Below are 72,089 nucleotides of genomic sequence, written 5' to 3'. Positions count from 1 at the left end.
TGTTACATCATTCTCAGACTGTAAATGCGAAATGTGACGGTTTCTAGAACTTCAGAGTCACAGATTTGCAAGTCCACGTGCAAATGCAGCCAAACTTCAAAAAACTAAAAAGAGCGTTCAGCGTCAGCCGCTCCATCTTTCGCTGACTTTCGACGAAGTGCAACCGGCAGATACCATATTTCTAGATTTCCGGAAGGCATTTGAAACGGTGTCCCATTGCTGGCCGTTAACGAAGGTACGAACAGATGGAATAATTTCAAAGATGCGTGAGTGACTCGAATACTTCTTTAGTAATAGAATCCAGTATGCTATCCTCGAGGGGGGCAGTTCATCAGAGACAAGGGTATCGTCAGGAGTGCCACAGGGAAGTGTGATAGGACCGCTGTGGTTACCTACATACGTAAATGATTTGACGGATTTGGCGGGCAACAATATGCGGTTGTTTGATGATGAAGCTGTGGTGTACGGCAAGGTGCCGAAGTTGAGTGACTGTAGGAAGATACCAGATGACTTAGACGAAATTTCCTTTTGGTGTGATGAATAGCAGCTAGCTCCAAATGTGCGAAGATGTATGTTAATGAGGATGTGTCGGAAAAAAAAGGAAACCTATAATGTTTGGATGCAGCATTAGTAGTGTACTACTTGACACACACAGTTATCTTAGCGTAACGTTGCAAAACTATACACGTAGGTTGGAACTTAAATAGTGGTAACACTGCTGTGCATACACTATGTAATGGAAACTACTATTGTCGCTGATAGCACACGTTGTTGACAAACCTACCTTACCTCCTAGCAAATCGAATCACCCGTCCCACGTGGCAGGCGTGCGCACAATCGACGAAAACAGTCACTTGTGAGCGAGCGGTCTAACGTAACGGTGTCACTATGTTTTCGAAACAGGAACAACGGAGTTGGATCAAGATTTAATGTGCCAGAGGTCGTACAGCACGACAGTGTCATCAAGGTCTTCAAGAAGGAGTGCGGGGGAATCGGCATTGCCGTACAGAACTGTGGCACGTTGGGTAAAAGCCTTCAACGAAGGTTGGCAAACTGTGGTAGACATGCATCGGGCAGGTCGTCCTAACGTCTCTGAAGAAGAAGTGCTTGCTCTTGCCGCGTTAGTGGACAGTGATCGACGCCATACGATTCGTGAGCTCGCCCATGAAACCGGACTAGCGCATACGACTGTGCTTCGCATCCTGAAGGAACGCCTGAGCATGCGAAAAATTGCGTCACTATGGATTCCGCATGACTGGACGGAAAGGCAAAAATGGATGCGTTACGACGCTGCTCAAACGCACTTGGAGGGCTATGAGCGTGAAGGAGAGGCTTACTGTATAGTAACACTGGAAGAGACATGGGCCACATCGTACGAGCCAAAACAGGACCGCTAATCCAACGAATGGCGTCATTATGGGTCGCCGCGAAAGTCGAAAGTGCGTCAGAGCCCAGTATGGTGAAAGTTATGGTGATTCTCCTATACGACTGTGACTGTGTTATTCTAACGCATCACGTTCCTCCACGGCAGACCGTCAGTGCACAGTATTACTGTTAGTTTGTGGAGCATCACATGCGACCAGATTTGCGAAAGAAGCGGCTCCACTTTCTGTGCAACGCACCCATCATTTTGCACGACAATGAGCAGGCGTATACAGTGCAAGCTGTGGCTGCTCTGTTCGGTCGATGGGACTGGGAAGTACTGTATCATCCACCATACTCCCCGGACGTAAGTCCTTGTGACTTTTATTTAATTTCGAAGATGAAGGAACACTTCGTGGGATTCGCTTCAGAACTTTTCCAGAGATTCGACAGGTGCGAGACCGCACCATTCGCACCATCAACAGAACAGGCTCTGCTAACAGTATACTACGGCTTCCACATCGCTCTACACAACTCTGGTGACTGCTTTGAAGGACAGTAACAGGTACAAACATGTAACTCTTTTGTATCGGTTATGAATAAATAGTTGCCACTATTTAAGTTCCAATCCTCGTAAAAAAGGACGAGATTTGATGATGTGATAGGAAAGGCTTTCGTTTTATTTGGAGAATTTTGGAAAAGTGTGGTTCACCTGTTAAGGAGACCGCACACAGACGACGGTGCGACCTATTCTTGAATACTGCTGGAGAGTTTGGGATCTGTAGCAGGTCGGATTTAAGGAGGACACCGAAGAAATTCAGAGGCGAGCTGCTAGCTTTGTTAGCGATAGGTTCGAACATCACTTAAGTGTTACTGAAAGTTTCTGGATGGCAATTGAGAATCCATTATCATACGACACCCTTGTACCATTTCTTATAATTAAATGCAGGTTAGTGACGAATCTGTGGCAATGGTCTTTAAGAGATTTCTAGATGAACATCATTGAAGTTGAAAGTGGTATGCGTTCGGAAAACTATTGTGCATCAAGACGTGGCTTATGGAGTTGAAGGAAATAGTTTCAGGTGCTGTTGTGAACATTTTTTTCATCTTAGTATTTTTTTACACGTTCGTGTATTTTATTATGAATGTAACACAAGTACGGTCTGCAGCAAGTTATTCCATGTTACAAAATTGTTAAGGCTTTCGTGGCCACTTGTTGACAAACTGCCTATTGGCTTCTGTCTCGGGTTCTTCGGCCGACGTTTATCTAATGATTTTTCTGACGTTTCGCCAGCACGAGTGGCTGGCATTGTCAAAGCTTCACCCTCCATTGCCGGTGGTGAACTGGAGGCGAGCTCGCGGCCGCAGACTATATGTACCTGGCGCGCCAGGTACATATAGTCTGCGGCCGCGAGCTCGCCTCCAGTTCACCACCGGCAATGGAGGGTGAAGCTTTGACAATGCCAGCCACTCGTGCTGGCGAAACGTCAGAAAAATCATTAGATGAACGTCGGCCGAAGAACCCGAGACAGAAGCCAATAGGCAGTTTGTTATTCCATGTTGTTCACATATAAGAGCATGCTCTCCCAAATATGGGTTTTATCGATTTTGACACTTAGGTCTGATTAAAAAACAAAAGGTGAAAATACTGTGAGTCAAACGATCAGCAATAAATTCTTTTTTCTTGTTTGTCTTAAATATTTGGTCGCTTGTTTCGAATATGTCGCGATTTCCGAGGTTAAACGAGCTTAAACTGATGCGAATTAAACGAACAAATCTGTAATTTTGTATGAAATAATATATATCGCAAAATCACTTGTCACTAATATTTTACTAGTACGGCTCGTATCGATAATATGCTGCCATCATCAAGTGCTATTTGACAGTAATTAATATGAAGTGAGGATAGTTTCCTTTGCTGCGCGTGCCAGTGAGGTTACGTCTTGAAAAAGACGTCTGTTCAGGAAGATAAATATTTCGTAGTACGTACATTAAGTGATCAGCATGATTAGTCACTTGGTCAGTGCATTTACTTTCATTTTTATTGGTAACTTCGTTATCTGGCACACAGAGTACGGCAACAGCTACATCACAACATAACAGTTTCACAATCAGTTGTTTATATCGATGCAAAGTCTTAAAAGCTAAGATAAACTAGTTTCTGTTGCTAAAACAGTAGCATGCAGTGAAGATGAAACATTTATATCAAGCTGAATTCATATCAGGGCAAATTTTTGGTGAGTAGTTGGTAAACACAATTTTTTTCAATAAAATACGTATTCTACATTGGAGAAATTTTTTAAAAAGTTAACATTATTTCTTTCAAGTTCATCATTTAGTAAATTGGCTCCGTGCGCTGTGCCATGAATCAGCATTAACAATTCTTCATATTCGTAGATTTTGTATCCCTTCACCATTTTAAGTAATATACGAAGATCATGTGGGTATCGTGGAATGGGTGGCATATGTTTTTTATGTGGGTGGCTATTGCTGATTTGTTATGGTTGTTAGTGTGGTACGCGTTTATATGTTCGTTGTATCTTTTTCGGAAGTCTCGACCACTTTGTCCTACGTAGAGAGCTTTCGTACTGCATATTGTTTTATAAATGCATGATTGTGTATCTGTGTGTGTTAATATTGTAGCTCAGCTTGTTATATGTTGTGAAGCCAATGTTAAATGTTTAGTGCTCTGAAAAAGTTTGCTGTTTTGTAAGAGAGCTTTCCTGTGAAACATATGAAAGCAGTGAGTTTCTTTTTCATTCTCTGCGTGGATGTTGGTTTAACATAATTTTTTTTCTTTTTGAGTGAGGCTGTCAATTAGTGTGTCATCGTAGTCATTTGCTGTAGCTAACGTTGTTTGATTGTACTGAGCTCAACAAGCTTTGCATATTTATCCACTGGTATACTGCTGGCCCTGTAAACCAATGCTTTGAGGGTGTATGAACTGTTTTCGTTACTGACTTTCAAGTCTAGTAAATTGCTGTCACTATTATTTCCATTTTACAATGTCAAGTATATATTAATATCCTCTTTTTTTGAATTTATCTGTATGTTGTTGACCCCATTTTTTCCACCCTCTACCAGGAACAATATATTATCAACACAACGTTTGTAGTAAATAATTTTATCCTCAAGCTTGATTTTATAGCAAAAATTTTTTGCCCAGGATGACATTTATATTCCTTCCTTGTCACAAATAATTGGTGGTTTATTTTCTAATACGTCGAGATTTACGTGGAACCTGAGAGGACAAATTAAACTGCAGCGAGTGAATTAATTACCTGCTGCTTCTGCGATTTTCGAGGGTCCTCTCACAAACGGGAGAAGCTGGAGTCAGCGTAGCGCTAGGCTTATTCGAGACATGCTGCTGGCACGTGCATGTCGTTTTGATGTCACTTTGAGTGAGCCGGGCGTGTGAATAGCTTCTCCCATAGTATCTCGCGGCATGGTGACGAGGGATGCTGGCTGTTGTCAGCGAAGTCCTCTGTGATGGACCCGGCGCCACGCGTTGCCTGCTCCAGAATATCGACAACAGTGCTGTTGGGTAACAATGCCATTTCCTGTTTAAAACTTCAGTTATAGCAAGAATATAGCTGACTCAGCGCAGGCACTATTATCAATTGCAACCTTAAACGGCCGTTCCCACAAGAAGCTATGTGTCTTTCTGCTAGTTGTGAGGGACTCTCTACATGTACTCTCTATATTTGCTGGTTGCAATAGCCTAGCTGATTATAACCACCAACTACGTCCCACTAACGTAATCCTATGCACGTCGGCCTCCTTCTTCAGTGCAAGGAGCTTAAGTAATGGCCAGCACCATCTTATTGGCCACAACAAATTATGATTTGAAAGATGTTGCCTTAAAATTAAACTGGCCCGAAATTATTCCTAAACACAGGGAATAGTGTTGAGTACTGTCGATGCCTCTCTCGTCGCATCAGAGGGCAAGGTTTTCACTTATTTTATAAATTTTATAAATGTAGCATCACAAACCTATTCGGCAATCGGAGTCTGCCCATACTACATTCCCTCTCGCCCTCCTCCCACATCTGACCCATCCTGGAATTTGTTTTACGCCTTTGTGTGCAATCATTAACGCCAAATCGAACTGTCCTGGACAATCGTACTTCTTTTGTATCCTACATACACTACAGCGTTTGTCACTGATAAATACGGAAACTGAGAAAGAGGTATGAATTTTAAAAGAAGTTGCAGACAACAGTGGTTTTCATGCAAACATTTCATCATTAAATAAAACAACTGAAATATAAGAAATGCAAAGTCATAACACTTATACCACCCGTCTAAAAATTTCCACGTTTTATTCTTGGCGTATAAGCTACGTCAGTGCTTTAGTTGCGTTGGCAGGAAGAACAACCGACTATAAGTAACAGGTGTGCATTTGTCCAGTCAGCGGTGAGCAGCAGTGCAAAGTAGTGAACTTCGTTTTATCACAAACCACAGTGGAGCAACATATCTAAATCTGGCGCTCAAGACAGTCTCTAGAATGTTCTGAAGAAGTGAAAAGTGTGTATAAAGTTTGTCCCGACGCATGGGTGCCTATGGCGACTTCATTGAAATGCCAAACGAGGACAGTTCTTTTCTGGAACAAATCATGATGGGTGACGAGAGTCGTAGTCATGAAAAAGAATCTACCACAAAATGACAAAGTACATAATGAGCACCCGGCTATTCACCAAGACCTTGCTTGACATCGTCCCAAAGAAGAGATATACTGACAGCTTGACATATTTGTATGAGCGCTTTGTACATTGAACTCCAGTGAGCAGGTTCAATGTAGAAAACGTGAAGCATTAAAATCATCACATTTCTTTAGAGATCTTCTATTAATTCAGACCGTAAACTTTTAGAACGGACGGTGTAAAAGTACTAATATAAAGATAAAATAAGCTAGTGGGAAATATAATGGAAATATATCCGATACACCTGAACGAATAGAATTTAAAAAGGGTTAAAATTTATTTTAAAAACAACAGATAGTTTGAAATTTCGCCTCCAACACTATATTTCAAACTGTAGTCTTTATTTTTACACCTTCAGATGCCCGTTTCAGATAGTCAAAACTGGTTGTGTGTAGAGATAAGTATGATTGTGGCGATATATGATAAATTAAAATTATCTTGTAGCGAAATTGAAGTAGGTAGTTCCGGTTAGTTAGTATGGCTAGAGGTCATTCTTGACAACCGACTTCCCAACTCAGATGCTACAGTTGCCGAAAGGTTCAAAGAAAACTTGAGTCTAATTCTAAACACGTACCCGACTCATACAACTATAATTGGTGGTGATTTCAATTTACCATCTACATTTTGGTGAAAGTACAGGTTTAAATACGGATGTACTTACACAGCATCATCTGAAATGTGCTACAGATCCTCTCAAATTTATTTCGAGCAATTAGTTCAAGAGCCCACTCGAATAGTAAACAGTTGTGAAAACACACTTGACCTTTTAGCAACAAATAATCGTGAGTTAATAACGAGTATCAAAACGAATACAGGAATTACCGAACACAGGGTTGTCGTAGCGAGACTGAATACCGTAACTCCGAATCCACCAAAAATAAACGAAAAATATACCTCATCAAAAAAGCAGATAAAAATTCGTTTGACGCCCTCCCGAGAGACAATCTCCACTCCTTCTAAGTTATCACTGTGAGTAAGGATCAGATGTGCCTTGAATTCAAAAAACAGTGCCCAAAGCAACTGAGAGATTTATACCAAATAAATTGTAACAAACTACGGAGCCGATCCACATAATATACAAAAGAGGTCAGAACTTTGTTGCAAAATAACGAAAAACAGCACACGAAATTTAAATGAACGCAAAATCCCCAAGTTTGGAAATCTTTTACGGAAGGTCGAAATTTAGCGCAGACTTCAATGCGAGATGCTTATAATAGTTTTCACAAAGAACCATTACCTCGAAACCTGACAGAAAATCCAAAGATATTCTGGTCATATGTAAAGTATGCTAGTGACAAGATACTATCAATGCCTTCTCTGCACGATAGCAATGGATAGATATGGCAGAGCTGCTAAAGCAGAATTTCAACAAAGAATACGAAGTAAATATTCCAGAATTCGAATCAAGAACAACTGCCACCATGAACAACTCAGAAGTAGATTCCCTCGGGGTTGTGAAGCAACTTAAATCACTTAATAAAGGCAAGTCTTCCGGTCCAGATTGTATACCAATTTGGTTCCTTTCAGAGTATCTGATGAAATAGCTTCATACTTAACAATCATACATATCCACTCGCTCGACGTAAGATCCGTATCCTACTGGCCATTAAAATTGCGTTTACGAGGGTAATACGGAACGCCGTGCTGGATCCCAACGGCCTCGTATCACTAACAGTCGAGATGACAGGCTGTAGCGGATCGTGCAGCAACGTCTAGATCCCTGAGTCAACAGATGGGGACATTTGGAAGACAACCACCATGTGCACGAACAGTTCGACGACGTTTGCAGCAGCATGGACTATCAACTCGGAGACCATGGCCGCAGTTACCCTTGACGTTGCATCACAGACAGAAGCGGAAACCAATTCATAGGTGCTGGCCACTGATGGAATCGTGTACACGATTGGCGTTAATCCCCTCAGCGTCAGTTAAAGCCTGAAGACGATGCACTGAATCAACGAAACTGGTTGCCATATAACAAATAACATCGAAAGGACGGACGTAGGTTTTTCCATTTTATTACATACTTGTAGAGCATTGTTGGAGAAATAATAAATTGTGTAGGAGGTACACGGCTTTTCACGCACAACTCAATTATTGTAACTGGAATCAGGCTCAAGTTTTACAAAGTACGACATTAAAGAATTTCGAAAATAACTACTGAAAATGTTATGCACCAGTCATAAACTGAGTTTTGTGACACCTTTATACACCAGAATGAGATGTTCCAGTAACAGATTTAGTATATGAATGTGTGGTGTCTGTTCTTTTGGACATGTCCTAAAGAATAGACACTACACAATAATACAATTGATTCGCCTCGTGGGCAATGAATCTACCACCTTTCGTTCGGATGCACGATTACGTTCGACCTCCTGCGGGAATCTCAAAGCAGCGAGCGTGGAGGACAGAGATGGTGTAGCAGATACTTTGCCCTAGGTGGGAGTGTGGGTTGGTCGAGAGGCGTGCCGGGGTAGTCCGCAAAATCGCGACGAACAATGTGTGTGGGTGGCGCTGTGGATGATGCAACTGCCTAGCGAGCAGAAAATCCCACGTTCAAATCCCCATCTGGCCCACAGTTTCACTCTCGCCGCTGATACCTTATAAAGTCCCGATGTAGGTGACATCAATAGTTTGTTCCCTTTCCTATCCATTCTCCCACTCCACCTTCAATTTACGCAACAAGAGCTTTGTGTTTTACTTTTGACAGTGCCTGATATCATAGTTATTTTTAGCACATAATAATGTGATAATGTAGTCCCAAAAGATAGATTGGTAAATATATCACACATTTTCGAAAACTGGTGATAACATTCTCAGTAGTAATACACGAGACTGTTACAGATTGCTAAAAAAGCTAAAACGTTTTCATCTGAATGGCTACTCTGCAAATCACACTTACGTTCCTGGCAGACGGTTCATCATATCACCTTCACAATAATTCTCTATTATTCCAACCTCGAACAGTGTGCGGAAAAAACGAAAACCTATAACTCTCCGTCCGAGCTCTGATTTCCCTTATTTCATTACGGTGATCGTTTCTCCCTATGTAGATCGGCGTCAACAAAATACCATCTCGTTCTATGAAAGCCAGACCATTACCTGCTTACAGGCGTTGATAAATGTCAATGGGGACAATTGAAAATGTGTGCCTCGCCCGGGACTCGTACCCGGGATCTCCTGCTTACATGGCAGTCGCTCTCTCCGACGGAGCCAAGGAATGAGAGCATAGAGCGACAACCAGAGGCCGGTTCTAGGCGCTTCAGTCCAGGTTCGAACCCTGCCTCGGGCATGGATGTGTGTGATGTCCTTATGTTAGTTAGGTTTGAGTAGTTCAAAGTCTAGGGGACTGATGACCTCATATGTTAAGTCCCATAGCGCTTAGAGCCATTTGAACCATTCGACTGTAAGAACTTATGCCTGGCACGACATCGTGGGACCCACATTTCCAGCTTACTGTCCGCACACTAAATTTGTTGTGCCCCTGCCCTCTATACTATCTTGTTCGGAGATGAAAGTTAGTGATTGAACTTTCGTGAGAAGGTCCCACTGCAGCGAGAAACGTCTTTATTTTAATGATGTGCACCCCATATCCAGTATCATGTCAGTAAGATTTCTCAATAATACAAAACGTGCTGCCCTTCTTTGAAGTTTCTCGATGTTCTCCAAAAATGAATCCCGTGCCGCACGACAGTACTTCAAAATAGGACGGTCGAACATATTCTAAGCATTGTCTTCAGTATATCTGTTCAATCCTTTGAGTGTCATACCAATAAATCGTTCTCCTTAGTTCACCTTCTCCACATTTTCTTTGTGCTATTCCCACTTTAAGTTGTTCGTCATTCTAATGCCTAGTATTTATTTGAATTTGCGGGCTTTATATTGGATTGATTTACTGTGTAGCGTAAGTTTTAGAACTCGTGTGAATGATCTCACACTTTTCATGATTTAGGGTCATCTGCCAATTTTCGCTTCTTACTGGTACCTTTTCTAAATCGTTTTGCATTCTGTGTTTGATGTTCTGGAGACTTTACTAGACGATAAACGACAGCATCTGGTAGGGTTCCTGCACTTAACTTAGGATCCACTTAGCAACTAATGAATACAGGAAACCCTCCGTTGCTAAATTCACCTTTATTGTAATTTTAATTAACGTGGAAGCCATAAAAACTCCAAACATGGAGGCAAAATGTACGCATCTAAAAGCTACTTACTTTCCACAAGAAGAGAATACAACGTCCCAATTCGGACCTCGATAACACTTACATTTAAAGACATTAAATATAACGAGATAAATAATCATACATGTGATGAGAACAAATGAATAACACTATCAATCTTTAGAGATGAGAATACGAATATATCCACGAAAGTTCGCGCCTTGGCAAGGCAGATACTTAACTTCAACATATAAGGTGATTACAGTAAGCCGTAATTCCACTCGACAAACGTAACAACGATATAAGCTAGACAAATGCGCTGAAGGAGGATAGCCGGATGTGCCGTAGTAAGAAGGGCCCCTATCAACCCCGTCAGGACGCGACCCCTGTGAACACGTCAGTTTTAGCTACCTGCAACATACACAGAGTAATTTGTAGCTGCCGGCCGCGGTGGCCAAGCGGTTCTAAGCGCTTCAGTCCGGAATCGCGCGACTGCTACGGTCGCAGGTTCCAATCCTGCCTCGGGCATGGATGTGTATGATGTCCTTAGGTTAGTTAGGTTTAAGAAGTTCTAAGTTCTAGGGGACTTATAACCTCAGATGTTAAGTCCCATAGTGCTCAGAGCCATTAGAACCAGTTTTTTTGTAGCTTCTTAAAAACAATTAACATAAAAAGGCACAACGCATAACACACTAATAAAATATAAGCGACTCCTTCAGAGAACTAGCTCCTCTTGAGACAAAGCAAACAGCAGAACATTAATAACGTAAAATACTTCTAACCTATAATAAACTAAGGTACCACGTAATAAAATATCGTCTTGAGCTCATAGAATACTCAGTTTGACTTGCCTGATTATAAGTCTTACAACTCAACTGTGTGATCTTAAGCAAAGCCGCGAATACAAAACTCAAAATATGACAGGAATAATGATTGAAGCCACTGACAATGCTAGGCTGCCACACAGAGGAGGCAACAGTAATTTACAGCGGCACACAACCGACCTTACATCTCCAATTTAGTAGAATGAGAATAAACAATTTTGTGTATAATAATTACTTACAGTACCATGACAACCTCTGAATAACACTTATTATCCAAAGTAGGTGCTGGTATGGAAAGGCACCTTTAATAATACAGAGTTCGAGTTTATCCACTTATTTGAAGTGTTTCAACTTTACATCCCTTTCCACATAGCTCTCTGTTTACATACTTCTATAACTTCTGCAACTAAAGAAGGGCATGTTGTTGTTGTTGTTGTGGTCTTCAGTCCTGAGACTTGTTTGATGCAGCTCTCCATGCTGCTCTAACCTGTGCAAGCTTCTTCATCTCCCAGTACCTACTGCAACCCACATCCTTCTGAATCTGCTTCGTGTATTCATCTCTTGGTCTCCCTCTACGATTTTTACCTTCCACGCTGCCCTCCAATGCTAAATTTGTGATCCCTTGATGCCTCAAAACATGTCCTACCAACCGATCCCTTCTTCTAGTCAAGTTGTGCCACAAACTTCTCTTCTTCCCAATCCTATTCAACACCTCCTCATTAGTTACGTGATCTACGCACCTTATCTTCAGCATTCTTCTGTAGCACCACATTTCGAAAGCTTCTATTCTCTTCTTGTCCCAACTAGTTATCGTCCATGTTTCACTTCCATACATGGCTACACTAAAAACAAATACTTTCAGAAACGACTTCCTGACACTTAAATCTATACTCGACGTTAACAAATTTCTCTTCTTCAGAAACGATTTCCTTGCCATTGCCAGTCTACTTTTTATATCCTCTCTACTTCGACCATTGTCACTTATTTTACTCCCTAAATAGCAAAACTCCTTTACTACTTTAAGTGTCTCATTTCCTAATCTAATTCCCTCAGCATCACCCGATTTAATTTAACTAGATTCCATTATCCTCGTTTTGCTTTTCTTGATGTTCATCTTATACCCTCCTTTCAAGACACTGTCCATTCCGTTCAACTGCTCTTCCAAGTCCTTTGCTGTCTCTGACAGGATTACAATGTCATCGACGAACCTCAAAGTTTTTACGTCTTCTCCATGAATTTTAATACCTACTCCGAATTTTTCTTTTGTTTCCTTTACTGTTTGCTCAATATACAGATTGAATAACATCGGTGAGAGGCTACAACCCTGTCTCACTCCTTTCCCAACCACTGCTTCCCTTTCATGCCCCTCGACTCTTATAACTGCCATCTGGTTTCTGTACAAATTGTAAATAGCCTTTCGCTCCCTGTATTTTATCCCTGCCACCTTCAGAATTTGAAAGAGAGTATTCCAGTTAACATTGTCAAAAGCTTTCTCTATGTCTACAAATGCTAGAAACGTAGGTTTGCCTTTTCTTAATCTTTCTTCTAAGATAAGTCGTAAGGTTAGTATTGCCTCACGTGTTCCAATATTTGAAAGGAATCCAAACTGATCTTCCCCGAGGTCCGCTTCCACCAGTTTTTCCATTCGTCTGTAAAGAATTCGCGTTAGTATTTTGCAGCTGTGACTTATTAAACTGATAGTTCGGTAATTTTCACATCTGTCAACACCTGCTTTCTTTGGGATTGGAATTATTATATTCTTCTTGAAGTCTGAGGGTATTTCGCCTGCCTCATACATCTTGCTCACCAGATGGTAGAGTTTTGTCATGACTGGCTCTCCCAAGGCCATCATTAGTTCTAATGGAATGTTGTCTACTCCCGGGGCCTTGTTTCGACTCAGGTCTTTCAGTGCTCTGTCAAACTCTTCACGCAGTATCTTATCTCCCATTTCGTCTTCATCTACATCCTCTTCCATTTCCATAATATTGTCCTCAAGCACATCGCCCTTGTATAAACCCTATATATACTCCTTCCACCTTTCTGCTTTCCCTTCTTTGCTTAAAACTGGGTTTCCATCTGAGCTCTTGGTATTCATACATGTGGTTCTCTTCTCTACAAAGGTCTCTTTAATTTTCCTGTAGGCAGTATCTATCTTACCCCTAGTGAGACAAGCCTCTACATCCTTACATTTGTCCTCTAGCCATCCCTGCTTAGCCATTTTGCACTTCCTGTCGATCTCATTTTTGAGACGTTTGTATTCCTTTTTGCCTGCTTCATTTACTGCATTTTTATATTTTCTCCTTTCATCAATTAAATTCAATATTTCTTATGTTACCCAAGGATTTCTATTAGCCCTCGTCTTTTTACCTACTCGATCCTCTGCTGCCTTCACTAATTCATCCCTCAGAGCTACCCATTCCTCTTCTACTGTATTTCTTTCCCCCATTCCTGTCAATTGTTCCCTTATGCTCTCCCTGAAGCTCTCTACAACCTCTGGTTCTTTCAGTTTATCCAGGTCCCATCTCCTTAAATTCCCACCTTTTTGCAGTTTCTTCAGTTTCAATCTGCAGTTCATAACCAATAGATTGTGGTCAGAATCCACATCTGCCCCTGGAAATGTCTTACAATTTAAAACCTGGTTCCTAAATCTCTGTCTTACCAGTGTATAATCTATCTGATACCTTTTAGTATCTCCAGGATTCTTCCAGGTATACAACCTTCTTTTATTATTCTTGAACCAAGTGTTAGCTATGATTAAGTCATGCTCTGTGCAAAATTCTACAAGGCGGCTTTCTCTTTCATTTCTCCCCCCCCCCCTATCCATATTCACCTACTATACTTCCTTCACTCCCTTTTCCTACTGACGAATTCCAGTCACGCATGACTATTAAATTTTCGTCTCCCTTCACTACCTGAATAATTTCTTTTATCTCGTCATACATTTCACCTATTTCTTCATCATCTGCAGAGCTAGTTGGCATATAAACTTGTACTACTGTAGTAGGCATGGGCTTTGTGTCTATCTTGGCCACAATAATGCGTTCACTATGCTGTTTGTAGTAGCTAACCCGCACTCCTATTTTTTATTCATTATTAAACCTACTCCAGCATTACCCCTATTTGATTTTGTATTTATAACCCTGTAATCACCTGACCAAAAGTCTTGTTCCTCCTGCCACCGAACTTCACTAATTCCCACTATATCTAACTTTAGCCTATCCATTTCCATTTTTAAATTTTCTAACCTACCTGGCCGATTAAGGGATGTGACATTCCACGCTCCGATTCGTAGAACGCCAGTTTTCTTTCTCCTGATAACGACGTCCTCTTGAGTAGACCCCGCCCGGAGATCCGAATGGGGGACTATTTTACCTCCGGAATATTTTACCCAAGAGGACGCCATCATCATTTAATCATACAGTAAAGCTGCATTTCCTCGGGGAAAAGGCCGTTTTGGTTAGTGTTACAAGGCCAGATCAGTCACTCATCCAGACTGATGCCCCTGCAACTACTGAAAAGGCTGCTGCCCCTCTTCAGGAACCACATGTTTGTCTGGCCTCTCAACAGATACCCCTCCGTTGTGGTTGCACCTACGGTACGGCCATCGCTGAGGCACGCAAGCCTCCCCACCAACGGCAAGGTCCATGGTTCATGGGGGGCATATAAATGCACATATAACTGACACAGAATAAAACAGTACCTTAGTATGGCGCAAATGGCTTCATTTGCTTTGCCCGTGTGATATCTTCACAATTCAGTAATTCCGAAATATATTCAAAAAATGGTTCAAATGGCTCTGAGCACTATGGGATTCAACTGCTGAGGTCATTAGTCCCCTAGAACTTAGAACTAGTTAAACCTAACTAACCTAAGGACATCACACACATCCATGCCCGAGGCAGGATTCGAACCTGCGACCGTAGCGGTCTCGCGGTTCCAGACTGCAGCGCCAGAACCGCGCGGCCACTTCGGCAACAACGCGTGATAGCAAGACGTCGCCGTGGTATCAGCTATTTACTTCACATTATTTCCTGCAGAGACACAAGGCAGACGAAGCGTTTTCACATGCAACAGCGGCGAGCATCACACATTTCCTCCGTAACGCCATAGACACATCTCAATTTCAATGGCCAGTAACAAGAACCTATACATGCCCTCGCAGCAGAAACGCCACAAAACACAACAGTGCACCACCGCGATACCAAACCCGAGGTTCCATCAAGTCACTGCTGGGATCTCTTGCTGACCCTGCCCTTAGCGTACAGGCGTCATAAAACCGGCCTCACGGTAAACGTCAACAAGCCACCTCCGACTCTGCGAATATCTACTCCGCTGTCTCTTTCTCTTCCCGTTAACCACCCGACCACCAGCCCGAATCGCGGAAGGCAAAGATGGTGACCCTATAATCGATGGCAGCGATGCCATTCTAAGTGCGAGAACACTGGCGCCAGCCGCGTCACGACTCAGCATCAGCTGCAAACAACCGAAGACGGCTGCTCTAATTGTCACCTAAATTCTTTATACAGACAACGAACAACAGAGGGCCTATAACAATGCCTTGGTCAATCACTTTTGTTTCTCTCGACGACCTTCCATCAATTACTACGAACCGTGGCCTCTCTGATAGGAAATCACAAATCCAGTCGCATAACTGAGACGATATTTCATAAGCACGTAATTTGATGTCCGCCTCCGGTAGCTGTGCGGTCAGCGCGACAGAATCTCAACCCCAAAGGCCCGCGTACGATTCCCGGCTGGGTCGGAGATTTTCTCCGGACAGGGACTAGGTGTTGTGTTGTCCTCACCATCATCGTTTCATCCCCATCGATCCGCAAGTCGCCGAAGTGGCGTCAAATCGAAAGACTTGCACCCGGCGAACGGTCTACCCAGCGGGAGGCGCTAGTCACACGACATTTACATTTTACGTAATTTGATTATGAGCCGCATGTGAGGTACAGTGTCAAAAGGCTTCCGGAAATCCAGAAATGTGAAATCAATTTGAAACCCCTGGTCGACAGCACCCAACACTTCGTGTGGCGAAAGAGCTTATTATGTTTCACATCAACGATGGGATCTAAATCCGTGTTGACTGTGTGTTCAAAAAATGTTCAAATGCGTGTGAAATCTTATGGGACTTAACTGCTAAGGTCATCAGTTCCTAAGCTTACACACTACTTAACCTAAATTATCCTAAGGACAAACACACACACACACACCCATGCCCGAGGGAGGACTCGAACCTCCGCCGGGACCAGCCGCACATTCCATAGCTGCAGCGCCTTAGACCGCTTGGCTAATCCCGCGCGGCGACTGTGTGTCAATAGACCGTTCCCTTCGAGGTAATTTATAATGTTGGAACACAATATACACTCCTGGAAATTGAAATAAGAACACCGTGAATTCATTGTCCCAGGAAGGGGAAACTTTATTGACACATTCCTGGGGTCAGATACATCACATGATCACACTGACAGAACCACAGGCACATAGACACAGGCAACAGAGCATGCACAATGTCGGCACTAGTATAGTGTATATCCACCTTTCGCAGCAATGCAGGCTGCTATTCTCCCATGGAGACGATCGTAGAGATGCTGGATGTAGTCCTGTGGAACGGCTTGCCATGCCATTTCCACCTGGCGCCTCAGTTGGACCAGCGTTCGTGCCGGACGTGCAGACCGCGTGAGACGACGCTTCATCCAGTCCCAAACATGCTCAATGGGGGACAGATCCGGAGATCTTGCTGGCCAGGGTAGTTGACTTACACCTTCTAGGGCACGTTGGGTGGCACGGGATACATGCGGACGTGCATTGTCCTGTTGGAACAGCAAGTTCCCTTGCCGGTCTAGGAATGGTAGAACGATGGGTTCGATGACGGTTTGGATGTACCGTGCACTATTCAGTGTCCCCTCGACGATCACCAGTGGTGTACGGCCAGTGTAGGAGATCGCTCCCCACACCATGATGCCGGGTGTTGGCCCTGTGTGCCTCGGTCGTATGCAGTCCTGATTGTGGCGCTCACCTGCACGGCGCCAAACACGCATACGACCATCATTGGCACCAAGGCAGAAGCGACTCTCATCGCTGAAGACGACACGTCTCCATTCGTCCCTCCATTCACGCCTGTTGCGACACCACTGGAGGCGGGCTGCACGATGTTGGGGCGTGAGCGGAAGACGGCCTAACGGTGTGCGGGACCGTAGCCCAGCTTCATGGAGACGGTTGCGAATGGTCCTCGCCGATACCCCAGGACCAACAGTGTCCCTAATTTGCTGGGAAGTGGCGGTGCGGTCCCCTACGGCACTGCGTAGGATCCTACGGTCTTGGCGTGCATCCGTGCGTCGCTGCGGTCCGGTCCCAGGTCGACGGGCACGTGCACCTTCCGCCGACCACTGGCGACAACATAGATGTACTGTGGAGACCTCACGCCCCACGTGTTGAGCAATTCGGCGGTACGTCCACCCGGCCTCCCGCATGCCCACTACACGCCTCGCTCAAAGTCCGTCAACTGCACATACGGTTCGCGTCCACGCTGTCGCGGCATGCTACCAGTGTTAAAGACTGCGATGGAGCTCCGTATGCCACGGCAAACTGGCTGACACTGACGGCGGCGGTGCACAAATGCTGCGCAGCTAGCGCCATTCGACGGCCAACACCGCGGTTCCTGGTGTGTCCGCTGTGCCATGCGTGTGATCATTGCTTGTACAGCCCTCTCGCAGTGTCCGGAGCAAGTATGGTGGGTCTTACACACCGGTGTCAATGTGTTCTTTTTTCCATTTCCAGGAGTGTATGTTCCAAAATAGTGCTGTATATCGACTTTAATGATATGGCACTATAATATAGTGTATAACTCTCACAGACTTTCTTGAATACTGCTGTGACCTGTGCAAGTTTCCAGTGAACGGCCGAAGTTCCTCAAGGATGAACATGCAACAACGCCTGAACACTTCAGTTATGTGTCTCCGACACCAGTTACCAGCCGAGATTGCAGCCAACACGGCCAACTCATGTCGTTTCGAGACTACCAGATCCAGCAGCCAGCTCGCGGCCCGCCAGGCAGCCAGTTCACCCGCGCGTGCGAGATTTCGCGCCAAGACGCCAGTGGGCCTAAGTCCAGCGGCGAGCGCCAGCAGCGTCCGTGATGAATGGCGGCGCACTGCCGGTTGTTGCTGCGGCCGCGTATCTGATCCTCGCTCATAAATATAAACTTGGCCGCGGAATATGAGGCGCCAAGGACGCGGACTCTCGCCGCTCATATCGGGAGGAGGCGCCGGCGAGATGCAAACTCTGGCGCCGTGAAATATGGCGCGGTCTCTTAAATCACAATATGGGGGAGGCTGCTGCTCGCCCCGCCGTGCCTGGTTTTAATATCCCGCCATCGCGGCTGGTCTTGCCCGGGAACGGCTCGCAGCTTCCCGGGCCTCACCGCAGCAGCCGGCCAGTCAGCGCCGAGCTGATTTACAGCCGAGACGCCGAGCCACCGTAACACTGACGTCGACTCCCGGCAGTGGTCGCCGCTCAGGCGGGGAAACTACACTCCTGGAAATTGAAATAAGAACACCGTGAATTCATTGTCCCAGGAAGGGGAAACTTTATTGACACATTCCTGGGGTGAGATACATCACATGATCACACTGACAGAACCACAGGCACATAGACACAGGCAACAGAGCATGCACAATGTCGGCACTAGTACAGTGTATATCCACCTTTCGCAGCAAAGCAGGCTGCTATTCTCCCATGGAGACGATCGTAGAGATGCTGGATGTAGTCCTGTGGAACGGCTTGCCATGCCATTTCCACCTGGCGCCTCAGTTGGACCAGCGTTCGTGCTGGACGTGCAGACCGCGTGAGACGACGCTTCATCCAGTCCCAAACATGCTCAATGGGGGACAGATCCGGAGATCTTGCTGGCCAGGGTAGTTGACTTACACCTTCTAGAGCACGTTGGGTGGCACGGGATACAAGCGGACGTGCATTGTCCTGTTGGAACAGCAAGTTCCCTTGCCGGTCTAGGAATGGTAGAACGATGGGTTCGATGACGGTTTGGATGTACCGTGCACTATTCAGTGTCCCCTCGACGATCACCAGTGGTGTACGGCCAGTGTAGGAGATCGCTCCCCACACCATGATGCCGGGTGTTGGCCCTGTGTGCCTCGGTCGTATGCAGTCCTGATTGTGGCGCTCACCTGCACGGCGCCAAACACGCATACGACCATCATTGGCACCAAGGCAGAAGCGACTCTCATCGCTGAAGACGCCACGTCTCCATTCGTCCCTCCATTCACGCCTGTCGCGACACCACTGGAGGCGGGCTGCACGATGTTGGGGCGTGAGCGGAAGACGGCCTAACGGTGTGCGGGACCGTAGCCCAGCTTCATGGAGACGGTTGCGAATGGTCCTCGCCGATACCCCAGGACCAACAGTGTCCCTAATTTGCTGGGAAGTGGCGGTGCGGTCCCCTACGGCACTGCGTAGGATCCTACGGTCTTGGCGTGCATCCGTGCGTCGCTGCGGTCCGGTCCCAGGTCGACGGGCACGTGCACCTTCCGCCGACCACTGGCGACAACATCGATGTACTGTGGAGACCTCACGCCCCACGTGTTGAGCAATTCGGCGGTACGTCCACCCGGCCTCCCGCATGCCCACTATACGCCCTCGCTCAAAGTCCGTCAACTGCACATACGGTTCACGTCCACGCTGTCGCGGCATGCTACCAGTGTTAAAGACTGCGATGGAGCTCCGTATGCCACGGCAAACTGGCTGACACTGACGGCGGCTGGTGCACAAATGCTGCGCAGCCAGCGCCATTCGACGGCCAACACCGCGGGTCCTGGTGTGTCCGCTGTGCCGTGCTTGTGATCATTGCTTGTACAGCCCTCTCGCAGTGTCCGGAGCAAGTATGGTGGGTCTGACACACCGGTGTCAATGTGTTCTTTTTTCCATTTCCAGGAGTGTATTACGGCGGCCACTCGCAAGAGCGAGAACACATCGAAGTAAACGGGGGTCGCATTGCGTCCATTGCTGGACACTTCGAGATGTGGTGAATGGAGTGTGGGAATGCAGCCCTTGTGACTGCGGTGTCTCTAGCAGCAGAATTGGAAAACCGATTGATCTGGAGCGTGTCTTGCGAATGGCATCCAATACTACTGCTCTACTTTATGATTTGAGTAATAACTGCTTGGCTGATCTTGTAAATAAATTATCTAACGGCCTGTTTCCTAGCGTCGAAACTACACCATCGGCTTAAATATGGTGAATCATCTCATTAAATTTCCGACATGGACGAGAATAAGCATTTCCTGTCGACGAATAAGTAACGCAATTAGCAAGTGTCAGGCAAGCGGAAAACACGTTTCCAGACTTCCTGAAGCGTGTCACGAATCCTAACAGTCGATAGTAGGACGAACATAAACGGTTAACCATTAGAGGCAAAATCCACCCAGAGTGCCATAAGTAAAGCAGACCGCGATGCATGGACATGCAGGCTGTCCACTTAGTGTTGTTCAACGATAGCTATGGATTCAGCATGATAGCATACCGCCACACTTTGGAATGAAGCAAGAACGAAACTGGTATACTCGTGCGTTTTCAAATATAGAGATATGTAATGAATGTGTCTAAATGCACTAAACCAAGAAACTGGTATACACAAGGGTACTCAAATAGAGAAATATGTAAACAGACAGAATATCGCGCTGCGGTCGGCAACGCCAATCTACATCATTGTCTCTGGCGCAGTTGCTAGATCGCTTACTAATGCTACAATGGCAGGTTATCAAGAAATAAGTGAGTCTGAGCGTGGTGTTCTAGTCGGCGCACCAGCGATGAAGCACAGCATCTTCCAGGTAGCGATGATGGGGGGATTTTCCGTACGACCATTTCGCGAGTGCACCGTGAATATCAGGAATCCGGTAAAACCTCAAATCTCCGACATCGCTGCGGCCGGAAAAAGATCCTGCAAGAATGGGCCCAACGACGACTGAGGAGAATCGTTTAGCGTGACAGAAGCGCAACCCTGCCGCAGCCTGCTGCAGTTTTCATTGCCGGGCCATCAACAAGTGTCAGCGTACAGACCATTCAACGAAACATCTTCGATATGGGCTTTCGAAGCCGAAGGCCCACCCATGTACCCTTGATGACTGCACTACACAAAGCTTTACTGCTAGCCTGGGCCCATCAATACCGACATTGGTCTATTGATGACTAGAAACGTATTGTCTGGTCGGATGAATCTCATTTCAAATTGTATCGAGCGGATGGACACGTACGGGTATGGAGACAACCTCATGAATCCATGACCCTGCTTGTCGGCAGGGGACTGCTCAAGCTCGTGGAGGCTCTGTAATGGTGTGGGGCGTGTGCAGTTGGATTGATATGGGACCCGTGATAGGTGTAGATACGACTCTGACAGGTAATACGTTCGTAAGCATCCTGTCTGATCACCTGCGTCCACTCATGTCCATTGTGCAGCAGGAAAATGCAACACCCCACACACGCAGAATTGCTACAGAGTGGCTCCAGGAACTCTCTTGTAAGCTTAAACACTTCCGCTGGTCACCACACTCCCCAGACAGTAACATTATTGAGCACATATAGGATGTCTCACAACGTGCTGTTCAGAAGGGTACTCTTACGGAATTATTGACAGCCCTGCAGGATTCATGATGTCCCTTCCCTGCAGCACTACTTTAGACATTAGTGTAACCTGTGCCACGTCACGTTGCGGCACTTCTGCGTGCTCGCGGGGGCCTTACATGATATTTGGCAGGTGTACCACGTTCTACATCTACATCTACATTCATACTCCGCAAGCCACCAACGGTGTGTGGCGGAGGGCACTTTACGTGCCACTGTCGTTAACTCCCTTTTCTGTTCCAGTCGCATATGGTTCGCGGGAAGAACGACTGTCTGAAAGCCTCCGTGCGCGCTCGAATCTCTCTAATTTTACATTCGTGATCTCCTCGGGAGGTATAAGTAGGGGGAAGCAATATATTCGATACCTCATCCAGAAACGCACCCTCTCGAAACCTGGCGAGCAGGCTACACTGCGATGCAGAGCGCCTCTCTTGCAGAGTCTGCCACATGAATTTGCTAAACATCTTCGTAACGCTATCACGGTTCCCAAATAACCCTGTGACGAAACGCGCCGCTCTTCTTTGGATCTTCTCTATCTCCTCCGTCAACCCCAACTGGTACGGATCCTACACTGATGAGCAATACTCAAGTATAGGTCGAACGAGTGTTTTGTAAGCCACCTCCTTTGTTGATGGACTACATTTTCTAAGGACTCTCCCAATGAATCTCATCCTGGTACCCACTTTACCAACAATTAATTTTATATTATCATTCCACTTCAAATCGTTCCGTATGCATTTTCCCAGATATTTTACAGAAGTAACTGCTACCAGTGTTCCGCTATCATATAATCATACAATAAAGGATCCTTCTTTCTATGTATTCGCAATACATTACATTTGTCTATGTTAAGGGTCAGTTGCCACTCCCTACACAAAGTGCATATCCACTGCAGATCTTCCTGCATTTCGCTACAATTTTCTAATGCTGCAACTTCTCTGTATACTATACCATCATCCGCGAAAAGCCGCATGGAACTTCCGACACTATCTACTAGGTCATTTATATATATTGTGAAAAGCAATGGTCCCATAACACTCCCCTGTGGCACGCCAGAGGTTACTTTAACGTCTGTAGACGTCTCTCCATTGTTAACAACATGCTGTATTCTGTTTGCTAAAAACTCTTCAATCCAGCCACACAGCTGGTCTGATATTCCGTAGGCTCTTACTTTGTTTATCAGGCGACAGTGCGGAACTGTATCGAACGCCTTCCGGAAGTCAAGGAAAATAGCATCTACCTGGGAGCCTGTATCTAATATTTTCTGGGTCTCATGAACAAATAAAGCGAGTTAGGTCTCACAGGATCGCTGTTTCCGGAATCCATGTTGATTCCTACAGAGTAGATTCTGGGTTTCCAAAAACGACATGATACGCGAGCAAAAAACATGTTCTAAAATTCTACAACAGATCGACGTCAGAGATATAAGTCTATAGTTTTGCGCATCTGCTCGACGACCCTTCTTGAAGACTGGGACTACCTGTGCTCTTTTACAATCATTTGGAACCTTCAGTTCCTCTAGAGACTTGCGGTACACGGCTGTTAGGAGGGGGGCAAGTTCTTTCGCGTACTCTGTGTGTAATCGAATTGGTATCCCGTCAGGTCCAGTGGACTTTCCTCTGTTGAGTGATTCCAGTTGCTTTTCTATTCCTTGGACACTTATTTCGATATCAGCCATTTTTTCGTTTGTGCGAGGATTTAGAGAAGGAACTGCAGTGCGGTCTTCCTCTGTGAAACAGCTTTGGAAAAAGGTGTTTAGTATTTCAGCTTTACGCGTGTCATCCTCTGTTTCAATGCCATCATCATCCCGGAGTGTCTGGATATGCTGTTTCGAGCCACTTACTGATTTAACGTAAGACCAGAACTTCCTAGGATTTTCTGTCAAGTCGGTACATAGAATTTTACTTTCGAATTCACTGAACGCTTCACGCATAGCCCTCCTTACGCTAACTTTGACATCGTTTAGCTTCTGTTTGTCTGAGAGGTTTTTGCTGCGTTTACACTTGGAGTGAAGCTCTCTATGCTTTCGCAGTAGTTTCCTAACTTTGTTGTTGAACCACCAAGTACAGGAGGAAGTAACAATCGATGTAACAGAGGACAGTTTCTCAAAGACGAAGTTTTTCCTCCATTCAGTGTGTGCCAGTACAATATAATAATTGTAAGTGACCTTAACTGAGTTCCATATCCCAAGATCAAGTTCCCAATTTTTATACGTCCATAGAATTAGCATACATAGTGAAAGAGTTGGGTCTATCTGACACGTGTGAGCTCTAACACGGAGATGCGCCTGGACCTACTTTCATTACATATGCTTCAGCAAGCTGTTTAGACGGGATCTAGGTCCCTAGCAACTTGAAGAACAGAGAACAGCAGACCGACGAGTGGGCTAAAAGCTATTCCGACCATGCTGTAAGATGCTGGGTGTCGCGAACATTTTCGCAATACGTGGGAGGAATGTGAGAGTAAGTTTACTTCTTACAGCTTATATCATGGTGTCTGGAATACGCCAAACCGAAACAACGACAGCGTTAACTGATTATTCGTGTGGAAAAAGATTTCAGTATAAGAAAAAGGTTCAGTTTTATTATCAGTGTCTGAGAGAACTCCATAAACTAAATGAATCAGCGATCAGGAACTATGTCCAGATCAACATAATAAAAACAAAATTTTAGCTCTGAAGCTCAACCAATGACATGGACAAAATGTTCGGTCGAAAAGGCAGGACACCGCTTTCCATGAAGAAATATCAGTTTTATATGTTGCACGTGAAAAGAAGGGGGGCAAGGGAATTTTTTGCAGAAGTTAAAATGAATAATGGAACCGTTTTAACCACCCAATAATAATTCGAAGAAGGAATGTATAGATATTTTGTACTACTTACGTCCCACAGTGCTGTTGATACCTTACTGGCCATTAAAATTGCTACTCCACGAAGATGACGTGCGACAGACGCGAAATTTAACCGCAGGAAGAAGATACTGTGATATACAAAAGATTAGCTTTTCAGAATATCCACACAAGGTTGGCGCCGGTGGCGACACCTACAACGTCCTGACATGAGGAAAGTTTCCAGCCGATTTCTCATACACGAACAGCAGTTTACCGGCGTTGCCTGCTAAAAGGTTGTTGTAATGCCTCGTGTAAGGAGGAGAAATGCGTACCATCACGTATACGTCTCTGATAAAGGTCGGATTGTAGCCTATCGCGATTGCGGTTTATAGTATCGCGACATTGCTGCTCGCGTTGGCCAAGATCCAATGACTGTTAGCAGAAAATGGAATCGGTGCTGGATCCCAACGGCCTCGTATCACTAGCAGTTGAGAGGCATCTTATCCGCATGGCTGTAACGGATCGTGGAGCCATGTCTATGCCGGCCGGAGTGGCCGTGCGGTTCTGGCGCTGCAGCCTGGAACCGAGCGACCGCTACAGTCGCAGGTTCGAATTCTGCCTCGGGCATGGCTGTGTGTGATGCCCTTAGGTTAGTTAGGTTTAAGTAGTTCTAAGTTCCAGGGGACTGATGACCTCAGAAGTCCCATAGTGCTCAGAACCATTTGAACCATTAGCAGTCCTTCCAGGCGCAACCGACGCATAAATTATTACAGACACACTGCCGGAATAAAAAACTAGTACACCCTTTTAGAGATTGCCAATTCACTCAAGATTTATTGCTGCAAATGTGCATCAGGAGTATATGAAATTATTATAACTACAGATCAATAGCACAATCGGTTCTGAGGAATCACGTATCCACCCACACTAAAACACCTATACTAGCACGTGATGTAGTCTGTAAAGGGCGGTTACGCATGCGCTGACTCTGACATGTAGTCGATCGTACAGGCGGAAAATGCATTCCTTAGTGACATTAAGACACACGTGCTCGCCCTGTCCACATCGTTTCTGTAAGAGTTGTTGGCTGGCGAGGCGCACGAGTCAATTCTAGTCTCATCATACATCACACCTACTGGACGGGAGTGACGCCTAGAGACAACGCTGGCCAGGGAAGTTGCTGCACGTCTTGCAGAGCATGTTGAGTGTCATGGGCAGTGAGTGTGGACGAGCACTATCCTGTTGGAACAGCACATCACCTTCCAGTTGCAAGAACGGCATTCTGTACGTTCCTTCCAGAAACAGCAAAGGTGAACGAAAGTTGTAGCTTATCACATCCCAGAACATAAGGCCTGTGAGGGGCCAGTGTGTCTTGGTCTAATGCACTCTACGGGACAGCGCTAACCAGGTACACGCAAACAACCGCCACTTGTGTGCAGACAAAATCTGCTTTCATCACTGAAGACCAAGACGCAGAATTCGAAATAATTCGCTGACGGGACCAACCGATCCGTACACATTGATGCTGTGGCATGAGTGGAAGACGGGCTAGAGGTGTGCTAGGCCGTAGTCCCATTGCTAGTAACTGCTTCGAAAAAGTTAGTGATAACATGTTTGGGCTCACAAACCCTCTTATCTGTGCTGTGTCAGCTGTACGATCTGCCGTTGCCGTCCTTACAATACGACTATCCTGGTGGTCACCGGTGCTGCGTTCACGTCGAGAACTACGTCTCCGGGTGTGAGAATTTTCAAGTCACCACTTACACCAGTATTGTCGCACTACCGAAGCAGCTCGTCCATCTTATGTGGCAACTCTCCGAAAGGATCACCTGGCTATTCGGAAGGCCACAATTTCACCCGTTTCAAACTCTCACAGTTGGCTGTAGGAAGTACGAGTAGATTTCCGTTCAATAGTTGTCTGCTTGCTTCTCACATCTGCATCTCCTTCTCGCATCTAGCTTTGAGCATTCCTTATTAAAGGGTAGACGTAGATGGCGCTCTGGTAGCTATATAACTACGCTGTCTGTTGGTGGACGACGGTAAAAGCATATTGGTACATCTGCTATCCCAAACGTAGCATTTGCCGTCATCGGATCAAAATCGACCTTGTCTGTCCTGGTGTACTAACTTTCCCGGCACTGTAGATAATTCGTTCTTAGAGAGAATGATTGCGCTTATTCGGAAATGCCCGCATAGTGTATCTCTGGGAAACATATGACCCATCAGAATGCTTACCAATGACTAATAAATAATGGCCAGCATCCTTGAACAACGACACAGTACCGGAGGCAAGATATCCCTCCACATCGTGAGTGATTACACAGACGTTATAGCTACAATTTCAAAAATGGTTCAAATGGCACTGAGCACTATGGGACTTAACATTTGAGGTCATCAGTCCCCTAGAACTTAGAACTACTTAAACCGAAGTAATCTAAAGATATCACACACATCCAAGCCCCAGGCAGGATTCGAACCTGCGACCGTAGCGATCGCGCGGTTCCGGACTGAAGCGCCTAGAATCGCTCGGCCACAGTGGCCGGCCGTTATAGCTACAACAGACGTTCTTGAACTAAGATGTGCAATAATTTCACTCGAATTTAAAAAGGCTTTTGAGGTGGTGAGGCATCAGTGTCTATTAGAGAAAATGAGCGGAACGGGCTTCCCGCTGCGGGTTCTGAACGTGACACATCGAATACTGAAATGACTGGTTAAATCCGCAGGACAGAACAGGTAGTTGGAATTGTGGAAAGGTGCCAAAAATGAGCGGCTGTCAGTTACACTCGAACACATATAACTTTATTTAGTTGCCTAAACGTTACAGCGCAAATTTCCGACCTTAACTATCGACTGAAAATGTCACAGAATCTTATAGCTTAAGGGCACAACCTCTTTAAATTTTAAAACGGCTGAAGGCCCATGATTCAAAACACAACTACAATAAATTTTTCAAGGCAGAAAGCCCAAGGCTTTATCATTAAATATATATTTTTTAAAATTAGGCTGATAGCCCAAACAATCTAAGATTTAACAAGTAAGGATATTCTATATCTTTGTCTTCAGCTTGCGACGTCGGCATGTATACCTGAACTATCCGTGTCGGCTTTGGTTTGCTGATAATAAAATCCCTACCACTGAACAGTCTGGGCCCTACCTTCCTATCATAACGAATCCTACTCCCGTTATACCATTTCTGCTGCCATTGATATTACCCTTTACTCTTCTGACCAGAAATCATTGTCTTCTTTCCATTTCACTTCACTGACCCCTACTATATCTAAACTGAGCCTTTGCATTTCCCTTTTCGCATTTCCTAGCTTCCCTACTACGTTCAAGATTCTGACATTGCATGCCCCGACTCGTAGAGCGTTATCCTTACGTTGGTCATCCAACGCTTTTGTGATGATCACCTCCGATTTGGAGTTCCCTCCCGGAGATCCGAAGGAGGGACAATGCGGTAACCTTTGCCAATGGAGAGATCTTCATGACACTTTTTAGTAACAGGCCACATGTACTGGGGATACACGTTATGTGTCTGTAACGCAGTGGTTTCCATTGCCTTCTACATCCTCGTGCCGTTGATCATTGCTGATCCTTTCGCCTTTAGCTGCGTTATCTCCCCCCCCCCCCCCTTCCCAACCGCAAGAGAGTGCTCTGAACATCTGTCCGCTGCTCCACCCTCTTCGAGAAGGCCGTTGGCAGAATGAGGGTGATTTCTTATACCGGAAGTCGTCGTCTGCCAATATTCATCAATAAGCAAAATTTAAGCAGGGGCGGGTTTCGACTCCGGGACGGAGGACGTTTTCGTTATTATTGAAAGACGCTGCCCCCTTTTTTTAAAATCTCATTTTTTTTCGTTATTGTTCGTTGTATTGGTTCAGGGCGGATGTCCCATGACACTTGCTCAATTTCATCGTTGATCCATTCACTCAGTTTCATTTATTACAGAGGGCAGCTCTCCCTCTAAACGAAAACGCTGATCTGCTGTGCCGGCTTCCCTTGACCATGCGTGGTATTTGTTCATTACACTTCATTTTAATCGTAAGTCTTTCAAAACTCTTTAAAATTCACAGCTTAATACTGGTTTCGCTAAAGTATAAAGATTACATTAAATACTGATAATTTGTCCAAACATTATTTCTATATCAAGGTTATACATTAACTGCAATAAAATTATGGAATGCAGGAAACTGCCCGTTTTGCACATCAGGCAATATGTTGTCAGGGTAAAGCACAAGACCAGAATCTGAGTATGACAAGAAATATGCAGCACATTGCCTAAATGGACAATCAAAACATTCATTATAAGCGAAGGAAGTGCATTTCACACATGAACTACAATGAATAATATTATAAATGTGCTGCCAGCTACTTTTGAAACGTCCCCTTAGAAAAAATTTAAAACTGACAGTGCTGGAAAACCTCTTACGTTATTTCATTTTCAAACAGCTGAGCAAAACCGAACGTACTCAGACATTTCTATCTTTACTTATTCTGATCATCAATAAACTGACAAACAATATTTTTAGCGCAACGCAATCTGACTTTCAATAATCCCAACAAAAGAATGGCCCTGACTAACAATAACCTATACCTTTCATGAATCACTAACCACACAAAAATATTCGTTACTCGAACTACTGCAATACAGCGAGTGCCAATACTGCCAGCTAAATAAAAGATTCTAACTACTGAAGGCACTAACTACTGATAGGCATAGTTAGCAAATGAAAGATTGTGATAGAGAACAAACAATGTATTTACCTTAATAATGTTCAAAAGTCATCATATATATATGTATATCAATTCATGACATCCATCTTTACAAATTTCCTTTTTACTGGCGGACACACGTCCAGGTCGTCCTCTCATAGTGACCTCTTAAAACTCTGGCATCTCTCTCTCTTCACATCCACCAGTGCTGGCGACTCACCTCCAACTGCCCAACGCTACGTGCTGTTCAGATCCAACTGCACAACACTACACTAGTGAATATTCCAACAATGAGTCCAACCAGCCACAGACTGCACACAGCACAGTCAGTGATTTTCATACAGAGCGCTACGCGGCGTTACCAACATAAAAACCTAAACAGCCTACTTACACTTTCTTAAACAAAATATTAAAAAAATTAAAATCCCGTAAAACTTCAAAAGACAGCTGACGGTCCACCATCTATCTCCTCTGCAGCTCACTCTCGTCGACCCTCCCTCCCTCACCCGTTTTCTACACATAGTTCTCAGCCTATTACGTTGCTGTGGTTTTCGCTCTCATGGTAGACTTCAGTATCCTACTCCACACAACACAACACCCTTTTAGCTAGTTAAATGTCGACTTTCTAGACACGTTCTTTAATTTTCAGACTGTCCACAGTAACCTGACAAAAGTTATGCCCCTCCTATTCCCCATCAGTCTACAATCCTAATATGGTGTTCCCCATCCTTTGCTCAGAACTGTTTACTTGTTTTTAATAGAAATCCGAGGGCATTAATGTTCACTAATCAGCTCTATAAGGAATGTAGGGCATGAGTTTGCGAATACACTTAACTACTTACGAAAGCTAGCAGAACCCCCTGACGTTCACCTGTCTACTAGCCAGGCGTCTACGCGTGCGCGGAACGACTCTTCTGTCACGGCGTTGTCGGCTCGATGCCGGTCGAGCATTTGCGTCCCATCTTGGCCGCTGAATAAAACAGAACCAATTATGAAGTTGGCCGTATGTACTTAGAAACGCGGAGCACTCCTTCGAGTTAACTAACTCCTGCGCAAACACTCTTTATCAGCTGCGAGCCGCGCTTGATCAACGTGGCGACGCGCAGAACAAACATTTGCTCATTGCGTTCGCTCTATTTGCGGCTGGACGGGTTGTTCGCAACTTTTCCGGCAAGATTCGTATCTGCTTAACTTGGCCTTCTCGATGACGAAGAGTGTAACTTTTCGAGCTCTGTGTTTTGTTTTGAAATATTATGGAACATCTATCTTCTTGTGGCATTACTGGCAACTAACACAGAACTTTTCGTACGGTATGGAGTCCATTTTTCATACTGTAAACCGAGACTGAGGTGCAGTGAAGTTTCCAGGAATGGTAATATACTAAAACAGTTCGGTACTCAGACTTCGATCTTCTCACTACAAAAACGCGAAAAAGCGTTATCCTAGATACGGTAACCAACGCGTACGAATCCCGGTCCACCACATATACTTTATCAGCAGGGATGGTTTCAAACATGAAAAAAGATTTTTTTCCGCGTATTTTGAGAAATGTGCGGGTGTTGAAGAGCGTTGCTCCAGAAAGTGAAAGCGGCGAATATGGGTTCCGATTGTTGAAACAGTAGTAATTAAGATGCATATATTCAGTACGAAGCAGGGAATTTGTTTCATGTATTTTAAGACTTGAGCACCTGGATTTTAATGAGGAGATCTGCTGTGTCCTCTTGTTCCACAAACATCAGGGAGTAGCAGTGCATGTTGTCATATATGTAATAAATTAATAGAGACGATTTTGAACGAATTATATTAAACTTTAGATTGATATACGACATTAGGAACATTATCGTCTATCAAAGAGCATACTTGTGCTACTAGAGGTAGAATTCAGCTACACTAATGCGGATTGCCTAAATCCTCAATATACACTCTAAGGCGAAGAAAAAAACCCACCACGAAGGAATTATACGAATGGGACAGTAATGAGAAGATGTGATGTACATGTAAACAAATAAATGAATGCAGTTTCAGTAAATTGGATGACTTATTCAAGAGAAAGAACTTCACCAACTGAGCAAGGCAGTAATGCGTTGGTCCACCTCTGGCCCTTACGCAAGCAGTTACTAGACCAGGCATTGCTTGATACAGCTATTAGACATCCTCCTGAAGGATACGGTGCTAAATTTTGTCCAATTAGTCCGTTAGATCGTCAAAATCCCGAGCTAGCTGGAAGGACCTGCCCATAATGATCCAAACGTTCTCAAATGGGTAGACATCCGAGGACGTTGCTAAGTAAGGTAGCGTTGGCAGGCATGTAGACAAGTAGTAGAATCTCTCGCCCTGTGCGGGAGGAGATTATCTTGGGGAAACGTAAGTCCAGAATGGCTTGCTATGAAGGGCAACGACACTGGGCATAGAATATCTTCGATGTAACGCTGTGCTGTAATGGTGCCGCAGATTACGACCATAGGGTTGCTGCTATGAAAATAAGTTGTACCCCAGACCATCGATCCTGGTTGTTGGGCAGCATTGCGGCGACACGCGGTCGACAAGTCTTCGACCTGGAATCCCACTGACTTCGGGGTGACTTGTGAAGTTGTGTCTTGATACGCCACAGATAATCGTTGGATACCCACCCGACTGTCACCCGTCGTATGGCCCGACAAGCAGGTGCTGTTTCTTTTCGTTGCAAGACCCGTCCTCGGCAATCTTATAGCACAGAGGTACGTCGATGATTTTCTTAGAGCACATCGGTACCTCATCGATCTTATAAGCACCGATTTGTTGCTCTTCATATGTCATCCGGGGCGTTTCAGCGAAATGACTAGCGACGTCTCCTGTTCTCTCGTCAGTTGACAACGTTTGCAGTATTACGGACAGGGTGCTTCAACCAGCTCGGGATTTTCACCATCTATCTCGCCATTGGGACAGAATTTGGCGCGATCTGCTTCAGGAGCACACGCTACAACTCTTCCAGTGAAAACCAAGCCGAATACCTGCGTTATTGACGTGCTGAGTTAGAGAAGCTATTCCTATTGAATAAACCATCCAGTTTTTCTGAAAGTGTAATAATTTGTTTGCACATGTATATCACATCCACCGATTTCCGTCCCTGTAGAATAATTCCTTCGTTGTGCGTCGTTACCTTTCTTTTTCTTCTGTCTTCTACATCTACATAGACACACCGCAAGCCACCGTACGGTGTATGGAGGAGGATATTCTGTACCACTGCTTGTCATTTCCTTTCCTGTTCCACTAGCAACTAGAGCGAAGGAAAAAGGGCTATCAATATGCCTCCGAACGATCCCTAATTTCTCGTATATTATCTTCGTGTCCTTTACGCGAAATGTGTATTGACGACGGTAGAACCGTCCTGCAGTCAGCTTCAGATGCCGGTTCTCCAAATTATCTCAATAATGTTTCACTAAAAGGATGTCGCCTTCCATCCTGGCATGCCCATTTGAGTTTCTGAAGTACCTCCGTAAGACTTATGTGCTGCTCGAACCAACTGGAAACAAATCTAGCAGTCCGTCTCTGAATTGATTCGGTGTCTTCCTTCAGTCTGACCTGGCACGGATCTCAAACACTAGAGCAGTACTCAAGAATAGGTCGCACCAGCGTACTGTATGTCTTCTCCTTTACAGATGAACCACAGTTTTCTAAAATTCTCCCAATAAATCGAAGTCGTCCATTGACCTTCTCTAGCACAGTTCCTACATGGTCGTTCCACCTCACATCGTTTTGCACCGCCCAGATATTTAAACGACTTGACTGCATCAAGCAGGCCACTAGTAATGATGTATCCGAAAATTACGAGGGCTGTCCAGAAAGTAAGTTACGATTCCAGAATGAGATTTTCACTCTGCAGCGGAGTGTGCGCTGATATGAAACTTCCTGGCAGATTAAAACTGTGTGCACCGACCGAGACTCGAACTCGGGACCTTTGCCTTTCGCGGGCAAGTGCTCTACCATCTGAACTACCGAAGCACGACTCACGCCCGGTCCCCACAGCTCTACTTCTGCCAGTACCTCGTCTCCTACCTTCCAAACTTTACAGAAGCTCTCCTGCGAACCATGCAGAACTAGCACTCCTGAAAGAAAGGATATTGTGGAGACATGGCTTAGCACAGCCTGGGGGATGTTTCCAGAATGAGATTTTCACTCTGCAGCGGAGTGTGCGCTGATATGAAACTTCCTGGCAGATTAAAACTCTGTGCACCGACCGAGACTCGAACTCGGGACCTTTGCCTTTCGCGGGCAAGTGCTCTACCATCTGAGCTACCGAAGCACGACTCACGCCCGGTCCCCACAGCTCTACTTCTGCCAGTACCTCGTCTCCTACCTTCCAAACTTTACAGAAGCTCTCCTGCGAACCATGCAGAACTAGCACTCCTGAAAGAAAGGATATTGCGGAGACATGGCTTAGCACATCCTGGGGGATGTTTCCAGAATGAGATTTTCACTCTGCAGCGGAGTGTGCGCTGATATGAAACTTCCTGGCAGATTAAAACTGTGTGCACCGACCGAGACTCGAACTCGGGACCTTTGCCTTTCGCGGGCAAGTGCTCTACCATCTGAGCTACCGAAGGTACTGGCAGAAGTAGAGCTGTGGGGACCGGTCGTGAGTCGTGCTTCGGTAGCTCAGATGGTAGAGCACTTGCCCGCGAAAGGCAAAGGTCCCGAGTTCGAGTCTTGGTCGGTGCACACAGTTTTAATAAGTTACGATTGGTCGCGAAATAAAAATCACAGTGAAAATCAGAAATGTTTCATTTGTAACAGTTAGCTACACCTTTCAGCTACTTCTCTACGTAGTCGCCGTTCTGACTCAGACATTCGTCGTAGAGTTGTACCAACTTTCCAATACCATCATCATAGAAGGCAGCCGCCAGTGCTTTCCGCCAATTCTCTACGCTGGCCTAAAGCTCGTTGTCTGTGCCAAAATGTTGTCTTCATAGCCAGCGGTTCGTTTGAGCAGAGATGAAACTCAGTGGGAGACAATTACGGGCTGTATTGTGGGTAACCAAACATTTCCATTTGAAACGATGCAGGAACATCTTCATTGCCCCTACAGAATGAGGCTGAGAATTGTCTCGAAGAAGAAACCGCACGACAGTTATGTAATGTTGGTTGCATAGCTTCAGGGGAAAATTATCACCAGGCCCTCGTACTTGGCGGGAGACACTATTTTCTATAACATCTTTACGCGCCCACTAAGAGCTCAGGAATGAAAAGAGCGACATAATTCTACCTAGAGTCATACTAGAGGGACTGACCAACACATCTTTGCAAAGCTTTATCGAATTTTCATAGTCGTTTCCATTTCGCGACCGATCGTAACTTACTTTCTGGACAGCCCTCGTACATGTTTGATATTCCTACTCACCCGCTTTAATTTACATTTAGGGGTAGCTGCCATTCATCACACCAACTGGAAACTTTGTCTAAGTCGTCTTCCTGCAGTAACTCATCTTCGACACCTTACCATACAGCATGGCATCATAAGCAAACAGCCGCAGATTGCTTCCCATCCTGTCTATACAGAGAGAGAGAGAGAGAGAGAGAGAGAGAGACAGACAGACAGACAGAGAGAGAGAGAGAGAGACAGACAGACAGACAGAGAACAACAGACTAACATTCTTTCCTGGGGAGTGTATTTTCACATTTACTTATGTAATGAGCACTCATCAGCTTCAGATGCATTGTCACAAAAGTTATCATCATCTGGTGTTAAAACTGTATCAGTACAATGTGTGTATCTACATCCACATGAGTATTCTGCAATTCAAACTTAAGTGCTTGGTAGATGGTTCGTAGAACCACTTACAAACTATTTCTCGATCGTTCCTTTCTCGAATTGTACGTGGGGAAAATCTAAATCTTCCAGCGTGAGCACTTATTTCTCTTATTTCGTCACATTAGTCATTTTTCCCTGAGTAGGTGAGAGTCAAGAAAATGTTCTCAGATTCGGAGGAGAAATGTTGTTTGTGGAAAGATCTCGCCGCCAAGGAAGGCTCCTCTATTTTAACGAGCAACACTTCAATGATTTGTCATATTGGTGGCGTTGTGTCCTATTTCGCAATAATACAAAACGAGCTGCCAGTAATTGAACTTCTTCTGCTCTTACAATGGGTGTGTTGTCACCCGTGTTCTTCATGTTTAAACATTTGGATGGCCCCAAAAATCAAAAATAAAACATCATCTTTGTGTTGTATGTTTGTCGCACTGTCTCAATAAGTCATTAGGGTGTCGCGCAGAACAGAACCAAGCTAGAATTTGTCAACACAAGTGTGGGAACCAACCAGAACCAGTGTTTAGGTGCGACGTGAACCTATCCGACATTTCTCCATCATAGAAGCCACAGCTTTGTGCGGCCAGAATCAGAAGATTCTGTAGGTTTTAAGTGTGTTTTCCAAGGTGCGGGATCTTTACAGCTATTGCGTATGTCTTCCAAGACTGTAATTTCTGTGCGTTCGGTGTCTTCCGCCATGTTCTTTGCAATTTAATTTCATCCTATGTTTTCGCTGATGACGTTTCGCTACAACTAGGATATTTCCCATAGATCATTGGTGCCTGTGCGTCGTGGAGTTACGTCCAGCGTTCTGTGTAACTGAGCCAACTCGACCGCTGTAACTTTGCTCAAGAAATCTGAAAAGAATAAAAGTATTTTCACAGTAATCTGAACGAAACGTAGAGAAATTTCCGAGCACATGTCATTTCGGGTCTTATACTTCCACCATTAACTGTGGTCCTTTTCTCTGCTTTTGTTCTTGGTTTTCATTCCAGTTGAATAGCAATATGCTGTGGATGTATAGGAGGTAGTGATACTAATTGGCAGTGAACATGTTGACGACATTGTGACAGCATCAAAATAAATAACAATTAACAGGTGCGTGAGGAATACTCAGTATGTGATGACAACTATCCAGACATGTAATGCATAACTGAGCAGTTCATGTCACCATAGGCGGGAAGTACTATGTTACATTTTTAGTGTGCGGTGCCCCAAAGCTGTTATATAGTCGAAAAATTACATATTACCACGTTGAACTCTGTGAAATACCTTATTTACACAACCGGTTTCAGTCGTCTGACTATCATCAGGTTCATAAAAGTATTCACAGCTTCATGTTAGGCGGAAATATAAAATCATTATCGTCAGGTGATAAAACCATGAATTACACACTGTTAACATATCGTAACATAAATTACGTTGTCAGTTTATAAAAACTCACTACTGTTAACGCCGCTGACAGTTTTAACATGAATGAGTAAACTACATAGCACAGTGTTTATAGACTGACGATATGATCAGACGACTGCAGTTGGTTGTGTACGTGAAGTACGTTAACAATCAGACAACTAAAACTGCTTTGTAAGTTAAGTACTTGAACCAGCAGTTCAAGGTGGTAATATGCCGTTTCCGAATATATAAGGGCTCTGGGGCACCACTCACTGAAAATGTAACATAGTAGTCCGCCTGTGGTGACATATCATGTAACTATTGTGTTGTCAGTAGACAGGCGGTAAGAGACAGAAGAAGGAGTCGGTCATGAGAGTCCAGTGATGTCGGACGTAGACTTGTACACTCATCTTCGGAAAAAAAACAGAACACCTCGAACGACTATAGATAGGGCATTCATATTCACAGGAGATGTACGTTAGCATTTGAACCATGTCGGCCCATAGGTGTCAAGGTGAACACATCGCGGCGCAACACAACCTACCAGTAAAAAGTGCCTATGGCTTTCGTTGCCACTTTAAACAGAAGGCAATGGATCAGTGTGACTTCAGCAGACATGCAGGACGCCTCGCAGATGTATGAGTGAACAGTTCCGTTAAATCAGCAAGTCTGAAAGGGGGTACATTCATTATTGGCACGAGAGAATCTGACACATCTATCTGGGAAATTGCTGCTCGTGCGGGGCGAAGTGTGTCGGCAGTGCAACCGGTGTGTGCAGAATAGTTCACGGAAGGCCATCAACAATGACGAGATGAATGAGGTCACACCACCAAATCACCCACCGAGAAGATCGACACCTCATCCGAATAGCATTGCAAGAATCAAGAATGCTGTGTGTCCTCCTCAGCTCTCGCGCAACAGTTGAACAGTATCAAGGGTGTCAGTCCGTCGCCATTTAATACAGCATGGGTAATGTGTGCGTCTCCGTTTCCCTAACTACATTTGACGAATGTGAAGAAACGTGCTAGACGGTTATGGTGTATGGAACGGTTTCACAGGCCACAGAAATAACATCAGATAGTGTTTTCGGACGAATCCAGGTTCTGATTCTTTGAAACTATTGGCCGCATTTTGGTTCGCTGCAGTCTGATGCAGCGGCATCACAATGACTGCCTTCGCACAAGACATTCAGTGCCAACTCGTGTGGGGTGCTATTGGGTACAACCAAAAATCGAGCTGGTGCGTGTACAGGGCACTGGGACCAGTGAATGACACCCTGCGACCTTTTGCTGTACCCTTTCTGCTCAACATCCAAGGCGCCGTTTTCCAGCAAGATACTGCACGACCAAATGTTTCTGGATCAACCGTTGCCTCCTTGATATCACGGGATGTTAGCCTTTTGCCCTGGTCCGCCAGATCAGCAGACTTGTTGCCAATACAAATATGTGGGATACGACGGGTGCAGCACTGTGACCCAGTGCCAACCACTAGAGATGAACTTTGGAACCAGGTCAATTCAGCACGGACGGCTATATCATAGAACTCTATTCGCGCCCTATACTTGTCAAAGCCATCACTCATGGAACAAGTTATCAGGGTCTGGACTTAGTATTCTGAACCGCGAGACTAAAATGCTTATCGTTTCTAGGGAACATACTAATGTGAATATGAATGTCCTATCACAAGTCGTTCAAGGTGTACTGTTTGATCTGACCATGAATGTAACTGGATGCCACCCGAGTAACAAATGCGTCAGAAATACACTCCTGGAAATGGAAAAAAGAACACATTGACACCGGTGTGTCAGACCCACCATACTTGCTCCGGACACTGCGAGAGGGCTGTACAAGCAATGATCACACGCACGGCACAGCGGACACACCAGGTACCGCGGTGTTGGCCGTCGAATGGCGCTAGCTGCGCAGCATTTGTGCACCGCCGCCGTCAGTGTCAGCCAGTTTGCCGTGGCATACGGAGCTCCATCGCAGTCTTTAACACTGGTAGCATGCCGCGACAGCGTGGACGTGAACCGTATGTGCAGTTGACGGACTTTGAGCGAGGGCGTATAGTGGGCATGCGGGAGGCCAGGTGGACGTACCGCCGAATTGCTCAACACGTGGGGCGTGAGGTCTCCACAGTACATCGATGTTGTCGCCAGTGGTCGGCGGAAGGTGCACGTGCCCGTCGACCTGGGACCGGACCGCAGCGACGCACGGATGCACGCCAAGACCGTAGGATCCTACGCAGTGCCGTAGGGGACTGCACCGCCACTTCCCAGCAAATTAGGGACACTGTTGCTCCTGGGGTATCGGCGAGGACCATTCGCAACCGTCTCCATGAAGCTGGGCTACGGTCCCGCACATCGTTAGGCCGTCTTCCGCTCACGCCCCAACATCGTGCAGCCCGCCTCCAGTGGTGTCGCGACAGGCGTGAATGGAGGGACGAATGGAGACGTGTCGTCTTCAGCGATGAGAGTCGCTTCTGCCTTGGTGCCAATGATGGTCGTATGCGTGTTTGGCGCCGTGCAGGTGAGCGCCACAATCAGGACTGCATACGACCGTGGCACACAGGGCCAACACCCGGCATCATGGTGTGGGGAGCGATCTCCTACACTGGCCGTACACCACTGGTGATCGTCGAGGGGACACTGAATAGTGCACGGTACATCCAAACCGTCATCTAACCCATCTTTCTACCATTCCTAGACCGGCAACGGAACTTGCTGTTCCAACAGAACAATGCACGTCCGCATGTATCCCGTGCCACCCAACGTGCTCTAGAAGGTGTAAGTCAACTACCCTGGCCAGCAAGATCTCCGGATCTGTCCCCCATTGAGCATGTTTGGGACTGGATGAAGCGTCGTCTCACGCGGTCTGCACGTCCAGCACGAACGCTGGTCCAACTGAGGCGCCAGGTGGAAATGGCATGGCAAGCCGTTCCACAGGACTACATCCAGCATCTCTACGATCGTCTCCATGGGAGAATAGCAGCCTGCATTGCTGCGAAAGTTGGATATACACTGTACTAGTGCCGACATTGTGCATGCTCTGTTGCCTGTGTCTATGTGCCTGTGGTTCTGTCAGTGTGATCATGTGATGTATCTGACCCCAGGAATGTGTCAATAAAGTTTCCCCTTCCTGGGACAATGAATTCACGGTGTTCTTATTTCAATTTCCAGGATTGTATTTCAGTCGACAGTTGGTGATGTGAACGTGAAACGCAAATGGAAGAACCACAGTTAAAATAAGACCAGGCTAACCTCATTTACGGACGGACTGGTTGTTTCGCGTGACGCCTGCGTTAGGAACCACTCATGGTGCGGAAGTGCTACCAGTAATCCATCTAGCACAATGGCTGTGTGTAGGGAGTTGCAACGAATGATGTTCAACGTTTACGGATGCTCAGAAAATTTTCCTTTATTGAAATAAATGTTTGTAATTCCGTCGCACCTCACTGAAAGTGTACCGAGAGGGGTACAAGCCGCCGTTTAATTGAACTTCGTCCAGGATTCAGAGGGCTCATGCTACTAGTCTGTTAAACTTTTCATCCACTACGCTGCTGTAATTCTGGACTACACTACAATACAACACTGGACAACACAGCATTACACTATTTGGTATCAGAACCAAGCTGGATCTCTCATTTGCCTGGATGGTTAGCCCCTGACATGCTGATGTGCAACTCAGGATTTACTGGGTCTGCGGTGCTGTGCTACGCTAGTTGTAGAGATTGGGATATAGTCGTCAGAGTCTCAGCAAATCCTTGTCGGTCTTCCCCGACGTTCATCTCATCTTTGCTTCCGGAAGGTTGTTGTAGTAGGTGGATGTGCTGCCGTGGCGCGTCTCATTATAATGATTGTAAGGTCTTGGCAATGGCACATTCTTAGACGATGTGATCCGGGGTGTCGACTGTTCCACATTCACAGGTGTCTGAGGTGTGCTGTTGTACTTTTAGGGAGTGTCTGGGATAGGGAGCATGTCCCGATAGGTAATGTAGAGCTCTATTAGTGGGAAGGAAGTATGCCATTCTTGTTCTTTCACACTGAAGCGCCATAGAAACTGGTATCGGCATTCGTATTCAGACACTCAGATATGTGAACAGGCAGAATACGGCTCTGCGACCGCGCAACGTCTGTATAAGACAACATGAGTCTGGCGCAGTTGTTAGATCGGATACCGATGCTGCAGTGGCAGGTTATCAACATTTAAGTGAGTTTGTTTGAACGTAGTGTAATAGGCGACACACGAGAAATAGGACACAGCACCTGCGAGGTAACGATGAAGTGGGGACTTTCCCGTACAACCATTTCACGAATGTACCGTGAATATCGGGAATCCGGTAAAATACCAAATCTCTGACATCGCTGTGGATGGGAAAAGACCCTGCATTTGGGACCAACGACGACTGGAGAGCATCGTTCAGCACGACAGAAGTGCAACCCTTCCGCAACCTGCTGCGGATTTCGTTGCTGGGCCATCAACAAGTGTCAGCGTGCACACCATTCAACGAACATCATCGATATGGGCTTTCGGAGCCCACAGCCCACTCATGTGTACCTTTGATGACTACATGACACAAAGCTTTACGCGTTTTCTGGGGCGGTCAACACCGACATTGGGCTGTTGATGACTAGAAACATGTTGCCTGGTCGAACGAGTCTCGTTTCAAAATGTATCGAGCGGATGAACGTGGATGGGTATAGAGACAAATTCGTGAATCCATTGACCCTGCATGTTAGCAGGAGACTGTTCAAGCTGGTGGAAGCTCTGTAATGGTGTGATGCGTGTGCTGTTGGAGTGATATGGCATCCCTACTACATCCAGGTACAACTCTGACAAGTGAAACATATGTAAGCATCGTATCTGATCACCTGCATCCATTCATGTCCATTGTGCGTACCGACGGACTTGGAAAATTCTAGCAGGACGATGCGACACCCCACACGTCCAGAATTGCTAGAGAGTGGCTGCAAGACTACTCTTTTGAGTTTAAACACTTACGCTAGCCCCCAAACTCCCCAGATGTGAACATTATTGAGCATGTCCGGGATTCCTTGTAATGTGTTGTTCAGAAGAGATCTCCACCCCCTCGTACTCTCATGGATTTATGGACAGTTCTGCAGGATTGATGGTGTCAGTTCCCTTCAGCACTAATTCAGACGTTAGTCGAGTCCGTGCCACGCCGTGTTGCAATAGTTCTGCATGTCGCGGGGGCTCTACATGATATTAGGCAGATGTACCAGTTTGTTTGGCTCTTCAGTGTATTTTGGAAAGGAACTAGTATTTTCTCGTCCCTGTTTCTGCCCATCCCAGATTTCTTACCATTCCTATCAACACATGCGTTTATTTCCTTTTTCGATATGGCTCTTGTACTGAGTATCTCCTTGATCTTATCATATTGTCCTGTTTGAGTCAGTATTGTGCACCTCTCTTCCTCCTTACTAGGTGTAGAGGTAACAGGCCTTATATCACCAGCAGCGCCTCAGTCGGTGTTGTTGTGTACGTGACTGTTAGGGCACAAGTACACTACTGTGTGCTCACCGTAGATCCTGTACTGTTCTTACCTTTCTGAGCCCCAGTGCTCGACCCGTAACCTAGAATTAGAGGTAAGATTGCGTCGTCGAACGTTCTAATTGTACCTAGGGGCAGCTGAAATTTCTTTGGTCCATTGTTGCTATTTTATTTAGGATTTTAATGCCTGTCTGGCAGACGACTTCTACATGTGCATGCAATTTTTGCTTTTCATCGATGTTTATTCCAAGGTACGTATATAATCCTTTTCTTTCCACATGTTGGTCATTGATTCAGATTGTAGGATTTCTCGTTCTTGATGTTGTTCCTTTTAATAACATACAAACTGTTTTGTGTGCTGCTATTGGCAATGGGTTGAAAAGCGTTTCTGAAGAAAAGAAAAAAGCAAATTGTTGGGAAGTCTTTTATGAAAGTATTTGTATGGAGTGTAGCCATGTCAAAGAAGTGAAAAAAGGACGAAAAACAGTTTCGACAAGATCTAATGAATTCTCTGATTACTACTTTGTTTTGTGGTTTTGTTTCTGATGAAAGTCTTTGTGTGTGAATGCAGCTTGCCGCTAACTTGGTGTAATGTTTGTCTGTACAGAAGTGTATCTGTCGTCTTTATCGTTCCTTCACTCTCACACCTGAATCAGTACAGTAAAGTCAGGGCTTCGTGTATTATGATTGGCTGATCCGTAAAAGGACAGACAAACAATTATACTACTGGAGGATTCTAAGTAATTTCTAGAATTACATTCACTCTCTCTCTCTCTCTCTAATTTATCTGTGTACAATCCAAATATAAATTACTTGAGATCAGCCTGGTCGAATCTCCGGTAGAGCCCTTCGTCTTAATACTCAGCGGCGGTCTTGCTAGAAAAAATCTTTACATTTGTTATTATTATTATTAAGCGCTGCATTCAGTTGGGAAAATCGATCGTTTGAACAATTCGTTCAGTTTACGACAGATCTAATATTTCAGATCTGGACGAAGCCTTTTTGGACGATTTATAAAACTCATAGATTGCAGGTTCTCTTCGTCACAACTGAAACTTCCCAATTAATTACAGGCCTAGACAATCATCAATGATTCATACAGAGAACTCATTCTTCATTCACTCTGTAATAAAATGGTCACAAACCTTATTTCTGATGAAAGATGTATATTGAATCCTTGTTAATTACAGGTTCCGTTTCCGTGTATTTTAAGTCTCAGGAAATTTACCTTTTTACAGGTTTATCATTTCTTTATCTATCCCGCTATCGGCACAAATTTCCCTTGTTCGCTTTAGTGCGAAGAAGAGTACCTAAACTTCTTTAGGAATCCAAAAATCCTCCCACCGATATTTCCGAAACTGTTCCCTTCTCTCCCTTTCTCTATACTATAATAACCATGGAGTATACACATCTGTACCTCTGTTGTTCCAAAGAATAAACGTACTAGAAAATTACCTTGGCGTCGACGAGCTGTCGGCGCATATTTTACTAGAAAAATCTAATCCGATACTTTTCAAACGTAAATAAATGTGGATGATTTGATTGATCACTATTAATTAGTGCGTGGTAGAGGGTAATTTTCCGTGGGGATATTACAATGCCCCTCGCAGCGAGCGAAGTTTGTGAGCTCAATTTTGATTCACCGAACACACTTCGCGAGCTATCTATTAGCGTGGATAACCCGGAAGTGATGATTGTCAGTCCTCCGACTGAAAAAGAATATTCTGTTTGAGACAGACGAAGAAAAGAAATGTGGAAAACAGAAGAAATGAAGAGACAGGTACCGCGACTGTATTGCTTTTACGTGCATCTCGGTGTTATGTTTGCTGTGCACAACCAAGGAAGATGATCTTTCATGACCTGTTGTCAGGGTCTACCCATTCGGGAACTTTCTTAAGCAGGGAAACCTTGGAAAACCTCTTAAGCTTAGACCCCCAGCCTACGGTACATAGAAGATAGGAAAGCCTATAGAAGAACAAAAATAATTTTGAAATTTATCTCTAAAGAAAAGATAGGGATTAATTTGTATCACGATTTGGAAAAGGGTAGTTTGTGCCTCTAGCAAAAAAAAAAAAAAAAACTTTTTACAATAAATAACGTGAATTTGCGTTTTACAATCTTGCTCCTAGTACAATATCTTGCGGTGCTAAACTCCCCCGGGTCTTACATGTTCCCGACGTCCACATTTGTAGTCGGTCTTCTACGCGGCCCCCTTTGTAGTTGATCTTCTACGCGGCCCACAATGGGAAGAGCAGAAGGAACAGGGATACTCGAATTCACATGCAACATTCATTCCAAAAGAATTAGCAGTGACCAAAAGGAAGACTCTTCCTGTAAGAGAACTGATTAGGTTGCACCGTCCAAGATTCTCCTTTTTGAAAGCAAAATCCTTATGGCTTCATGGATCCTTTTTGTTACGACGTATTTCAATGAATTCAACTCTTAATTAATGATGTTGCCAAAAGCATCATCCGATTTACTCTCGTTTGAATACTCCTTTTTACTTTGTCTCCCCACTTGTACTTAGAAATCCAAACGCTTTAACAAGTTTTCTATGACTGATTTGTTCTTCGTAATTTAAAGGATTCATGTAACTTACTATAGATTTTGGATTCAAATCATCGAATAATGGAAAGTGTAGTTCATTTTATTTCCTTAATAAGTCATATAATTTAGCTATCCTCAAAACTTTTTATTCTAAACACATATATTTCTTCGCTTTAGTGTTGAAATGTAAAAATTATTAGCATTGAGGAATACGGATTCGCTTCTTTCATTTACTCTCGGATTCATACTGCGTTCATCCATGCTCATCTATGGAAATGAATTTTTCAAACATAATTCCCAAACGAACACAAACCATTAAACAACTATTAATTCTATGAATATTACTTTTTTTATTTATTAATAAATTAAAAACTCTTAACTTCTAATTATAACACCTATTCCTTTTAAAGTTCAACATGAATCAGTTTATCCTCGCGTTTGGTGCGAGTCTCTTATAAAGCATATCTGTGTCGTCTCTATCGATTTTAATTCTCGCGCCGACGTCAACTGTTTTGCGCGGGAAATTGTTTTTGCGGCGTTAACCGTCACTCACGATTCACTACCACAACACATCCCTTCACACGTTTACCCATCTAAGCGTTCACATGAAATTATATATGAATATTCACTTTAAAGCCTTTTTTTTTTTATTATTCAGCGTCATTTGCGGGAAACATTTCATTCTTCTCGCAGGTCAGTCAGATACTTTATACATCTTGATCACATTAGCAAAGCTAAAGTTCTATGTTCACTCAAACCACAGGTGAAGCCTATCTCCACTATCCTTTTTACAACACTCAATAGTAATAATTATTCACTGTTTCTATATTCTATGTCATTGATTAACTACTTCACTTTAAAGTTTTTTAACACTACACACACACAGTTTATTGTTATATTTTTTACGAGCGTTCATCTCTGTCACTCAGAACACCATTCCTCCCTATCTCCTATTCTTCATTATATCTTTTTAAGTCATTATGAGGAAATAACCCTTTTATTTTGTTCGATCCCGTGTATGCTTTTGGCACGACCAACAATAGTGAGCAGTAGGGGCTTGTAGAGGGTTCGATCAAACCCCATTTCAACATGCGATCTATTTCTTTTTGAACTTGAGCCTTTAACCTCCAGGGAACAGGATAGAAAGTTCGACAATATGTTTCGTGCGGCTTAACGTAGAGATGGCATATGTATCCTTTAATCACTCCTGGCCTTTCATCAAACACGTTTTCATACACTAATAATAATTCTTTGAGCTGCTTCTTCTGATCTTCAGTGATGCAGTCGGATTCATTTAACTTCTCATACACTAATTGACCGAAATCTCCTTTAACTTGGAACTCATTATTTGCGTGCTGTTTAGAATTCTGTGAAGTCCTGATTACTTGCACACTGATCCCACTATTATATTTTCGGGTCAGGCCTTCCTTTTTCAACAAGTCCAACTCAATTTCTTGTTTATTTATATTTAACCAAATTTTTCCTGTTTTAAAATCTATTCTGCATCCGTATTGACGTAGGCTGTCGACTCCGATAATGCCGTCTACCACCAAATTTTTCACAACAAGGAATGTGCTTACTATTGCTACATTTCCTACTTCTACACTAAGTAGTGACTGCACTTTTACATTCGCCGATCGAGCCCCAACGGCGCCTATTATTCTGCAATTTTGAACTGGAAAAATTGGTACTCTTCTTATATTTCTGATCTTGTTGAATAGAGCCTCCGAAATAACATTCGTGGTTGCAGCTGTGTCTAAAACCGCCGTTATAGGTACAGTCTCCAAAATGACTTGCACTTCGGCTACTGCCACCTGTTCCTTATCTTCATCTTTGGGTTCTAAGTCCTCGGTCAATTCATCTGCCAGTAATCGTCCATCATTATACGTTAGCATGGGTACACATATCCTGTTGCCCCTCAACCTATTGTTGACCGCTCCTCCGGGGCACGAGTGGGTCCTTACAAGTTTGTTGGATTTTGATTCGCCTGGTGGTTGACATCGTCCGTTACTTCGGTAATTACCGGTTGATTCGTAGATGTCCGTCCCCACTGATGTTGGTTGTTGGAGTTTATTCCCCCCGGTTGGTTCCACTTTCTATTACCGTTATTGTTCCATGCTTGGGGTCTGAAATTCCTATCGTTTCCCCAAACGGGATTGTATCTTTTCCCATTCCTGTTATTCCTTGGATAGCCCCTCGCAAGACTATTGCCGGTATTATTGTTGAGATTTTGAGGGATTTCTCCACTATTTATCGATCTCTGTGCGTTCCCTTGCCTACCATTTGCCGGAAGTTCTATCTCTCTATACTGGAATCTGTTATTACGTGCTTTCTGGCTGTTCTCTTCTATAATGTCTATATGATCTAACGTCGTGAGGAACGACTCCAGGTCTTTATCGTTGCCGTAAATTAACTGATTCCGGATGCTAGTTGGTAATCTTGCCTTAAGTATGTTTATTATGTCTGGCAAAGGCATAGGTCTGTCCCAATATCTTGTTTTATTTATATATTTTTCAAAATACTTCCTAAGGCTTCCTTTCGAAAAAGAGAAAGGCTCTGGGTAGAGCACCTCCTGCCTTAGGCGTTCCTGTACCCCTTCTGACCAGAATTTTGCTAAAAACGCTTTTTCAAAATCTTCATAGGTCGAGCAAACAGAAGTCATGTCCGAGGCCCAGATCGCCTCCGAACCTTGTATATACCCAGTAACGAAACTGATCTTCTGCCACTCCGACCAACTTCTGGGTAGCACTCCTCTAAAACTTCGAATAAAAACAATGGGATGGACCCCCCTTTTGTCAGTGTTAAAAATCTGAAATTGCCGATGCTTTATCATTTTTTCTTCTGCATGACAAAGGCTTTCGTAATCTCCATCCGCTAAAACGTCACGCGAACAACTAGCTCGTGGCAATTTGATATTCGAGTTACTTACACATGTCGGTATTGTGTGCGAATGTGCAGTAACGGGGTCTATAGTCGCTGACAACTTCTGCTGTTGTCCTGTATTCATTTGTTCTGAGCCTTGTTGTGAAACGCGTATCGACTCTTCGATCGTTTGTTTCCAATGCTCGAGATCAGCACCTAACTGCTGTCGCACTTCCTCAAGTCCTTTCGCAAACAAATTCTCTTCCTGTTTGCCGCATAGACTCTGGAATGCTGCTTTAACATTTTGCTCAACGTTTTCACACATTAGCCTTTTGTTTTCTAATGTGATTTCGGATAATTTACCCGTTAATACATTAATCTGGTGGTCAATAACGTCTTGACGTTCTGTCAGATGTTCCACACTTTCCTTTAGGTTCGTCTGCGTACGTGCCAATCCAGGGAGTTGCGCAATTGCACATGACATGGCATCTTGCTTTTGTACTAACTGCGGAACCATTTCCACCTGTTCGCGTACTGTATCTATCTTAATAGCCACATACTCCTTCATTTCTACACGAACACGTTGAGTAGATTCCTCACATTGAGCTTTAACCAATTCGATTTGTGCAGTTAATTTTCGTTCCGTCTCTTCGGCCTGATCTTTTAGTTCCTTTGTCTTTTCCTCTATCCGCTGCTCTAATTCGGAAAAACTTTCATGTAACTGCTGCTTAATCTCAGCTTTCAAATTTTCCTGCCCTTCAGTAACTGAAGCTAATTTTGTATTCAAATGGTTTTGCCCTTCAGTAACTGAGGCTAATTTCGTGTTAATTTCGGTTTTCATATTATTCATACTCTCCGTTATCATTTGCATCTGTCTCATTATAATTACTAATGGATCTAATCCATGTTGCATCCCTGCTGTTACATCTCCAGCCGTGTCTACCGGGCGTTCTATTGCGCTATCTGTAGCTATCGGTTCTACAACACTTCTTACTACCTCATTATCATCGGTGCTCACAGCTGAAGGCTGTTGCATGTTGCTCTGCTCTGCTTGACTCATCTTAAACATTGCCCTAGTTAAAACCATATAAATGTTCTACAGTCAAGATTTATATATATCTCCCTTCACACAAGAATACTTTCGTATAGTACTTATACGGTTAAATGCAACTAGGGCAGTTCAATCAAACTACGTCTTGTATGAACACAATTAGTAAATGTTCAAATCTACGTCTACTTCCAGAATACTAGCAAGCTATAATTAAAAAATTATAGATCTGGCCTTTTGTCTGCGCCCTGCGTGCTAGTTATCTGTGGATCCAAGTAATTCGACTGCGAGTATTTCTTCTCTTTTTTCCAAGTTAGGTTGTCTCGTCGTCGTTCACATGAAACAAAGAACAAAATTATTTTAACAACGTCCAAAAACGTGTCCTGTCACGGATTGGCCATTCTAATGAATTCTCTGATTACTACTTTGTTTTGTGGTTTTGTTTCTGATGAAAGTCTTTGTGTGTGAATGCAGCTTGCCGCTAACTTGGTGTAATGTTTGTCTGTACAGAAGTGTATCTGTCGTCTTTATCGTTCCTTCACTCTCACACCTGAATCAGTACAGTAAAGTCAGGGCTTCGTGTATTATGATTGGCTGATCCGTAAAAGGACAGACAAACAATTATACTACTGGAGGATTCTAAGTAATTTCTAGAATTACATTCACTCTCTCTCTCTCTCTCTAATTTATCTGTGTACAATCCAAATATAAATTACTTGAGATCAGCCTGGTCGAATCTCCGGTAGAGCCCTTCGTCTTAATACTCAGCGGCGGTCTTGCTAGAAAAAATCTTTACATTTGTTATTATTATTATTAAGCGCTGCATTCAGTTGGGAAAATCGATCGTTTGAACAATTCGTTCAGTTTACGACAGATCTAATATTTCAGATCTGGACGAAGCCTTTTTGGACGATTTATAAAACTCATAGATTGCAGGTTCTCTTCGTCACAACTGAAACTTCCCAATTAATTACAGGCCTAGACAATCATCAATGATTCATACAGAGAACTCATTCTTCATTCACTCTGTAATAAAATGGTCACAAACCTTATTTCTGATGAAAGATGTATATTGAATCCTTGTTAATTACAGGTTCCGTTTCCGTGTATTTTAAGTCTCAGGAAATTTACCTTTTTACAGGTTTATCATTTCTTTATCTATCCCGCTATCGGCACAAATTTCCCTTGTTCGCTTTAGTGCGAAGAAGAGTACCTAAACTTCTTTAGGAATCCAAAAATCCTCCCACCGATATTTCCGAAACTGTTCCCTTCTCTCCCTTTCTCTATACTATAATAACCATGGAGTATACATATCTGTACCTCTGTTGTTCCAAAGAATAAACGTACTAGAAAATTACCTTGGCGTCGACGAGCTGTCGGCGCATATTTTACTAGAAAAATCTAATCCGATACTTTTCAAACGTAAATAAATGTGGATGATTTGATTGATCACTATTAATTAGTGCGTGGTAGAGGGTAATTTTCCGTGGGGATATTACAAAGAGGAGAACAGAAGGTTTTGAAATGTGGTTCTACAGAAGAATGGTGAAGATTAGATGGGTACATCACATACCTAACGAGAAGGTACTGAATATATTTGGGGAGAAAAGAAATTTGTGGCACAACCTGGTTAGAAGAAGGGATCGGCTGATAGGACACATTCTGAGACATGAAGGGATCGTCAATTTAGTATTGGTGTGACGTGGGAGGGGGAGGGAGGGGTAAAATCGTTGAGGGAGGCCAAGAGATGAATACAGCAAGCAGATTCATATGGATGTAAGTTGCAGTAGTTATTCAGAGATGAAGAGGGTTGCACAGGATAGAGTAGCATTGACAGCTGCATCGAACCAGTCTTCCGATTGATGACCACAAAAACAACAGCGTTTGTTTTCTACGCACCTGTTACTTATTGTGTCAAACATAGCATGCTATTTTCTTCCAGTTTAGCCCTGGTGTTTGCAGATATAATTAGCCGACCATCTGCGTAGGCTATGCAGCCTACAATTCCTGTAAAACAGTTAAGATCCTTAGACGCCAGGAAGGCATCTGGTCCAGACGGTATCCCCGTAAGATTTTGAGCTGACTATGCTGCAAATATAGCACCATTCTTATCCATCATCTATCAGAGATCATTGGATCGGTGGAAAGTTCCACGGGACTGGAAGAAGGCCCAGGTCATATCAATCTATAAAAAGTGTAGAAAATCGGATGCACATAATTACTGGCCAATTTCACTGGCATCGATTTGTTGTACTATCATGGAAAATATTTTGTGTTCAGGCATAATGACCTTTCTAGACACTGAGAAGCTCATGTAGAAACCAGCACGGTTTCAGGAAACAGCGGTCATGCGAGACACAGCTGGCCCTCTTTGTGCATGATATACAACAGGCTCTAGATACCAGCTCCCAGGTTGATGCCATATTTCTCGACTTTCGAAAGGCGTTCGACTTAGTTCCGCACTGTCACTTGCTACAAACAGTGCGCGCTTACGGTCTATCCGATGACCTATGCGGCTGGATAGAAAGTTTTCTAACAGACAGGGAGCAGTTTGTCGTCCTGAACGGGGTAACTTCAACAGAAACAAGCATAACTTCTGCCCCAGGACAGCGTAATAGGTTCTCTGCTTTTTACGATTTACATAAACGACCTGGTTGATGGTATTGACAGCGGCCTTAGACTGTTTTCCGATAATGCTGTAGTCTACAGGAAAGTAGTATCACACGAAACTTGTGAACATATCAATGAGGAGTTGCAGGAAATAAATGCGTGGTGTAATGACTGGCAGTTATCTCTCAATATTAGTAAGTGAAGCCAACTGCTTATAACAAGGCGAAAATCCCCATTGGTGTACGAGTACAAAATAAATGCCCAGTCTTTGTAAACGGTAACGTCCGTCAAGTACCTGGGTGTGACTATTGGAACTGATCTCAAATGGAATGATCAGATTACACAAGTAACGGGTAAGGCGAACTCTAGACTGCGGTTTGTTGGTAGAATCCTGAAGCGCTGCAGTCCGTCAACAAAGGAAATAGCTTACAATCCGTTATTTCGTCCAGTCATGGAGTACTGTTCGTCTGTGTGGGACCCTTACCAGTTGGTTCTGATTCAAGAGATTGATAAGGTCCAAAGAAGAGCGACAGAATTCGTGACTGGTACATTTAGCCATCGCGAGAGCATTACAAATCTCATAGAAAGTTTGAAGTGGGACACACTTGCAGATAGACTGCGCGCTATGCAGAATGGGCTGCCCTCTAAATTCCGAAATCCGATCTTTACTGAGGATGTAGAGCATATATTTTTACCACCAACTTTCAAATCGCGCAATGATCAAGATTCAAAGATAAGGGAAATATGAGCTCGTACTGAGGCGTTCAGTGAGTCGTTTTTCCCTCGCGCGATCCACGAGTGGAACAGAGGGGCGGATATATGACTTTGGCGCGAATTGTGCCTTCCGCCACACACCGCTTGGTGGCTAGCGGAGTATATATGTAGGTGCAGTGTACTACGGAGTTCCCTCCCAAGCCTTTCTTGGGTTCAGAAAACAGCCTCGGCTTGCTGGAGCACGGGCCGGCGTCGCCCTGTGGGGCAGTAACTCAGCCAGTCGGCCGCTGGCCTTCACGCAAAAATTTCCAATTAGCAGCCAGTGTGGGCGCTGTTTGTTTGCCGGCGGCCGCAGCGCAGCCTCGCTCCCCGGCTGCAGTCAGTCGGCGGCCTGCAGCCCATCCGTCACGGCGCCCGCTCCTGCCGCGATCAAATTAAAATGCTTATTCATTAGCACCCGACTTCGTTAACCAATATTCTTGACGCGTATTTAATTCCTCCGTCGCCGGAGCCCGACGCCCTCCCTTGTCCTTGGCGATATTAGCGTCCTTCAGGCAACCAATTAATCTTCCGCACCGAGGCCCGGCCGTATATTCCTGCCCCGGCTGAACTGTGAGGAAGAACAGCTCTTTGGCAAGGGAGGCGACGGTAGCCGACCAGCCAACTAAAGGATTGCTTAGGCAGGCACCGTGCACAGTGGTGTGGGATCTCATACGCCAGGCCGCACCCGGAGACACCGCTGTTCCTGACAGCAACGACGTGAAACGGAACGATCGCTTCCTTCACTCACGCATGCCTCCCCCACGGGTCGTATTGATTGCCCATCAAGCCTGACTCGTCTGAAACAGCGACACCTTCCTTCGCGGCATCAGCCTGCCTCTAATATTTCCATCATCTCCGAGACGGTAAAAGACGCGCTTCTGGTAGTGTAGCAATATACACACCCGGATTGCAACCCGGCTCAAAAATTGCCTTGCGAAGATGGTAGCGTGGTAGGTAAAACAATGTTCTCCGTCTGCAACTTGTAAACGCGCCTTTTTTTAAAGTTGTCAATTTTCTGGGGCTTCCACCGTAAATTCCTCTCTTCTCCCAATCTCTTTATCTCCGTACAACAGTTCAGCTCACCCTACTCAGTTGTTGTTGGCTGTATGCTAATGTTTGTCTTCCCAATTAGCTCCCTCCAGAACTGGGATTCCCAAAATGTTTCTCTGACCGAACGCATGCAGATCCCTGCTAATTAGAAGCAACAGCTTACTTATTCAGAAGATTCACAAAATTTTAAAAATGAGGAAAACGTATTTTATTCAGTGATTACTTCACTTTTAAATTGCAACTAATAACACAGAAAATACAAAGACGTCTTAAAAACATAATTAGTGTTGCCTAAATGTCGAAAAAAGACATGTTATTAATAATTTTTCGAGGAACTCTTATTCACTTACCGCAGAAATTCAATGCGAGGAACACTGCTCTAGAGCCGTAGAAATTATTCCATGATGTTCTGTCCCTTCTTCTTCACAGTATTACGGTCTTTTCTTCGCTGAGTCTGAGGAGAACCTCTTCATTCCCTAACAATCCTTCTAATTTAGAACATAATTCTATATCGCCACACTTTATACTTATCAGTTGTCTTATTTTGACGATTACCCGCAATCCGTTATTTACTAGCATACAATTATGTGTCCTAAATGTAAAAAAAAGGTCAGAAACAAATTCCTCTAACGTTGCCGGAAGTTTGATAGTAGGAGGCTGTGAAAGTGTACCATCGTGGTCCCACGTCAACAACCGAGGAGCCGCGAGCACCAGCCACAGAAAGTCTAAAAAATCTGAGGATGTCTTAAATATAAGCCGAAACCGGTAATAATAAACAGATGTTAGTACTATCTCGACCGTTGTTTTTATTCAAAGCTAGCATCAGATCGCTGAACTCCATAGAAATTGCTGTCTAAATTTATGTATGTGTGTCGACTGGTGATCGGTTTCTGTCTTCTTTTGTAACTCCATCATCAGACTATTTTGTACTCCTGCTGTCACAAAGGAGTAAAAAATATTCAGATAATAATCTTATAAAAGGCCAAAATCTGCCACCAAACTATGTATACAACTTACATGCCATCAAGACTGTTTTATTGGACTAATTTTTGTGGACAACGGCAACAGAAAATGCTCAGCTAGTATTCAATAAAAAAACCACTGAAAAGCTACGTAGGATGTTCATAAACTTAAATGCTTGGTGCAACGTATGTTGGCACTGACTACGCGTTATCGTGTATATGTGTGACAGTTAAAGAAGCAATCCTCAAAGCTGGTAGTGATATTTTAGTTCCATCCGTAACACCAACTGTGTTATTTTAGTTCCATTCCTAATACAGATTGGCATATAATATCAGAAATTGCGCACGATGCTCCATGTAGCATGCGGAAGAAGTTTCGTCATATCAGTGAATGTTTATAGAGACAAGTAGCTGGGTAAAGGGGCCACTAAAACAAGTGGTAATTGTCTGTCCGAGGATTCACTCTTCATGTGCGCTCTATGCCTGGAAGCCCTCGTTGCTTTGGAGGAAGGCAATCTGGTGCTATTGTGATTGATGGGCGTCGGTAATTGCTATTAATTAACATGTACTGTAGCGCGCCGCGGGCCACGCCACGCCAATAACGGACTGCAACGCGCCCCTGCCACTCCCTGCTTTGTTGACTGGACGCGGTACTGCGTGGGCCTTCCAATACACCACCAGTTACGGCGAGAAACGCCTGAAAGTGTAGAATGTAGTGCTGCGTCGTCAAAGAAGGTTTTTGTCGTTAGTCGAATGATACTAAACTAAGCTAAAGTCTTATGTCCCCGATTTTATTACTTTCAACTTTTGTCCCGTCTGTGATACGTTCTCTCTGGATGGGCGATCACCCAGCAACCATTTGACAATTTTTTATTTGTGGCCCCATTCGATTTCCTGCTGTCGTAAACGTTAGTGATGAGATATGGGATACGGCGTATGCGAAAACATTGTGACCACTGAATGAGATTTTCACTCTACAACGGAGTTTGCGCTGATATGAAACTCCCTGGCAGATTAAAATTGTGTGCCGGACCGAGACGCGTACTCGGGGCCTGTGCCTTCCGCGGGCAATTGCTCTACCAACTGAGCTACCCAAGCACGACTCACGCCCCGTCCTCACAGCTCCACTTCCGCCAGTACCTCACCTCCCACCTTCCAAACTTTACAGAAGCTCTCCTGCGAACCCTGCAGAACTAGCACTCCTGAAAGAAACGATATTGCGGAGACATGGCTTCGAGTTCGAGTCTCGGTCCGGCACACAGTTTCAATCTGCCAGGAAGTTTCATTGCGACCACTCCCCACCACTAGATTGAAAACGACGTAGTGACGCGCTGACAGGGAAACAATTGGTGTAAAGGGCGTAAGGGAGCTGAGACGAATAAGAAAGCATTATAGCGTCGATACGGATCGCTAATGGGAATTGCCACTGACGGAAGGTAATTTGACAGAGGACACACTTTTTATGGTGAATCCGGTCGGCTGTACGCCTGCTAATAGCCAGGGAATGTGGTTGAAAGGGCGGTTGAGTTACAAGTAGCTGACAACCTTTTGGACGTCCACGGCGCACCAGTGAACGTGATCGGGGGTTTTCCACTCTGCAATCGCGCATTGGTGGCTCAAAAATGGTTCAAATGGCTCTGAGCACTATGGGACTTAACATCTATGGTCATCAGTCCCCTAGAACTTAGAACTACTTAAACCTAACTAACCTAAGGACGACACACAACACCCAGTCATCACGAGGCAGAGAAAATCCCTGACCCCGCCGGGAATCGAACCCGGGAACCCGGGCGTGGGAAGCGAGAACGCTACCGCACGACCACGAGATGCGGACTGTTCCATAGGTGGCGATCATAGCAAATGTGACCACACAGTACAGTGATGCTGTAGGCACATTTCGGAGCACACTTCCCTGAGGACGTTTCTGAACATGGGGATCCTCAGCTGAAGACCACTGTGTGAAAAACGTCATAATAACCACCATGAGCTAATTTTAACACCTTTAGCTAAAAATCCCGTTTCGGTTGACTGATTATCATCATGTTCTTCTATACCAAATGGAAATAATAAGTAAGTATCAATACAAGATTAAAGTGTTACAAATCTGTTAAATAATGTAAATTTTGGTAAAAACACACCTAATGAAATGTCACTTTGTCACATAAAAGCATTTACAGTAGGGGTGTCCAACCCGTGGCCAGTGCGCCGCATGCGGCCAAAAGCATGTATCAATGCGGCCCAAGATGTGAGCTCAGTAATTAAACGTCTTATGTAAAATGTTAAATTAATTCCTTCTTACTTTTTAGAATAAAGAATCACAAAGTAATAAATTCTAAATTACTTGCATATGTTGCCTATATACCTCCGACCATTCCCTTTTTTCTTCTCAGCGGTTGTTGTTAGTGTTATGTACACTGATCGGCGAGAACATTATGAGCGCCGAACTACTATCGATATAAACCAGTCCTGGCGATAGCAGCGTCACCTGGCAAGGAATGACTGCGTGTCACACGCACGCACGGAGCATGTAGTATCAGTGAGCGTGCTGTGCGTGTCTAGGATAGGGAAGGGGCGCGGTATATCTGAGCCTGACCGAGGGCAGATTGTGATGGCCCGGAGGCTCGGCACGAGCTTTTCAGAAACTGCATTACTTGTTGGGTCTTTGAGGAGTGCTGTGGTGAGTGTCTTCAACACGTAGCGAAACCAAGGTTACACTGCGTCCAAACTCTGTGGGTATTACAGATGTTGAAAATCGTGGGCTGCGCAGTCACATAAAAGAAGACTAGCGGCGAACTGTGGCCTTACTAAGTCAGACTTCAATGCTGGGCAGGGTACAAGTGTATATGAATACACAGTGCACTGGCGTCCACAGCTGACGATCCATGAATGTGCCAATGTTAACACCACGACATCGGCAACTACGACTGAAATAGGCATGTGACTATCGGCACTAGATGTTGGTGCAGTGTGACAGCGTCGCATGAGCTGATGAATCCCGATACCTTCTTTATCATGCCCATGGTAGGGCGTGAATCCGACGCCTACCCTCCTTGTCACCTTTACAGCGTGATTGAAAGAAGCTGGCGGTGGCTACATTATGCTCTGCGAAACATTCACATGGGCATCCACGGGTTCAGTGGAGCTTGTTCAATGCACCATAACGGCCAAGGAGTATCGTACACTTGTCGCAAACCACATACATGCTTTCATAAAAATGGTTCAAATGGCTCTGAGCACTATGGGACTTAACTTCTATGGTCATCAGTCCCCTAGATCTTAGAACTACTTAAACCTAACTAACCTAAGGACATCACACAACACCCAGTCATCACGAGGCAGAGAAAATCCCTGACCCCGCCGGGAATCGAACCCGGGAACCCGGGCGTGGGAAGCGAGAACGCTACCACACGGCCACGAGCTGCGGACACATGCTTTCATAATGATCATGTTCCTCAACAGAAATGGCATTCTTCAACAAGATACTGTACCATGTTAGAATGCCAGGAGTGTGATGGAATGCTTCGACAAACACAATGGTGAGCTACAATTGATGTGCCTGCCCCGCAAATCGCCACATCTGAACCCACTGAACACATCAGTGATGTGATTGAAATTGGCGTCAGAGCTCATTGCATCCTTCCCGCAATTTACGGGAATTATGTGACTTTTTTGTGCAGATGTCTTGCTAACTTCTTCCAGCGACTACCAAGATCTCACTGTTTCGAAGCCACGACGCGTCGCCGCTGTTATCCATGCCAACGGAAGACGCACCGGCTGTTGGGTATACGGTCACAATGTTCTGACTGATCAGGACAAACAGGTATTATTTGCGGCACAAAAGTATTCGTCTTCTTCCAGTGCGGCCCAGGTAACCTCAAACGTTGCACGCCCCTGATTTACAGCATCGTTTTAGGCGAATATAAAATCACTGACGTCAGAAAATGAAACTTCGAATCACTCATTAACAATAAAGATATGATATACACAGTGATGTAGCTAACCTATGATGAATAAATCATATCACACACCATAAATGATTCGCATTTATTGTAATGTCCCTTCTACGAATGGTTGGGGGACAGTAGTAAAATAAACGCTTTGCAATAATAATCACTTGCTTACCACCATGAATTTAATTTAGAATAACTTCTGAGGACGATGACACACACAACTTCGTATCATTGAAATGTCAATCCCTTACTATCCCTAACGGGTACTAACTAGCAACAAGTCTATGAACGTCGAAGTGGCAAGGAACCGGAACGATAAACAATGACGTCGAAGCGGCAAGGAACAGGGAGGATAAAAAATGACTTCGAAGTTCAAATAGAAGGGAGGATAAACAATGACGTGGAAGTGGTAAGGAATAGGGAAGACAATGAACGACATGGTCCCACCAATCTGGGAGCTCTTAGGTAGCCAACAGATGAGCAGCAAGGTGGTGTAACGAAACGTTTCGGATAATTAACTTGTACTGCAATAGTAAGCAACGTATACAATAGGAAATTGGGTAAAAGTAAACACTGAACTATAACCAAATTTTTTCAAGACACAAAGGAATTAAAGACATCAGCTGCCAATGGTAATTGATTTATATTGTTATCAGGACAAGCTGAATAGTTGTGCCAGACGACAATTCGGATGTGGGTCTCCTGCCTGCTAGGCAGATACACTGACCACTACGCTATCAGGGTACAGTGCTCTCCACAACCACACAGCCTACCCTAGCACGCCTCCAGCCACACCAAAATTCTGAACTTACACCACATTTTACTGATGTTGTGGCCCTTCTGGTATAAGCCGAGAATTTAGGTGTGACAGAAGGCATTCTAGGGTAGTCTGCGTGGTTATGGTGAGCACTGCGTCCGGATGGCACCTCGGCTAGCATACCCGAGGGGTATGGACGTCTGTTGCATCCCACCAGCCGTGGAGCGTGCGTGCGCGATTTCCTTGTTTAATTCTCGCCGCAGTTTCGTGTATCGCGCCTCTCGTATGAGCGAGTCATGGTACACCCTTATTCGTGCAGCCGGCCAACGATCATAATCGCATTCAAAGCACACAATTTGCACGATCACGATATTTTGAAACAGAGACGCGCGCCACGCGACAGTTCCGACTGGTTACTCTCAGTAACATTCAAGTGCGTTATAAACCGACGATGTTATAATGCACTCTGAGTGCTACGGATAGAGACTAGCTCTCCTGCTGGAAGTTCTAGTCTCCGATTTCATCGGCTCTTTCGAATACGTCGCTCACATCTTCCACTTGTCTGTCACTGGCAGTGGTGTGGCAGCCTTTCTCCATGATGGCGTAATTGCCGAAGACGTTGCTTTTCTCCCTGACACGACAGGAACGGCTCTCACTCTTAAAGGCATCAGAATTACAAGCATGGGTCGGGCCGTCGCCGTGAACGGTCGCCTTTCTTCGTAAATGCAGTGGTGCACCTGTTTATGGGACATCAGAACGCTTTAATTTTCGGTGGAGATTTTAACTCCAATAAAGCGCTGTAGGATCAACTCACTCTCATGCTCCATTGTTGGGGGCACAAGGGGTGCTGAAGTATAGGACATTAGCTTTCTAGACCATGCAGTCTTTCTATGCTGCCAGATGATATTGCATGGACGAAGCCCCTGGAAAATTCGTACATTCGCCTGAATGCCGACAGCTCATGAAGGCAATGTGGTTATCATGCAATACTCAGCTAGGGTTTGCCAAGTGCCAAGCCAACAACACGGGAAGGCACTGACTGGTCATGGCAGGAGGTCGCTACTTGGAGGCGGCACTAACTAGATTTTCTTACCACATCTTGCATAATTGTTTCATTATGCCACACTCGCCTGTCCCTCAACAGCAGTGGAAAATGTTAAAGCAAAAATCATGCCTCTCACGGGGCGAAACCTTCAAGAGACAATTATCTGTGCATGCACCCTGGGTGTAATGGACCACAAATGGCCATTGATGTATCACATCGCTGCTGATCACTCGCTTTGACGTCAAGCACTGACCCATGCTGTAACTTCGGCCAATGATCATTGTGCCACTGAGCAACGTGAGAGTGGACATGCTCTCCATGCTCACTACAATCATCTGTTCATGGAGCATCATTGTACCACTGACAAGATTAAGCAGATCTCTCGCCTTAAGTGTGGCACTCTACCGTGGGACACACAATTGGAATTACTTGAGGGTATGATAGAGGAGGAGGTTACTGCAGCTATAGTGGTCAGCGCCCCTCACAAGTCGCCATGAACTGACGGTCTCCCATTACAGTTCTACAAGACCTGCCTGCAGTTACTGACTCCAGAGAGAACGGACATGTGTCTCGATCTTATGTCCCTTGCAGTACATCTTCCTGGTGTCTTCCTTAAGCGTTGCTCATTCTCATCCATAAACCGAACAGTGGAACCTGTGTCAGTGACTGTCACCCCTGTTGATCCAGAACTGCCACATCATCTTTTCCAAGCTTTTGGCTGGATGGCTGGTGGTACCCACGATCAGGCGATCACAACATCCACATTGCCATATGTGAATACTGTCACATGATCACACCTGCACAGACAAGGCGCATGGTGAAGCTTTTCGCCTCGACTGGCTTCAGTCATGCCTTCGATTAGGCTGATCAGTCCTAACTCGCAGCGGTGATGTGAAATACTGTTCTGTTACTGGCGGAGTGTCAAGACTCTCATTTTCTGGCTTTAGAGTTTGATCCAAACGACAGACACCAACTGCCGCACAAATGCAAACGAGAGACAGACCAGCAACAAGTGACGCGAGATTGACCTAGCCTCACTCCGACTGATCCCCTGCCGAGCTGATAGTGCCCCTTAAATACACGTGAACAGGCAACCTTTCCCTCCCGAGGGAGACACCAAAGCTGCGATTGCCACAGCGGCGCCACCGCCAGAAACGGAGGGCGACTGCTTCACACAAATCCAGAACTGCCACATCATCTTTTCCAAGCTTTTGGCTGGATGGCTGGTGGTACCCACGATCAGGCGATCACAACATCCACATTGCCATATGTGAATACTGTCACATGATCACACCTGCACAGACAAGGCGCATGGTGAAGCTTTTCGCCTCGACTGGCTTCAGTCATGCCTTCGATTAGGTTGATCAGTCCTAACTCGCAGCGGTGATGTGAAATACTGTTCTGTTACTGGCGGAGTGTCAAGACTCTCATTTTCTGGCTTTAGAGTTTGACCCAAACGACAGACACCAACTGCCGCACAAATGCAAACGAGAGACAGACCAGCAACAAGTGACGCGAGATTGACCTAGCCTCACTCCGACTGATCCCCTGCCGAGCTGATAGTGCCCCTTAAATACACGTGAACAGGCAAACTTTCCCTCCCGAGGGAGACACCAAAGCTGCGATTGCCACAGCGGCGCCACCGCCAGAAACGGAGGGCGACTGCTTCACACAAATCCAGAACTGCCACATCATCTTTTCCAAGCTTTTGGCTGGATGGCTGGTGGTACCCACGATCAGGCGATCACAACATCCACATTGCCATATGTGAATACTGTCACATGATCACATCTGCACAGACAAGGCGCATGGTGAAGCTTTTCGCCTCCACTGGCTTCAGTCATGCCTTCGATTAGGCTGATCAGTCCTAACTCGCAGCGGTGATGTGAAATACTGTTCTGTTACTGGCGGAGTGTCAAGACTCTCATTTTCTGGCTTTAGAGTTTGATCCAAACGACAGACACCAACTGCCGCACAAATACAAACGAGAGACAGACCAGCAACAAGTGACGCGAGATTGACCTAGCCTCACTCCGACTGATCCCCTGCCGAGCTGATAGTGCCCCTTAAATACACGTGAACAGGCAACCTTTCCGCTTTCCCTCCAGAGGGAGACACCAAAGCTGCGATTAGCACAGCGGCGCCACCGCCAGAAACGGAGGGCGACTGCTTCACACAACGCGCTGCGGCGCGCTCTTCAAAACAGCAATTTTTATTACCACGGCTCACTCTTCACCATCATAACCATCTGAAAACTGATCAACACTACAGCGGCCACTCCTTCACATGTAGAGACCATGTCTCTCTCACACATGCTCCATTGTTTGGGGCACAAGGAACGCTGAAATATGGTCATTGGCTTTTCCGACCATGCAGTCTGTATATGCTGCCAGATGCTACGGTATGGAAGAGGCCTCTGGAAAATAAATATCTTACTCCAATATAATTTCGTAGGCTTCCGCGGCCAGAGTCTGTCGACATAAAAGTTTTCTGGGTTTGGTACCGCGTCATAATGTAAAAAAAAAAAAATAAAATAAAATAAAAAAAACTGTTGCCGCTAAGGAAGAACCAATGTTTCGGCCACGATTGCAGCGGCCTTCTTCTGGGTCTAATGGTGCGTTCTAGCTATGCTGTGTCCTTTATATTTTGTTGTTAATGTTCACTGCGCATGCCGTTACGTCATGATTTTAAAAAGGTAGATAGTTTCATTGGTCACTTAAGGAAGAAGGAGACGGAACTTAATTTTTAATAGGTTATTGCGGTGGACGGAGAACGTGACCTCTGTCGTCCATTGGCTCTTGTGTTATGGGCCATGATTGGTGGCCACCGTCGAATGAGAAGTTTGCTGCTGTTTACCAACCGCTGGACGTCGGCAGCGCGGCGTCAGTTATTCGCCGGTGGTGCTCGTGCCTCGCGTTTACAGTGCTGTCTGTTGGGCTCTGATAGCTGGCAGTCAAGATGGGGCAAGCCTGAGTCCATCCTCCCTTTTCATGTTGTTAGGGTGTTTAAGTATTTCGATAACCTCTCTGATTTTGCGTTTCGTCATAATTGGCTGCTTGGTCAAAACACAGGCTTCACTGAATTTTATTTCTTTTCCGCAGTCATGGTGGTGTTCTGCCACTGCGGATTTGTTGTGTTGCCCTAGACGAATATAACGCTCGTGCTCCCGAATGCGCATTGCTATTGGCCTACCAGTCTCACCGATGTATGCCTCTCCACATTCGCATTCCACCTTGTAAACGCCTGCAGTGTGTAATGCATGCACCTTGTCCTTGATGAAGCCTAGCACGTCCTGGATTCTACGACCACTATAGAAGACAGGCTGCACCCCAACGCGGCGAAGGTGTTTGCCTATTCGGTCAGTGACGTTCTTCACATAGGGTAAGCGCACTGTTGGCTGCAGTTTGTCTATTTCCTGCTTATCTTTCTTGCTTGTGTTCGTCGACAAGGCTGTGTTTATCGACTTATGGCTGTAGCCATTGGCTAGAAAAGTTGTGCGTAACCTTTTAAGCTCCGGTGTGATGTTTTGAGCATCACTTAGGCGCTGCGCACGGATTGCCAAAGAGCGGGTAACAGAGTTCTTCTGCGCTGGGTGGTGGTAGGATTGGGCGTGCAGATACCTGTCAGTATGTGTAGGGTTACGATATACTCTGTACTCCAGTGTGCCCTCCTTTCTCCTGTACACTTCGACGTCTAGAAATGGGATAACACCATTCTTTTCTACTTCCACCGTGAACTGTATCTTCCCGTGCATATTGCTCAAATATTCTTGGAACTTGTGTAGCTCCGCTTCGCCATGAGACCGTATAGCAAACGTGTCGTCCACGTATTTAAACCAGCAACGTGGGCGTAAAGGAGCTGAACCTAGGGCCGTTGCTTCAAAGGCTTCCATGAATATGTCGGCTGCCAGCGGAGATAGGGGAGACTCCATTGCTACGCTGTCTGTCTGCTCGTAGTATTTTCCTTGCCATTTGAAGTAAGTTGAAGTCAGGCACAACTCAACCAGGTCGAATATGTCTGGCGGAACATGCTCCTGAAGGATGTGGATAGTTTCATCTACTGGCACGTTCGTAAATAGTGATTTCACGTCAAAGCTGACCATGATGTCCGTAGGTAAAATTGTTTCTCCCTTTAGGCGTTCTATAAAGTGTGTCGAGTTCTTCACATAAGAGTCCGTCTTGGGAACTAGACGTCTTAGTTTGCAGGCTAGGTACTTTGCCAAATTGTATGCAGGCGAATTGATCCCATTCAGTATTGTCCTCAAAGGACAACTTTCCTTATGTATCTTTGGAACACCGTAAATTCTAGGAGAGACTGGTACTCTGGGAATAAAACCCTTGGCTGTGTCAGCGTCAATTCTCGAGTCCTTAATCGCGGCCTGCGTCTTCGAATTATCTTCGCCGTAGGGTCCGCCCTTAGATCTTTGTAGATGGGATCATTTAATAATTCTTTCATCTTGTCTTCATACTGAAAGGTGTCTAAGATGACAGTAGCATTGCCTTTGTCCGCTGATAATATCACAATTTCGTCGTTGTTCTTCAGTTCCCCGATAGCTGCTCTTTCCTCTCTGTTAAGGTTGTGTTTCTGTGGCTTGGCACGTAGTAGAACGGTTTCCTGTCTAATTTTCTCAGCTTCTATCGCAGATGTGTGCCGGAGTGCTGTTTCCACGGATTCGATAATTTCTTCCGTGGGAATCCGCTCAGGTGTGACGGCAAAGTTTAGTCCTTTAGCTAGTGCTTCTGTAGCTGCGTTGCTGATGGGATGAGAAGAAAGGTTCACCACTGTTCGAGATGTATCCAGTCGAGGAGTAGTGTTCCGTGTCGCCTTTGCTAGTTGCTCAAATTTCTTCTTCTGGCGGATGGCGGCGGTTTCACGAGTTGCATACGTTTGCAGGTGAGTGATTCTGTCGACGTTATTCCAGTCGGTAGGCGATAACGTAGATGATAGCAGAAGATGTATTTTCAGCAACTGTTTGATGTTGAAGTCAAGTTCTCTCCGCACCTGCTGAATACACTCCTTCAGAAGAGATTTACTGGCTCGCCTGTAGATGCTTCTTGCTTTGTGAGTGTCGATGTTAACTTTAAACTGAAGAAATTTAGGTACAATATCCTGATCCCGACACCTCTTCAAGTAGATAAGATCGTTGAGAAGTTTCCCTTTCTTCTCCCTGAATGATTCCAGTTTGCGGATGTTGCTGTGTGTTTCCTGCCCATACAGGTTGCTGATATAATTGCGTAGGCTTCCGCGGCCAGAGTCAGTCGACATAAAAGTTTTCTGGGTTTGGTACCGCGTCATAATGTAAAAACTGTCGCTGCTAAGGAAAAACCAACGTTTCGGATGGACTCAGGGAGGATGGACTCAGGCTTGCCCCATCTTGGCTGCCAGCAACCAGAACCCAACAGACCGCACTGTTAACACGAGGCACGAGCACTACCGGCGAGTTACTGCCGCCGCGCTGCCGACGTCCAGCAGTTGGTAAACAGCAGCAAACTTCTCATTCGACGGTGGCCACCAATCATGGCACATAACACAAGGGCCCATGGACAACAGAGGTCACGTTCTCCCTCCACCGCAATAACCTATTAAAAATTAAGTTCCCTCTCCTTCTTCCTTAAGTGACCAGTGAAACTATCTACCTTTTTAAAATCATGACGTAATGGCATGCGCAGTGAACATTAACAACAAAATATAAAGGACACTGCATAGCTAGAAAGCACCATTAGACCCAGAAGAAGGCCGCTGCAATCGTGGCCGAAACGTTGGTTTTTCCTTAGCAGCAACAGTTTTTACATTATGACGCGGTACCAAACCCAGAAAACTTTTATGTCGATGTTACTCCGACATTCACATGAATGCCGACAACTCATGAAGGCTATGTGGTCACCCTGCACCACTCATCTAGGGTCGTACCCATCGACCCTCTATTGGTGTCTGCTGAGTGCCAAGCCGACAGCACAGGAAGGCACTGACTGGTCATGGCAGGAGGTCTCCGCTTGGAGGCTGCACTCACTAGGTTTTTTACCACATCTTGCATAATTGTTCCATTATGCCACACTCGCCTGCCCCTCAGCAGCTATGAAAATGTGAAAGCAAAGATCACAGCACTCACGAGGCGGCACCTCGAAGGGACTGTGCACACACCATGGATAGAATGGACTGTGAATGTGTAACAACAACAACTGTACATATAATAATTTTTTCTTCTGATTTTCGAAAAATTAGTGTAAGCAATGTTTTGATTTCATTTCTTTTTCTTTTCGTGTCATTATGTTAAAGAAACTGTAAGCAACTTTCGATGTGAATATTAATATTTATGTCAAATTTCAAGCAATGCTATAACAGAATTGAAGTGTAACCCATGTTGAATCTATTGTAACATGTTTAAAATTGTAATTGTGCGCCTGGTCCATACGTAGGCAATGTATTAGGATATGTAGAATGCAAAACCTTTGTTGAAAACCCTGTCTGTAGGGGAGCGGTAAAAGTGGATGGCAGGCGAGCGCGGGAAAATGCACACGGGCGCGGCACGGCATAACGGGCTCAGCAGTCGTAGTCGGAGTTGGGCATCGGTCTGAGAAACACGCTCTGGAGCGAGGAGGCTCTCCTGGAAAACGTGATTTCATTGAGCCTCGGATGTGCCGTTTCCGACGACTATACAGCATGGCTATATTTCATAGGCACTAAATGGAAAAGTATTGCGACGCTATGAAGAAGTAAAGTGCCGATACATCAAGAGCCATAGCTGTGATTGTATGTGTGCTCTGCCCTGATGTGCCCTGATGTGAAACTCAATGTCATGCTGAGATAACGTCGAGGCTCTCATCCTCATAAAAACACTTAATGCTGAGCCATTAGTAGGCAAAGTCATTGTCTAGGCTATTTTAAGATGCTAACGATGTTCTTTCCGTGAATTAGTTCCAACCCAGTGCCACAGCAAGAGGCAGTTACTCAGCAGACTAAATGACGTAATGACATGCTACAATAAATGAGAAACGTCGAGGGTATTAGTGCTCTTTCATCATGACCGTATACAAACACATTTCTTAATCTCACAGACTAACAAAAAAGTTAACGGTTCTGCATGAGAGGAGATAAACGTCAGGCATTGACAAGTTACATGTTTTTATCTCAGTGATTGCAAAATCAAGTTAAGTGAATATAAAAACTGTCATTATGAGCACGCTGACGTACCCTCGTCAGTGGGTGGTCGTAGCCCTTTGAGCCAGCATGCTTGCACTGATTAGATTGGAAACATGTTACACTGACATTGTTTCATTTACTAAGACTCCAATTATCTCCCCTTATGTTGTCACTATTACCAGCGCTCTTCGACATGGGAATACCACCCCAGAATTGGACGTAACGGGGAAGTCCTGCACTGCATCTGAAATTAAATTTTCCCTGAGACATTTACGTCTCTTATTTACCTACGATAACGTTGAAAGCTGAAGAAGTGAATTAAAATTTGTGCTACAACCGGTACTCGAACTCAGGTTTACTTGCTGAGTAGGCAGATATGCTGACCACTACACCACCGCGGCATTATGGTCAACAGAGCTGCATGAACTACTCACGTCCAATACCCACCCCAACAGAAACTCCATTTCACTTCTCCCCTTATAGTGTCATTATTACCAGGGATCTCCGACATTGGAATAGCACCCCAGCACTGGACGTAATGGGGAAGTGCTGTACTACATGTGATCGTATAGATCTTAAATTAATTCTGGGGTGCTATTCCGGTGTCGGAGAGCCCTGGTAATAGTGACAATATAAGGGGAGATGTGAATTGGAGTTTGCGTTGGGGAGGGTATTGACTTGGATAGTTCATTTACAAACGTATGAAGACATACGACTGAGTTATCTGATCACCGATATCCTGGATACTGACACTGCGCTGGAGCTGATGTCTCTGCTAGTCCCAATCACTTGTTATTGGGGACAGGTCGGGAGAACTTTGTTGGCGAGCCGATAGTTTAGTGCCGGCCGCGGTGGTCTCGCGGTTCTAGGCGCGTAGTCCGCAACCGTGCGACTGCTACGGTCGCAGGTTCGAATCCTGCCTCGGGCATGGATGTGTGTGATGTCCTTAGGTTAGGTAGGTTTAAGTAGTTCTAAGTTCTAGGGGACTGATGACCACAGATGTTAAGTCCCATAGTGCTCAGTGCCATTTTTGAATAGCACTAACAGCATCGTTCGCTAGTAACAACGTTACCTCGATGCAGGCTGACAACATGGGACCGGTGGTGCTGAGGTAACAAAGATCAGCGGCCCCCTCGTGGCTGACCCAGAATTCTGACACGGGACGCCCTCGACACCACATACTCCATCTCAACACGATTGTGCATCTCCGGGAAGGGGGTGCCTGCAGGCACAGAAACCTACTGCTATTCCTGCAGAGAAAGACAGTCCTCAGCGGCAGTGCCCTTTCTTGTGAGTGGAGTGTTAGTGATTCTACGAGCTTCTTTTTAAGCTCGAATGGAAATGCTTTTTTTTATATCTGTAGACAATGAAGAGAAGCAGAAACTTTCTTACAGACTACAGTAGTGTGTTCACTCCAGTCTACGTGGTGGTCGAGGATTATCCCCAAGTTCTTTCCAGAAGGAGAAAATAACCTTTTATCCTTCTTATTTCGGTGCCATTTAAAATGAACCATGTAAGAGATACTCTGTGCTGTGTTGTAATAAGTCTTTTGTGGGCGACTAAGTTTGCTTGCGTTTGAAAGGGTTTCGTTTCAGACCTAAGTTCTGCGACCATTCTGATAAAGCAAGTAAGTCAGCATTTACATGATCAATGGCTGTGATCAAAAAGTCAGTACAAATTTGAAAACTTAATAAACCACGGAATAATGTAGATAGAGAGGTAAAAATTGACACACATGCTTGGATTGACGTGGGGTTTTATTAGAACCAAAAACAAAAAAAAATTCACAAAATGTCCGCCAGATGGCGCTGGACAGCAAAACGTCAGTACTGTTACCGTGACGGGTGAGAGGTACGCCGATGTGTTACAGAAGCGCATCATCTCCAGCCTGGCTGATAAACACCTGCTGGAACGTGCGGTGTTTATGCAGGATGGCGCGTGAAAGATCTCTTGCGAGCGCCGTTTGGTGATGATCGTGTGCTCAGCCCCCACTTTCGTCACGCTTGGCCTCCCTGCGGTTATTGCCTTTGGGGTTACCTAAAGTCGCAAGTGTATCGTGATCGACCGACATCTCTAGGGATGCTGAAAGACAACATCCGACGCCAATGCCTCACCATAAATCCGGACATGCTCTACAGTGCTGTTCACAACATTATTCCTCGACTACAGCTATTGTAGAGGAATGATGGTGGACATATTGAGCATTTCCTGTAGAGAACATCATCTTTGCTTTGTCTTACTTTGTTATGCTAATTATTACTATTCTGATCAGATGAGGCGCCATCTGTCGGACATTTTTTGAACTTTTGTATTTTTTTGGTTCTAATAAAACCCCATGTCATTCCAAGCATGTGTGTCAATTTGTACTTCTCTATCTACATTATTCCGTGATTTATTCAGTTTTCAAATTTATACTGACTTTTTGATCACCCGGTATAATGAGAAAAGTAATGGGACCAACATTGATCGTTGAGGGACCCCTGATACAGCATACTTCCACTGCGACCTTTTAGTAACTACCATTACACACTGCTGGCGGGATGTAAGGTATGAGTGGGACCACTGTAAAGCGCTTGAAGAAAAGTTTTGACGTGTCATTTTAACAAGCAGTGTCGGAAGCTTTGCTGGAGTCCAGGAAGCACATAATAGTAGCCTGTTGTTTGTCCATGGCATGTTTTAATTCGTCAGTCACTTTTATAAGATCAGTCGTTGTGCTGTGATTTTGGCGGAAACCAGAATGGTGTTCATCTAAGAGGCTATTCAGTGATAAGTAATTGGTAACCTGTCTCTACCCGTTCCTGAGAGAAAGAGATTTTAACGTTCGGACGGACAGATAGCCAGACAGAAGTGATCCTATTAGGTTTCCGCTCTCACCGACTGAGTTATGGAAACCTAAAAATAGCAGGAATCGAGTCTTATAGTGTAATTTAGAGGGGCTAGGTACTGGAAATGACAGTTACTTGATAGGGAGCTGAAACAGGCCCCTTTCAGTACGCCGGAGTAAAATAAGGTAGACCAGTGTATATCGATATCTCGCTTCCCGCCACGGCCGCCCTCCGGCCTCTCACCGCCCCCTTTTCCAGATCCGCTAATTCCTGTAGCCGGCGACGGCCGCAGAGGGGTTAGGCGGCGATTACCGTTACGGCTGCAGCGGCGTCGCGGCGGCAGACCCGGGTGGCGCGGAACTGGGGGCGGAACGAGAGATTGAAAAGTCCGCTGGCGGGGCCAGATATCTGGCCGAATTGAAACGGCGCTCATTTGCATGTCCTAATGAGCGTGCGGCGGCCGCGCCGCGTCTTTTATTATCATTTAGAGGGGAGGCCCACTCCCGCCAGGCGACTTCTCAATGGCCACTTGGCGTCCCACCGCCTCTCCAGACGGAAACGGCTCGCGGAACGGAGGGCGTAGCCAGCCGCTGCGCTGGTGCGCTTCCAGCCGCGCTGCTCGCTTAATGTTGCCAACTGCGAATGAGCGTTTCACTTTTGAAAGCTTCTCCTCCAAAAAATGACAATATATTTTCAAGTTTCAAAATGGCTCGTACGTTAAAGACAAAACTTCCTTATCCTTAAAAATCATTTACTTCATTTACTTCCTAAGAGACCTTGACATTTAAGCGGTGTGGTTTTATACCATAAATTTCCTCTTTTTGTACTTTTCATTCTTCTGGTAAAGCTAGTTGTTCAACTGATCTCCCATGTTACACACTAGTAGTCAAATGTGTGGTATATTCATCACAACCTATTTCAGAGCTGCGTTATTGCACTGTCAAGTTCTATAAATCAAAAAAAAAGAAGTGAATACACCGTACATCGTAGTATGACACTTCTAACAACCCTACCACAATAAAGGTCAAAATTTAATAATGATTGTGGTGTTGCTCACGCTGCTAAATACTGCATTTTCGGGCAACAACGAAGTTATTATGTGGCAGGGGTTATTAGAGCACAGTTAATAAAGACATTTCATGTAATAATAAATAAACTAGGCACTGATCTTTTCGTACTTCCCACGCTTGTCTCGTTGTAAAATCACGGCTGAATCGTCGAAAATCTAGGTGGTGATGATTCCAAGCTCGGATGCAAAGAGGCCTAGGTTTTTATTATGCGATATTCAAAAGTTTTATAGATGTGTTTCACAAACCATTCTTGAAGATTACACTTTTGCAGGACAATGGTGATGTAAAAAAGAAAAAAAGTAATCAGCACTCCGAATTTAAGCTACACTTCCTTTTCATAGCAATATCACGTAACACATGAAACATCACTTCACAATACAGAACATACTTGAAAAAATCTTTCCCACTGTTAAAATTCACATTTTATAAGCTGTCGACAATATGCGTCTTTCCAACATGACGTCCAAGACTTGACCTTCTCAAGGTCCGACACTGTAACTACTAACTAATAATCGCTTACGCGCCCAAAAATCAGAGTTACAAGTACGTCAAAGATCATAGTGACAAAAGAAAGAATACACATAAGAATAATATCATTGCAATATAAACATATCGATGTATCAAAGTACCTCTACATTAATGAAATCAAATCTGAATGTTGTCTCAGAAATATGTCAACTACTTTACAGAAATACAGTAGAATATTGCTGGTATCGAGAGGTTAAGTTGAGGTGCCGTAATGGTTACGTAATTCAAGTACCATTACACACTGACAACTACGATGGTAACCAAAATTAAAACAAAAAACTGCTATATCCGCGTCCTGTGTCTAATTCACGATATAATCATACAGACCGTCAAAATATGTCCATACGATCGTGTTCCTCACGGAATACGGTATCTCAGTCAACAAACAATCACGCCAACGATGAAGTCAGGATACCTATCAAATGGGGTAATGTTGGCCACGTAGTCGTTAAGTAGACAGTCACTGACGCTGCAGTATGGGACAGAGAAAACGCCTATCAGACTCGCTGCGGTGGAGGGCCGCTGGAAGACGGGTTGCTTGGTTTGGGGGAGGAGGGGACCAAACTGCGAAGTCATTGGCCCCATCGGATTAGGGAAGGAGGTCGGCGGTGCCCTTTCAAAGGAACCATCCCGACATTTGCCAGGAGTGATTTGGGGAAATCACGGAAAACCAAAATCAGGATGGCCGGACGCGGGTTTGAAACGTCGTCCTCCCGAATGCGAGTCCAGTGTTCTAATCACTGCGCCACCTCGCTAGGTTCGGAAAACTACCAGTAGAACAGTCGCAAACTGATGTGACTCGAAGGCTTAATTTGAATCGTTCTGTTGTTTCCCGGATGTGGCAACAGTTAATAGAGACCAAAACTATGCCCCGAAGATCAGTGCAGGTTCGATAACGTGCAACATCAGAAAGACAGAACTGTTACTTGGCTGTGAGGGCACCACAGTACCGCATAGCAAGGCACGGCAAGTGTCATCTGTCTTCGCAGCATCTATTGGAAGTGTTTTATTGAGACAAACGGTATA

At 44.9% G+C, this 72,089-nt stretch overlaps 1 non-coding gene across 1 annotated transcript; it reads right to left on the bottom strand.

Annotated features, from left to right (window-relative positions):
- Positions 1-33,437: 33,437 nt before the first annotated feature.
- On the bottom strand, positions 33,438-33,511 carry Trnas-cga (transfer RNA serine (anticodon CGA)). Its single transcript has one exon. It is a non-coding gene; the product is annotated as a tRNA-Ser (tRNA).
- Between the last annotated feature and the right edge of the window lie 38,578 nt (positions 33,512-72,089).

This window comes from Schistocerca nitens, chromosome 5, assembly GCF_023898315.1.
Source record: "Schistocerca nitens isolate TAMUIC-IGC-003100 chromosome 5, iqSchNite1.1, whole genome shotgun sequence".
Classification (NCBI taxonomy): domain Eukaryota; kingdom Metazoa; phylum Arthropoda; class Insecta; order Orthoptera; family Acrididae; genus Schistocerca; species Schistocerca nitens.
The sequence above is the reverse complement of the archived record's forward strand: the minus strand, read 5'-3'. Positions and strand labels throughout refer to the sequence as shown.